Here is a 72,089-nt window from a genome sequence, read left to right as displayed (position 1 = left end):
TTTTTGTGTTTTGTAGCCAATCACTTTCCAACTTCAGGCTGAAACACATTCCAGAAATTATAAAATCAAGTTAGTGGGTCACAATTAGATACTCTTTCTATTTATTTATTTATTATTAATTTTGATAGAGTCAGAAAAGCTAGATATAAAAGGATTATTGTTTCAAGAGCCAGATAGCCAGATTAAGTGTCCTATAATCTCTACCTGCCTTATTGAACCTATCTTTTCTCCATACTTTAGACTCTCATCTTGGAAAAATGTTAATGTTTGGTATTAAATATCACCAATGCGGAATAAGAGGTAATTACATTACAAAGTGTTTTGAATATTTATAAGGGAGGGGAGAATCTAGTAAATGAAAATTATCTCTTTAAGACCTTTCCTAAAATTATCTTTTATAACTAACATTATGACATCCTAACTCCTTCTTCAGGAATTATCCTAGGCAGAAAGATCATGCCTTGAACAAGGTGACACATCCACTCCTCAGGCGGCCTATATCCAATGACTGTCTACTAAAGGGGTATAAAATCCTACCAATTTCGTCTCAATTACGACAATTTTTAAGATACGTTCCAACTCCCTGTAAGATTAATCGAGCCCCTTATTGGAACTACATCACAATTTGACTGCCCCCATTCCCAATTCTGAAATATTTTGCAATAAACCTCTTTTATGCAGATCTCAGAGTCTGTTTCCCAGGCACTTAAAGTAGATCTTTTTCTCTCCATGATTAGTGCAAATATGGGGCTTAGGAAGACAAAATAAGTAGAAAATCAAACATGCAAAGGTCATTTCTATACTATATATTCAGTACCTTTTAAGGATATTTCAAGCATTTTTTTTTCATTTATTCATCAGATCTTTAATAGCGACTTCCTACGTGCCATATATCTCGCTAGACTTTGGGGAATGTGCAAACTGATGTCACTTTAAATTCATGTCCACAAACTTTAAGCGGATACTTGGTTCTGCCCTGCAATTAGTATAGTATATTACAGTATATTTTATGGGCTCACTCATTCCTCTACTCTCTTAGTCTATTTCACATTATATCCTCTGATATCAAATCTACAACATATCCCTTCCACTTTATCACTCTTCACTTGTGCCCATTTGTTGACCATTTCTCTTCTTTCTGACTCAGTCAATAGAGCATACAATTCTTGGTCTCTGGGTTGTGAGTTCAAGCCCGACATTAGGCATGGAGCCTACTTAAACATGCACACACATACGACACGCATGCCTTTTTTTTTTTTTTCTCTTCTTTCCCTCGTATTGCTATAAACAAACTCCTAGGACTCTTGCCTGAGACTCATCCCTTCATTTATGCATTGAATTCCATTGATTCTCATCTTGTTGAAATCTCCAGTCTGAATATCTTACCCAGTCCTATATCATTTTTTCTCACACATTTCCTATCAGCATGCAAATATGATGTCACTGCTTTTCCCATTAAAAATGAGGGGTGCCTGGGTGGCTCAGTAGGTCAAGCATCCAACTTTGGCTCAGGTCATGATCTCATGGTTCGTGAGTTCGAGCCCCGAGTTGGGTTGGAGCCTGGAGCCTGCTTCAGATTCTGTGTCTCCCTCTCTCTCTGCCCCTCCCCCACTCACGCTCTGACTCTCTCTTTCAAAAATAAATAAACATTTTTAAAAAATTAAAAATGAAATCCCACTTGCATGGTATCCCCTGTCTCCAAATACTTTTCTACCATCTTTTCCCAAACTCATTCCAGGCAGGTTTTCACCCACCAAAGCAGTCTGTTAAAGTCATCAATATATTCCATGTTGCTAAATCAAGTACTCAGTTCTCAGTCATTCTGAAACTATCACTTATGTTTGCATACCTTTACACCTTTTCCACTCCTTTCTACTGGAAATATAATATAAGCTAAATACGGTACAATACAGTACAATAAATAAAATAATTCACTTGGCTCCCAGGACACCATACCCATTCTCTTTGTTTTATTCCTACCTTGGTCACTCTCTCAATCTCATATTCTCTCATATCTTCATCTCTCTAACTTTTCAAAGTTGGAGTTCTAAGGCTTAGGTTTTGCCTCCACATAGAGATTTTTTAAAAATCTTTAACATTGCACTCGTTTCTTTGGGAAATGTATACTCTCTTATGGTTGTAAACACCATTGATAATCTAAATGGCTCCCAAATTTATACTTCCAGCTCAGATGTATCACCCAAACTCCAGACTAGGATGCCAGTTTTTGTGACTTTCTACTTACATATTTAAAAGACATCTTAAACTAATCATGTACACAATTAAATTTCTGACCCCCTTTTCAGATCTGTTTTAGCTGAAGTTTACTTCATCTCCATTGATGGCAAGTCCATACTTCCACTGTATCAGACCAAAATGCTTATACTCATTCTTGACTTCTCTTTCACCTCACATACAATTAATAAAGAAGTTCCTACTTTCAAAACATATACTAAAAGTCCTACTATTTCTCAATGGCAGCACTTTACCAACTGGATCTGAGCTTTCATCACCGGTCTCCTGAATTATTGCAATTCGAAGTGTAGTTCGTTATCAAAACTAACAGCCAAAATAATCTTGTTAAAAATAACTCAGACGGGGTTAACTCAGTTGGTTGAGCATCCCACTTCAGCTCAGGTCATAAGCTCATGGTTCATGAGTTCAAGCCCACACGGGGCTCTCTGCTGTCAGTGTAGAGCCTGCTTTCACATCCTCTGTCCCCCTCTCTCTCTGCACCTTCCCCACTTGGGGTCTCTCTCTTTATAAATAAATGAACATTAAAAAAAATAACTCAGACAACTCTGGCACCTGGGTGACTCAGTCAGTTAAGTTTCGACTGTTGATATCAGGTAAGGTGGAGATTTCACCGTTGTGAGATTGAGCCCTATGTAGGTCTCTGTGCTGAGCATGGAGCCTGCTTGGGATTCTCTCTCCCTCTCTCTTTGCCCCTCCCTCCACTCACTCTCTCTCTCTCTCTCCTTGTATCTCTCTCAAAATAAATAAACATTTAAAAAAATAACTCAGACAAGTCATTCCTTTGCTCCAAAAATTCCATTAAATTGATATTTTTAGTAAAAAAATTGATATTTAGCAAAATGCCTGGTGGCCCTATGTGATCTTCTCCCATCTCCCCCATCTCACCATTAATACATATCCCTCCAGCTTCATTTCTTGCCACCGTTTCTCACTTCACTCTACAAACAATGTCCTCTTTTTTTCCCACGAACAGGCCTGGTAATTCCAACCCTAGGACCTTTGATACAGTTGTCCCCACAATGTACATTCCCTAGAAATCTGCAAGGTAACTCCCTCCCAGACGGAACTCTCCAGCCTATTGGATTTTCTCCTGGTATTCATTATCTTCTAACATATTACAACATTTCAGAATTATGTTTATTGTCTATAGACTGTTTCCCTTACTAGATAATTACTTCTTCTGTGGAAGTTTTGTAATTTTTACTCACAGATGCATCCCAAGAAACTAGAATAGAGCCTATAACTTAGTAGGCACTCCCTAAATGCTGTGGAATAAATTATTGAAATAAATAAATCATCTTATAAAAAGTAAGATTTCCATAGAGTCCCTCCATTCTCAAGATTATCACATAATAAGTTAATATATTGCATGTGACATAGGGGATATGTTATTTGTTAATATGTTATGTAACATATTAGAATATTCTTGATTATTTTAACCTATTACATTATACTTTACATCTAAAGGTGTCACCGTGTTTCATTATAATACATTTTTGTTAATGTCTTGAGATTAAAGGTCAATGTGTGGAATAATTGAAAGATAACTTCTAAACTCAGAATAAACATGAGTAAGAGCGATCTTCAAAGATTCATGCAATTTAAGGTTATAGAATAAAGAAAAGCATTCTTAACATATGTTAACAAATTAAAGGACTTTTTCCTGAGTGGAGGACAGCGTTCACTCAAAATTTTAAAATTCACTTTTATTTGAATGCTGTTTAAGAAAGAACAATTTTCCTATGAAGGGTTCTTGTAAGACATACAGATTATTTAAATTGAGTTCCCATTTCCTATGTAAATCTGTTTTCCAGGAGGCCTAATGAAGCCACTAAGGCTAAGACCCCCAAAAGATGTTAAGCCAGCTGGGCAAATGTAAACTTTCAGTAAGAACAGATCTCATGCATATTTCATATGTAGAAGAAAACTATGCGAGGTAATCACTTGCCCTTTCCCTGATATTCAGGCAGTAGAATATAAAAAAAGGGAAAAGCGTAAAAGAAGGGCCCCAAACAGCCCTTTGAAAGCACATCTGGTAAGGCTGGAAGAATGCTGAGGTTGTTGAATCTTGTTTACATATTTATAAGCTGAATGTTTCTCAAGATGGTTCAAGTTACAAGACTCCACTTTTTTGTTATTCAGATATTCAGTCTTTGGGTCTAAACATTTCATACCTTGTAATATCAGTAAATTCTAAAACAAAGCCCAAACACCCCACATTCTCTTCAAACAAGCTGTGAATGTTTTCATGGCAAACTGTGATTACTGCCATTCTTGGTACGCATGTACCTCCGACCTTCAAATACCATTATCCAAAATATATGCAGGATTAAGGAAAATATTAAGAATCATTATGGTGACCCAAGTACATATCACAACATTTATTTTTCCTTTTGGGAGCATGGTAGGGGACTCTAGATAAAACATCTAGATGAATGCTGTGCACTTAAGAAACATGTGTTTAATTGAATAAAAATGGAAAAATTGTATATTTGGTATATGATGACTAAAACAGAACAATAATCTGTGAAGGACTACTGAAAGTGAATCACTTTGTCCCTAAATATAAGACTGGTAAGCTCAGTTTCACCCAGAGTTGTAGTGCTAATTGCCATAAGCCTAGGAAGCACAAATTTTCCATTTTGCAATACCTTTAGACCCAATTTCATTTCTTAAGAGGAGGGTCATTTTGATTGAAAGGCTCAGTTGAGTAGAAGTAGAATGTTGTCTTTCAACTACCATGTCAATGAGAACCCTTAAAATTAGACCAGCAATGAAGGTTCTAAGAATTTTGAACAATTTGTAATTTTTTAGTTATCTCTTGTCTGATTTCCAAAAGTAAAACCCTCTCAATAGGTGTTTCTCTTAATTATTTACGGAAGCTGCCATGGGATTGGAGAGTTGGGGAAACACCATCTTGCACAAATTCAGGTTGGTATTGGAGAAGAGAGAGGAATCTCAAGGCATAAAATGATCAGTGACAAACACTTAAAGAAAGGAAAAAAAAAAAGAAAAGTAGACTGGGATTTATGGTCTTGCTATTAACAAACAAAAACAAATAAACAAATGTATCTGAGTATGAAAAAGGGTAATGGAACTGAACAGTGGAGAGAGCTACTAGTATTTCTCCCAAAACGTCTAAGCCCATTATCACATATATTACAAGGTCAGTCAACAGCAGTGGCCTGCCCTGAAGACACGGCGGCAAAGTGAGGTTACTTGGTCTTGCAGCACTTCTTTTTAGGTCACTGTATTTGTTTCCTACTGTTGCTACAAACTACCACAAACTTAGTGGCTTAACACAACACAGATGTATATGATCTTATTTCTCCTGGAGGTCAGAAGTCTAAAATGGGTTGGCAAGGTTGTATTCCTCTAGATCCTCTAGGGATGAAACTATTTCCCTGCCTTTTCTGGCTTCTAGAGGCCACTACATCCTTTGGCTCTTGTCCCTGTGTCACTCCAAACTTTGCCACCATGATACATCTCCTTAGTTGATTCTGACTCCCCTGCAACTCTTTTATAAGGATTTTTGTGATTTCACTTAACGCACCTGGATAATCTAGAATAAACCCTCCATTTCAAGATCCTTCATTCAATTACATCTCTAATGCCCCTTTTGAAAGGTAAGTAACATATTCACAATTTTCAGTTATTATGGCATGTCATCTTTGAGAGGCCATCATTCTACCTATCAGCCATTATGTTCATTATCCTCTTCTTTTCCTCCTTCATCAATCCCTTACTTATTTCCAATATGTTACTACAAATGTCATCCTTTATGCATTAAACTCCAGCAGTGGAGAGGAGGGGATCTTTGTCTCATTTTGTTTCTTAATTGGCCACGGACATGGAACTGTGCCTGAAACACAGAAATGCTTTCATTTGTTAGGATATAATGCTTTCAGTGAAACCCCAATCTTAGTGGTTCAATACAGTAAAAGTTTATCTTTTGCTCATGCAACAGGTTCTAAAAATGTGCTCATGTCCGGGTTTATGGGGTACCCTGCTCTACACAGTGACCTTTAGTTGTACCAGCTGAAGTTCATGGTCTCCCCCACTCCTGAAGTAAAGAACAGAGGATCCTGTATAATTGTAAAGCATATTTTTATGGTCACAGAATAAAAATAGCATTTTCATCTTATTTCATATTTGATTGACCAGAACTAGTCACATGATCCTGATTGATTTCAAAGAAGGTGCAAAATGCATTTTCCTGCTAGCTCAGTAAGGAAAGAATAACAGGATATTGTAAACACTAGCACATACGATAAATATTTGTTGAATACTGAATGTGATGAGAATAGGGAACAGTAAGAGAACATAGTTATGCCATAAAAACTTCTTCCGTAAACAGACAAACCCCAGATACATAAGAAAACATTCTGTTTCTCAGACTAGAACTTTAGGGAGCTGGGGAGCATAAGGTAATATTTTTTTGTTATCACAAGATTTGTCTTAAAATGTATTACGGTGTTTTTAAGTCCTACTCTATAATGTATTTATGTCTGATTCAGTATAAAACCATGGCTCTTTTTTTTTTTTTATTCAAGTTCCCAGGAAATGCATTATACTTATTCTACTCCTTGCATGAGTACCTAGTTTAAGAAGTGCAGATGAGCAGAAAGGGAAAACGGGCAATTAATTAATCATTATAGACAGTGAATTTCCAGTTTGGACAATTTAGGACTCAGGGTTCAGAAGGGATATATAAATTTAATGTAGAATGAGTTTAATTCACCAGCTTAAACTAAAAAAAAAATGCCAGTTTAAATAAAATGCATTTTTTTTAACTTGACCTGTCTCTATAGGTAACAACCTATAGGTATTTCATCACTGAATCTTACTGATCCTTATTTACACATTCACTTGTATATGTCTCTTCTCTCAAATATGACTACTATGACCACCACTACCAAAATGAATTGTTCAAATTCATTTCCAGGAGTCAGAAAACTAGGATGAGATTATAGTGAATAATTCACACATTCTAGCTTTGTTCGTGAGGCTAGATCTAATTTCTATGTATTTCAGTCAAATTAGTCTAATAGTATCAATCTGTTTGTGACTGCTTTTACAATGTCTTATACTCTTGATAACATTTTAAAGTGAAATTTACCTATACATATTTAATTCAGTTCAGTCTTACGTTCCTCCTAAATAGATCTCCTTCTTCTTTTCTAGGATAATTGAAGCCATTCTCTTTCCAGCTCCAAACCACTCCCTATACTCTCATATATTCACTCTGTATTTCTAAATCAAATCTTCTTGGGGCATCATGTTCCATCTTTCATCTCCTCAGAGACATCTCTCCATATGATAAGATTAGGTGTCATGCAAAGAGAAAATGGTCATTGATGCAACTAGGCTGAGATGGATTTTAGCATATTTCCTGTCTTAGAAAAAGATAGAAAACTGGCTCTCAATTTGAAATGAGAAGACAAACATTCAACATGATGCCCAATTTGGCAATGGAGCAACTGTCAGCACAGAATTCTTGCTGTATTTCCATAAACTGAAGACAGCAGCAATTCATATCAATTTAATTTGTGTCACTAAGCTATAGGTATAAATGTGTACACATATATGCTTATGACTGAGGGAACACATGAACACAGAAGTCAAATACGTAAACACATATGGTTTAAGATTTTGATCATGCTTATGGGTACCTGGGTGGCTCAGCCAGTTGAGCATCCAACTTCAGCTCAGGTCATGAACTTGTGGCTCCTGAGTTCCAGCCCTGCATGGGTCTCTGTGCTGACAGCTCAGAACCTGGAGCCTGCTTCAGATTCTGTCTCTCTCTCTCTGTTCCTTCCCCACTTGCTCTCTCTTTCTCTCTCTCAAAAGTAAAGATAAAAAAAATTATCATGCTTATCTAAATTTAATAAATTAATTAAAATGTATGTGTATACATATGTATTTTAGTCATCAAATTTTTAATATATAAACATGTTAAGGATGTATAGTATGAGTCGCTTGAATATATATGTGTGAATATTCCATTTTAAAAATAAAATATTAGAAAAGGAAAGTAGAAAAGTTATCATTAATTCACATATAATGTTTAGTAATTAAGCTGACACACTAAAAGGAGAATGCCAATAGTATATCTTCTCTGAATCCACATAATACATAATTTACCTCAATTTATATTTTATTTTCAACTGATTCAATTAAGAAACTCATCACTAAGATACTTTATCTCTGTTTCTAATTGCTATCTCTGGGCTTCTAAGGATTTTTCCAAAAAATAAGTCCAAAATAACAACTAAGACCTGAAGTCTGTGTACTTAACCACAAAAAGTTAGTAAATGCAATTTCTTACCTTTTAATAATAAAAACATGTACGGAAATATGGTAAATGGATGTACCTATTTAGGATATGTTTTGGCATGCAAAAACTTGTCAATTAATATATCCTCAGTAATGCTAAAGGGAAGATGAATCTCTTTAGGTTATACATCTAAATAATATGTTCCTCCATCATATTATTGGATCAGTGGTTCCTTAGCTTCATATGAAACCTTCCTTATCCCTTTTCCCCTTTACTTACAACTACTTCTCTGTAAATCCATTAAACCCGCAGCAAAGTTGAATTTTATCAACCTTAGATTTCTCTTGTCCTTAGATTGTCCTGAAAGCCAGGATTGTTTGGAAGTAGGTGTTTCTTACAATGGGTTTCAGTTATGAAGTGATTGGTTCTAATTTTTATACGATCTACCACATTCAATATTTCACATTTATGAGCAAATCACTTAAAATTACTTTAAAAATTGTATCTAGTGTTCCTCTTGCTCATCTGTTTCTTGGTAAAAAAATTCAAATATTCAAAATGTAAGTGCTCAAAAATTTGGCTCTCCTTGTTATGCGTCATTTCTATACAAGTAACCTCCCAATGTTCAGCTATATGGCATGAATGCTTTCAGATTTTAATACAATCTAGAATCTGAAATCTCATTGTAGTAACTCTGATTTATCATTTGGCATTAAATATGGTCTGTAGAGAAATGCAGAGAGACTTGGAATTTATTATGAAATAATACTTGATATCCTTGGTAAGTCAGCATCTCAAAGCCATATATTAACTTTCATCATTATACAGGATGATACATGGTGCTCACTTCTTCTCATTCATGTACCATTTTCAGTGTTGCACAAGTTAATGACCACTTTCATTTCTATCTCATCAATAAAAAGTACCATGGAGATTCTCAGGAGATCAAGAAATCATCTAAATCTTCAGGGCAAAATTCATAGTTTTGCACTATTTCTGAAATATAATTAAAACTTATTGGGGCGCCTGGGTGGCTCAGTCGGTTGAGCGTCCGACTTCAGCTCAGGTCACGATCTCTCAGTCCGTGGGTTCGAGCCCTGTGTCGGGCTCTGGGCTGATGGCTCAGAGCCTGGAGCCTGCTTCCGATTCTGTGTCTCCCTCTCTCTCTGCCCCTTCCCCGTTCATGCTCTGTCTCTCTCTGTCTCAAAAATAAGTAAATGTTAAAAATAATAATAAAAAAAAAAAAACTTATTTATGTATGTAAAGGTCTTTATGTATGTATGGAAAGGTCCACTCCTATGTAGCAACCTGTGGTTTATATTTTTTTGCTTAAATTCTGGTACTACTCTTTCCACAGGGAGTGAACTCTGACCACAAAGCTTTACTTCATGATCTAGACCCTATAGAAACAGAGAAAAGCAGAGCTATAAATGAAGAAATCATTGTACCTTACTTACTAAATTGAACTGACTGACTTTTTTCTATTTTTTTTCTCATTCTGTAAGAAATATTGATATCTGAGTGAGGCAATGATATCTTGGAAATTAAACTGACCATATCTGGATGCAAACAGATTGTGTTTTGGACCCTGAACTCTTCGGTCTCTCCAAATCACATCCAGTTGTGTTTCTTTTCTGTGAAAGTAATTTAAGATAATTGTAATTTTATAGTTCACTCACCATTACAAATAAACTGCAGGAAGATACAGGGGCATTTTTGAAAGTATTTGAATTGATACTGTATAAGCAATTCAGAACAGCAGCATATTAGATATGAATCAGTAAATAGAGTTCAAATTTTCCTCTCCACACATTCTTCAGAAGTGATATTTATTGTAAAAGAATGTCCTAAGTCTAAAGAAGTTATGTATTTATTTATCTAGCTTTGGATCAAGTTGAGCAATCAAAAGGTTATACACTTGAAGTGCATGATTTTGGCTGCTAAAAATTGTTTTTGTTTAATTTTTGATACCTCATAAGTATAGTGAGAGTTACCCAAAATGATTTGGAAAGAATATTTGCAGAGGAGAAATTCCATGACATGTGAAAATCTGTAGTAATGCAAACAGCATACATTGAATATTGGCTTTTTGATGTTTACGCTTTCAAGTTGTTTTCATATAATATTGACTTTTTTTCAATTAAGGATACAAGCTCAGAAATCTTATGTGACACACAATATTTGAATCAAGTCTTGAGCCATAATACAAAGATTGCACCCATCTGACCCCAGAGACAAATCTCTTATCTCTTATAATATACTGCTTGTCATCTTGAACATATATTTTCTCTAGTTGAGTGGTTCCAAATCTTTGTGCAAGCACTATCTTGATGAACTAGGCATTGCTTCATACAAAATGTAAGACTTTCTCTCTTTTTCCTTCTTCTGAGCTCCATCATGATTCTCACTTAGTATTTTAAGTAGGGAGAGGGGAAGTAGGAAGAAATGGTATGTGACTCTTTCCAAATAGTAGGAGATCACAATTCTTTTATCGTATCTTCCACATGGCAAATTAAATTCAAGGACAATTTTGTTTTTCAAAAAAAAGGAAAAGAGGGCCACCTAGGTGGCTCAGTTGAGTGTCTGACTTTGGGTGAAATCATGATCTTAAGGTTCATGAGTTCAAGTCCCGCACTGGGCTGCTGGCTGCTGTCAGGGCAGAGCCCCCTTTGGATCCTCTGACCCCTTTTCTCTCTGCCCCTCCCCCAATTATGCTCTCTCTCCCAAAAATAAACATTAAAAAAAAAGAAAAAAATTGCTTCAGAATATCATTTTAATAATTTTTGATCATTTCTACTTCCTTAGTAGACATTACAGACCCTAGTTTTACACACACAAGCAAACAAACACAGACACACACACACACACACACACACACACACACTTTAGCCAAAAGCAATTTAGTTGAAATAAATTGCAATAAATATAAACATATTCTTAGCTAATACTTAGTTTAAGCCAACCACACACATATTAACTAGTGATGTTACAATAAAGTACTCAATTAGGTATACCAATGGTAGGATAGTAGCAGCAAAAATCCCCTTATGCCGGCAATAAAAGAGTGTATGATCAGTTGAGAATATAAAAGCAATAATAAAACCAAACAAAGATGGTTTGCATTGTATGATCACCACACACTGGCCATTGTAAACAAAATCAATGAGAACTTCTCCTGGCAGAAGCAAACTTCGTACTGCCACCCAACTTATCCTTCACATGCACCATCTTAAAAACAAAGAAACTAGAGAGAAGTGACCTCAGTATTATGGCGGCATAAGACAGCCTTCATTTTTGTGCCCCCTTGACATCTAAAATATACTTGTATTCGACATTCCTCACAGCTTCTATCAAATGCTACTACTCTACTTAAATTAATAGCTGATTGACTTGGGTCAAAGCTGTTGTGTGTAAGTACTTTTGGAGACAGTCATTGGAGCACAGGCACACAGTATGGATTCTCAAAAGATGTATTATCACTTTTTTACCTGTTATTTTGAAAAAAAAAAGATTATTAAAATGGAATGCAACAGCTGTTTTCAAGTTATGTTGTTATACTTAAAGTATATATAGAAGAAAGATTGTATCTATGGCAAAGTCTAGTTTACTGTTCACAAGAATTGTAAACGTGGGTTATCACCACAATTATTTTTCTGATGGTAGATTGAGGTCATTTTTTAAATTGTACTGACTAAACCTATTTAGCATTTGGGTATATTTTAATGCCTCAAACACGTTCAGCTCACTTACTCAACCCCATCAAGAGTGATCTTCCGGGGCGCCTGGGTGGCTCAGTCGGTTGAGCGGCCGACTTCGGCTCAGGTCATGATCTCGTGGTCCGTGAGTTCGAGCCCCGCGTCGGGCTCTGTGCTGACAGCTCAGAGCCTGGATCCTGCTTCCGATTCTGTGTCTCCCTCTCTCTCTGACCCTCCCCCGTTCATGCTCTGTCTCTCTCTGTCTCAAAAATAAATAAACGTTAAAAAAAATTGAAAAAAAAATAATTAAAAAAAAAAAAAAGAGTGATCTTCCTGTAGATCTTCACTGGTTTGCTTCTCTTCATTCAGCTCTCAGTTCCAATGTCACCGCCTAAGAAATACCTTCCCTTGAGAAGTTCCATAGACTGGTAATACCCCTACTGCAGCCTCTCTGTATTCAAACAGCTGGTTTTATTTACTCTATAACATTTATTAACATCTGAAATCATCTCATTCAGTTGCCCATCACCACATCTCTATCATAAGCTCCTTGAGGACAAGGAGTTCACTGCTGTATTTGTATCACTTAGAAAAAAGCTTGGCATATAGTAGGTGTTGTACAAATATTTGTGAATAAGTTAATAAACTGAGGAGAATTATCCATAAGCATCACCTCTGTAGTAATACATATTGTTTCACATTTGCAATCTTCAAATTTGTGTGATATAAACATAGCCAAAAGATTCTACTTGAGAGAATACTAGAAGAGTTCATATTACCAAAAGGTATGTTTAATATATAGAAGAATATTAGATTAAGTTAGCTCCTAAAACATAAGTCTTCTTACTCTATAAAGCAATGTTCATAAAATTCTGTTGAGAAAATTTAAAATTTTACATTAACACTCACTTTAAGCTTAACAAAATAAAGATCAGTTTTCTCATATCTCTAGAAACTTTCTTTGCTTAACAATAATACCAAAGAAACTTAAAATAGTCTTACACATTTTTTTCTTTTTGTCACTATATTTTGTTCATTCCTAGACAATTCCATTTATTCTCTTGTAGTTAATTTTGCTTCTCAAGTTGTCAATTAAATTCCTAGAACAATCTCTTCTTTACTCTGAAAGCATTTGGTAAATTATATACTTCTATTTGCAATGGGGTCTGCAGATGCTTAAAAAGTATCTTCATATGAAAAGATCTTTCACAGTAAATATCACTAAGATTTCTTCAGTTCACAATCTTGACCCTCTCTGCTTGCAATGTTTACTCACTGCAAGATACATAATATTAGTGTACAATGGACTGTCATCAGAAGGAGCTATACGAAGCTCAAAACCATGATTCCCTCCTAAGTCTCTGCTGTCACTTTAGAGCACCGCATCACATTATCTGTTTACTTCAACAAGCAGTAATAGTGTTCTGCCATTAAACTTTATAAGTGAAGGCCTCCTGGGTGACTCAGTTGGTTGAGCGCCCAAGTCTTGATTTCGGCTCACGTCATGATCCCAGGGTCCTGGAATCAAGTCCTCTGTCAGGCTCTGCACTGAGCATGGAGCCTGTTTCAGATTCTTTCTCTCTCTCCTTCTGCCCCTATCCCCTGCTCATGCTCTCTCTCTCTTTCTCTTTATTAAAAAAAAAATTACAAGTGTCAAAATATATTTTGTCTCTCAGAGATTCACATATGTGAATGGTGTGACATAATCCCCTGTATCTAAATAACACTTTCCAATGCCAACGCAATATGGCAGCTTCTGTATTATGAATATTTAAGAATCATTAAACTGTGCAATTAGCCAAATATAAATAGGAAAACTAAATATATATAAATTAAATTAGAAATTAATGTTTAAAATCATTAAAGATTTTATTTTAATCACTAATTAGTATCTGAATTAAACCTATAAAGAGAAGAGTTTGTGTTTCGATATAGCAAAAATGGTGGGAATATAAATCACTTCTGATGTAAACTGAGTAATACAGGTTTTTGGCTTTATGTTTTTTATTTAAGCGAAATTTTGTTGAAAGTAAGGCTATGAAATAGGAATTATTTTAGCCATTGTTGAGTGGAAGCTTTCCTAAGACACTCTGTTTTAATTAAATTGATAACACATGACAGGTAGTACTCCAAAAAATAACTTAAAGATGACCTTCTGAGGTGGAGTAAATAATAAAGGCAGTGCCACATCCACCAACGCTGTAGAGCAAATTCAAAGTCACATTTCTTTTCCAACAAGATTACCTGATCTTTTCTCTAGAATATATTCAGCAATGATTAGCTTCATAGCTTCTTTGAACAGAGGAAGAAAAATCTTGGTTCTAACAACTTTTTATTGCCAATAATTATGTCTCCAGAACTATAAAAATAAGAACACTTGGCATTTATATAGAGTGTTACAGTTTTCCAAAAGAGAAAAGTATAAGCTATTCTAGGATTTTCATAAGAAAACTAAGACAATAAGAGAAATGTGAACTGACTTATGTGGCTACAAACAAGAAATAAAATTTAAAGAAAATTATGACATTTGATGGAAGAATGATTTTCCAAATGGTGGCATTATCCAGAAAAAAGAGAAGAAATAATCTAGAATCAAAGTTAAGAAAATTTGTCTTTACTCTGTTAAGCTTTTAATCAAGGTTAAAATTTCCCAAGAGAGTTAATCAAGAATTGATTAAGTGGTAAGACAATCACATTTTAAGAATTAAATATATTATTTGTAGAATAATGATTGCTGAAGTAGAGAAATTAATGAGTTTTGTATAATAACTTTTTCTGTGTAGCCCCTGAAGCTTTTATTTGAATTTTAACTAAATTAACAATAAAACTTGGGGCACCTATGTGGCTTAGTTGGTTGGGTCTGATTCTTGATTTCAGCTCAGGTCATGATTTCACGGTTCATGAGATCAAGCACTGCATCAAGTTCCAGGCTGACAGCAAGGAGCCTGTTTTGAATTCTCTCTCTCCCTCTCTCTGCCCTCTGTTTTGTTCTGTCTTTCAAAATAAACAAGTAAACATTTAAAAAAAAACAACAGCAAAACAAAAAGCACATTTTTACGATATTTTACTTATACAAACATCTGGTACATATTTTGCCAAGAAAGTATTTAAAATTATTATTAAAGCTGTATATAATGGAGAAATTATTATAGTAATTCAGATTAATATTTTAACAAGCATTCATTTTATTTGAAGATAGACTTATCGTTAAAGAACAGGTATTTTATTTGATATTTTTATAAGTTTGTTGCCCATATTGGTTCATCTGGAAGTTGAATTTCAGTTACTTTTCAATTCACCTTCCTAATTCATTTTTATAGTTAATTAAAGCAATAATATTAGGAAACCACACATTGTTATTAAATCAAATTGAAACATTTGTATAGTAAATTTAATAACTTATAAGAAACTCTACTAACTAATGTAATCATAAAATACTGTATTGAATTTAAATTTAGTAATCTTCTGTAGTTCAAGTTTGTATTCGTAAATAATGTATGCTACAGAAACCAAGACTTACACCTGAAAAGTTGAAGTAAAATTCAAAAATTATATAATCTTGGGTCAGCTTTATAAAAAATTATTTATCTCCCAAGAGAATGAAATACCAGTCCAAAGACAGAGTCCTTAAGATCAAGAGATCTAGCATTTTCAGATACTGGCAGTATTCTGATTTGTGCTAAAATTTGAGATTATTAAATAAGATCCTAGTTAGTTCAGCTAGTCTTTTTTTTTTAAGTCTATTCATTTATTTTGAGGGGGGGGGAGAGAGAGAGGGAGCAAGGGGCTTGATCTTACAAACTGAACTCTGAGATCATGAACTGAGTCAAAATCAAGAGTCCAATGCTTAACCAACTGAGCCACCCATGTGCCCCAACTAGTCTTTTTACTACAAATGTTAATACTTGAGTCTGCTAATTTAGATACTAAAAGTGAATGTTCCAGACTTCTGCTTTTGGATATAGTAGAGTAACTGTTAGCAAACCATTGACTTTTGTGTACTAGAAAAACTGTATATTATATTTTTAAAAAATCACTATAAGAGCATCTGCAAGCTTCCAAGCCCACCACTTCTTAAGGAGTCAAGATCTCCTTGAGGAGGGAAGGGAGCCTCACTGAAAGTGAGCCAATAGTATGGACCTCACTTTTGCCCTTGGGTTATTATAAAGTACTAAAAATTTGAACTACACCCCAAAAATTTTGTGTTGTATTCTTATTAACATTCAGTTCAAACTATTTTCTAATTGTTTTTGCGATTCTTCTTTGATTCCTAGTTTATTTAGAAGTATGTTGTTATTTCTAGACACTTGAGATTTTTCTTGATAAAAGATTGTTATTGCTCTATCTATCTATCTATCTATCTAACTGATTTCTAGTGGATAGATGTTATGGTTCTAATTCAATGTGCTGCAGTTCTTAGGTCTTATTTTGTATGATGTAAATTATCTTAAATATACTGAGACTTGTTTTTATGATCCAGTATATGGTCTATCCTGGTGAATATACCATGTGGACTTGAAAAGAATGTGTTTTCTGTAGTTTTGGGGTAAAGTGTTCTAAAATATCTATTAAGTAAAAGTGGTTGATAGAATTTTTCAGATCATCTAAGATGACTGACTTTTTTTCCTCAAGTTTTATCAATTGCTGAGAGATGCATTTAACTTAAAAGTTGACGTTTTTGTCTGTTTTGTACTGATATATCTCACATTTATGTCCATAATAAGCTTGAGTATTATGGGTTAAGAGAAAGGAAAGCAAGGAGATACAGAGAAATATGTTGGCAAATACAAACACTTCAGATTAATAGTGATCACAATCGCCACCAGTAGAAGAAATGCCAGAATCCTCCAGATTCAATTCATTCTATGTAAAATGCCTGCAGGCTAAAGCACAATGACAATCATACTTTATATAAAATTAGAAAAATGGAAGCTTGGAAGATATATTTTTAAATTCAATTGTAGAAGAGATTAAAAACAGGCTCAACGGTTTATATAGACTTGGTGTGGTATTTTAGTTCTGTTGAGGAACAGAAAAGATGTTAGGGAAAATAAGAGATTGGATACTTAAGCCTGTATATCAGTTCAAGGTTTTGGAGTAACCCCCTTGACGCTGAATTATGACAAACTCAACTATGTGATAAAGTCTTTTATATTTGGTAAACATCCTTTTCTTTAAGAGAAATCAAACTCCTTAAGGTACTCTTGTTATTTTTACTGTGATTTAGAGTGCTCAGAGTTAACCAAATAGTACTTTTTAAAAGAGAATGTGCCTAATATTTTTTAAAACTCATTAATGAAGGACTCAGCAATATGGTGGAATTGAGTCAAAGAGAACTTGAAAAAGAATTCTAAAGTAAAATTTTTAGGTTAAATGTTGAACTGAAAAGAAAAGTAGTGACTGTTGATGGGCCATTGGACATCTTTAATTGTGGAGAATAAAAACATTCTCATTTACATTTATTTCTGTTATTTAACTTGCTACCCCATGATGACAATTTCCTTCATAGGAAACTGCTTCTTCCTGTCAGATTTTGTGTAGTTGGAGCAAAGTATTACCAATGGTGTTTACTCCCTTCTAGGGAAGAGAGCATTCTAGTCTTCTATAAATTGCATCTATTCTTATGTAGGACTGTTATTGAAAGGCTTTGATAAGCTGTTTCATAACATGAGGTACATAGGTCTCAATGGTGCTAAGTTCTGTCCTTACTAGAACTTTAAAAATTGATAAAATTTCAGCCTTATTATCTACATATAAGATATTCTATTAGCAATAATTAATTTCTTAATTATGAAGACCAGAGTAATATAGATGAGGACTTACGAATTATTACTGTCACACAAACTATATGTGTGTATATAAATACACACACACTTTCACAAACACACATATAAAGTTTCTTAATAGCTAAAAGTTGCAAAGATCACACACCTAAAACTATTTAAATTATATAAGTTTAATTATATTAAACTTAATATAAGTTTAATTATATTTAAACTATATAAATTATATAATTATCTTATCCAAGAGAATAAGTTATCTTATTCCAAGTAGACACAACAATTGGCTTAAATGATGAAAATAATGGTATCAATACTGACTAGGTTTTCTGAGTTAAACTATTGAGCTATGTGCCATTATTATTCTCAGAGGCATTTTGTTTTCAATAAAACATCTCGCAAACACACAATTTATGAAGTTTTATGAGTGCCACTTAAAATGACCTCTCCCATATTAAAGTCCGAATCCAGGACTAAATTTTTGTAATCAGTATCATCTGTGTTTCATCACGAGCATGCTCAGCAGCAGACTTTAAGCTGTCATGATGCAAGATATAAAGCAAAAGCTCATATGCTAGGAACTAAAAGTAGAAGAACACATTTAAAGTCATCCTTAGCTTCTTTGCAGGGAAACTGATAACAGAATATCTGCTTTTATCCAACTTTCTTTTAACACATTTTTGGGCGTGATGATTCCATCTGCTAAAGGCATAGTATTTTCAAAATTACCTTCTAGTTTAAACTTACTTTGTGGCTATTTTTATGATAGTAAGCTTCCAACCTATTCTTTTATAACAGTGTATTCACACTGAAATAGCTGATCACACATGATATGAATGTTCATAATGACGGTCTGTCCAAGGAGAGAGTTGAATGACCTCACCGCCATCTTTGGCAGCACATCTGATGGCAGGATGTGGACTATTTTGCCCTGTAATCCTCCACAGATGTTCATTCAAATAGGGATTTTTCCAAAAGTGGGTAATAGCTGGAAAATAGAAGATACAAGGAAAACGATAATTCTTGAAACATCATTCAGTGTGAGCAAATATTGTGGCCCTGGAGAATCAAACTAGGGATTATGGGTTAGAAATTACTGTGAAGCAGATTCAATTCTAAATTAACAGAATTTACTGGCAATCAGATTAGTCAACAACTGTGAAATAGGATGTTTACAATGGCTGGTGCAGGAGGAGGCCCTGCCCTGGCTGGTGCATGCTGGCATTGCTGATGCAAAGACAAAATCTGAAGCCTGACATTTAGATAAAAGCTTCTGTGAGTTGTACAGTTTTTAGCAAGTTTCTTAACAACGCTTAGACATAATGTCCTCGATTGGTAAACGAGTATTGGAAAATACATGCCTCCCACATCAAAGAGATTGACATATAATAATTTATTAAAAAGATTGTGAAAATGGAATTTTATTATTAGATTCTTAAGTCGTATTTCAAACCTTAGACACTAGGCCTCTAAGATGCTTACGTGTAAGTAATTGGAAAAAAGCTTTGTACCAACGGATTCTCCTAAGATACCTTAAATTAGTCTCTCTATGACACTGTAACCAATTCATTGCCATATTTGTTTGGATATTTGGAAAGAGAAGGCTCGTAGACATTTCACCATTTGCCCCACATTACTTAGCCAGCAAATGGTTGAAAGGGAATTTAAATCTTGTCCTGTTGGATATTAAAGCTCATGACCTTTTCATATGATGTTTCTTTATGAGGTGATTCTTCTAAAGTTAAAAACGGAGGATAGAAGAGGGCCCATTCTTGTTGGTTAAGAAAATGCGTTTATTTCTTTGAAAAATCTATGCCCATTAGAGATGGGGAATTCACAGTAAAGTTTGAAATTTCAGTGTGTTTATAATGAAACCATTGTAATGGCCAATACAGCTCTTTCAGCCACCTTCTCACCAAAACAGAAGCCAGGACTATGGCCATTAATTTCATAGTTTTATCAAAAACTAGGGTTTTCAATCATTACATAGTTCAGTTAATTATGGCACAGAGAAGAGGGTGGATTTATATCAGTGACATTTGTAAGTCACACAGAGAAATCAGAATTATACTGCAATTAAGTATGTTTTCTTTTTTTTTTACCTCAAATAAAATTAACCCTTATTCACCAGTTAATACTATTTTACTGCTTCCAGAATTTAAACCCATACCTAAGTATCTCCATTTTGCAAATGACTTTACACATCAAGATTCATGGAATATGCATATAAAGGACGATGGAAACATTGAGAAAGTTGAATTAGGCATAAACAAGTGTTGGACTTTAAAAAACAGTGAAAACTATCGCAGCTGTTTAGACAAGAGAGAATACAGGCTTGACCTGAAACATGGGTAGTGAGAGGAAAGGAAGAAAAGATACCTAAGGGCAGAAACCACAGAAATTGGTCATCTACTGGGCTAAAAAAGGAACATGTTAATAATAAATATTACATTTGAGAGTCCGATGTTTTGGCAAAAAATGAGTTTTATGCCATTAGCAAAACAATAAAAAAAGAACTTTGGGAAAGAAGAAATTCATATGTGTATGTGAATTCTGAGAAGATGAAATGATAAGCTCAGATTTTCAGCTGGTATATGTGAGATATTTAGAAGAAATCCAGATAAAAATTTTAAAAAATTGTGTGTGTGTGTGCTCAAGGAACCAGGAAATAAGAATTGATTAAAAATATTTTTTTAAATGATAGTCTAATCTAGCTTCAAGTTATTTTTTTAGGTTCATGTATTTATTTTGAGAGAGAGAGACGCAGGAGGGGAAGAGACAGAGGGAAAGAGAGAAAATCCCAAGCAAGCTCTGCACCGTCAGGGCAGAGATGGATGTGGGGTTGGAATTCATGAACTGTGAGATCATGACCTGAGCCAAAAACAAGAGTTGGATGCTTAACCAGCCACCCCAACTTCGAGGTATTTTAATTAATAAATGCCACATTCAAATTAGGAGATAATCTGATAAGGTCACTATTTTGAATTGGTAGCAAGCATTTGGTTTGAGGGCTATGGCTTCTCTGTTAAAATATGATTCTGATAACATTAAAATCTTATGTAATATTTGAGAGGAAGGTTTATATTTTATATTTTCTTTGCAACTCCAAAATGTTTTCTTCTTCTCTGACTGAACAGTTATTTTATTTTTATATTTCAATATATTTGTAAAAGATAATAAAAAGGGAAATCACTTTATATTAATATCAAAGAGTAACCAAAAATAAATATATCACAAGATAATTCAAAAATCTCCATAGGAAAAAATTAAAGTATTTTAATGAGGTATAAAGGAAACATATAAAAGGAGATTAATTGCATGATGAAATATAGGAAAACTAATCATGGCATGTCATTTTCCCCCAAATTAAGCTACGGACTCAAAGAATTACAATCAAAATGCCAATAGAAAGTTATGGGAATTGATAAAATGATTCTATTTTGTGTCTGTGGAGAGTGAAGGAGATTAAATTATCAAGAAGAGATTATCACAAAGCTCATGAACCAATGGGAACAATAAGGGAAGACATGCCCTCCCGGGTATCAAAACTTATTATACCTATAATATGCATGACTATGAAGGACTCAACCAAATGACCAATTAACAGGATAAGGGTGACCAAAAATAGAATCATATATGTTTGGAACTTTGATGCATGACAGGTGTGATGGGTTGGATCAGTGGCTAAAAAGAAAAAAACCTAAATAAATGAAGAAGTAGAAATGGTTCTCCATAAAGTAGAGGATGAAGTGAAATCATGTTTTACAATGCATGTTAAAAACAGACATCAAACAGATTACCCTAACACAGAACTATAAACATTCGTAGAAAATACAGCTAAATGTCTTTAATTCTTGGAGGAGAGAAAAATTTCCTATGTAAAATACTAAAAATATTGACTCTAAAAGAAAACAATTATTGGGGTGCCTGGGTGGCTAAGTTGATTAAGCATCTGACTCTTGATTTCGGCTCAGGCCATGATCTCATGGTTCGTGAGATCCAGCCTGGAATCAGGATCTGCATTGACCGTGTGGGACCTGCTTGGGATTCTGTCTCCCTCCCTCCCTCTCTCTCTCTGCTTCCCTCCCCAACTTGTACTGTCTCTATCTCTCTCTCAGAATAAATAAACTTAAAAAAATTAAAGAAAATAATAATGTAACTATTACAATTAAGAAAGTTGGATATCAAAGTCACAGTAAAAGAAGTGAAAAGAAGTAAAAACTGGAAGAAGATATCGGCACCATACAAAACTGACACATCATTTATAGCAAGAATATATAAAGAACTCTGGCAAATTAGTATCACAAAACAGCCCAATGGAAAAATGGGCAAGGGACACAAACACGAATTTAATAAAAAAAAAAAAAGAACATATATGGAGAATACATATTTGAAAAATATTTGACTTTAATAGTGACCATGGAAATGCAAATCAAGACCGAAATTAAATGCCATTTTAAACACAAGTGATTGGCAAATACTACTACTACCACTATTCTGACAATACCAACATTGGAGATGTTAGAGTCTCAGGATCTTGAATACATTGTTGGAAGCAGTACAGACTGTTTACAATCCCCTTGAAATATTGTTAGACATTATTATGGACTGAATATTTGTGTCACCCCAAATTCATATGTTGAAATCTAATGCCCAGGTGATGATATTAGCAGATAGGACCTTGGGAGATAATTAGGTCATGAGAATGGATGGAGCCCTCATGAATGGGACTTGTGTCCTTAGAGAAGAAACCTATGCCCTCTTTCTGTCATATGAGAATATAATGACAAGTCAGCAGTCTGCAACCTGGGAAAGAGCCCTCACCGGAACCTGACTGTGCTGGCACTCTGATCTTGGGCTTCCAGCCTCCAGAGCTGTGAGAAATAAATTTCTGTTGTTTATAAGCCACACCAGCTATAGTGCTTTGTTATAGTTGCTTAAACTGACAAAGATGGGCATTTTCCTTATAGTCGAACATATATGTCTTTTATGACACTTAACTTCTGCCCTAAATATATATCCAAGAAAAACCTCTTGTACTTTTTCCAGAAATAACATGCACGATAGTAGTTGCAGCCAACATTTATCAATTAGCAAAAGAATAGGAAACAACACAAACACCCACCAACCTTAGATGCAAACACATGTTATATTTACAAAATAATTATTGAATAACAATCAAAATAAATGAATTTTACTGTTATGCAACAATATATTATGCAACCTGGGGTCAGGTTGCAACAGCTCGGCAATATAAAATTATTCTTTAAAAGAATATACATAATGGGGTGCCTGGATGACTCATTGGGTTAAGCATCTGCCTTCAGCTCAGGTCATGATCTTGCAGTCCATGAGTTCGAGCCCTGCACTGGCCTCTGTGCTGACAACTCAGAGGCTGGAGCCTGCTTTGGATTCTGTGTCTCCCTCTCTCTCTGCCCCTCCCCTGCTCTCACTCTGTATCCCTCTATATATAAGAAATAAATAAACATCAAAAAAAAAAAAGAAGAGTATACATAAGTGGAATTAAATTATGTGAAAAAGGAAACCAAGAAAAATGACAAATATTATTCAAGGATGATGGTTAACTCTGGACAAAGAAGGCAGGTGTTAATTGGTGGATAAATCATATCCTGAGGCAAGGTTATCGTTATATAACTCAATGGTAGATGGCATATATGGATCAATGATTAGAACTAATGATTAGGCATAAGCTTGTTCTATGCACCTGAGATCTAAAAATCAAACTTTGGAACCACCTCTTTATATGAAAATATAAACAAGCTCAAACATTAATGTAAATATTTTGAAATACTTGAGTATCCATGGGCACAGTGACTTCTACTAGAATGCTTAACTATATTAGAAGTTTTAGTCAGAGGTATGTAAGAAAAGTGCTGTTAGCTAAAATACTATACTTTCAGGTAAGTGTAGGCATACATTCTATTTGATTTGTTATAGTCAAATTCACAGTTCTTGCATTTTCCTCCATAGTATCGCTTTGTATTTCTGAATAGATTCATTAATACAAAAAATATTTCATGCTTCATGAAAATTTCTAGCAAAGGCTCAATTGGTTAAGCATCCATCTTTGGCTCAGGTCATGATCTCATGGTTTGTGAGGGCGAGCTCCACAATGGGCTGTCTACTATCAGCACAGAGCCTGCTTCAGATCCTCTGTCCCCCTCTTTCTCTGTCCCTCCTGAGTTTGTGCTCTCAATCTCTCTCAAAAATAAACATGTTTTAAAAATTTTTTTTAAGTTTTTTAAAAAAGAAAAGATTTCCAGGAATTAGTCAATTGAAAAGTAGTATTTAAAATGATCTGGTTCCTGAAAAATTTCAAAAGCCACTGATTAGGACAATGGGGTCAGAAAAGGGAATGCACAACCATCATCGGAGGTAGGTGAAATGGGGGCAAAGTGCAAACAAATTGTGAGAATTTGATGGTCATAGTATCGGTGAGGTGGGAAAGATCAAATCTGGAGACATAGTATGAAGAGCCTTGAATGTCACACCACAGAGGATGTACTTTATTGTACTGCCAGTGAAAACCCAGTGAAATTTATTGACCATGGGAGTGACATAATCAGATTCGAACCTGAAAATTTCCTCTAGATAATACTTATTTATCTTTTAAAAATAATGAACTATGGATTTAGACAGTAAGTTGAATGTAAAGACCATTTTAACGAATATGTATCACTTTGGAGAAGAATATTTTATTTTTTTAAAAGGTTTCTTATTGAATGGATATAAATGATTTTCTTTTGTCTTGACTGACAACAAATATATAACCTATATAGAAAGAAGTTGCTATAAGATCCCATATTAGTTTCCCTTCTACTCAAAAATTATCTAAATGGCACCCAAAGGTATCTAAAAGTACACAAAATCCTCATTTCAGAGTAGTAGTTGCTATAGTATACCATCAGATCACCTCTTCATGATTGAAGCACTCATTTCTCCAGGAGCCAAGAGTGTTGGCTGCTGACAGCTCTCAGACAAGTTCTTCTGGGAATTGCCACCTGTCAAAACAAACTGCCTTGCCCAAGGTTATGTCTCATACTTGGGTGAAGCCAACATCTAATGACTGGTCATGGCAAGAATATAAAAGCCTGCCCCATCTCAGGAGGTTCAGGCTGCTATAACAGAAGTAAACTGAGTGGCTTAAGCAACAAATATTTATTTCTAACAGTTTTAGAGGCTTGGAAGTCCAAGATCAAGGTGCAAGTAGACCCAGTATCTGGTGAAGGCATGACTCCTAGCTTGCAGACAACATCCTTTTCCCTGTATCCTCACATGACTGAGACAGCAAACTATTTTTGTTCTTGTAAGAGTACAAAATCCCATCACTAGAGCTTTGCACTCATGATGCATCTAAACCTAATTATCTCTCAAAGGCTCCATCTCCTCCATTGGGGGTTAGAGTTACAATATGAAATTTGGAGAGACACAAACATGCAGTTCATAAAACCCTTTAAATTCTATTCAGAATAACTCAAAAGGACCACCTCCTCCAGCTCCAGAGTTTCCTGTTGATTAGATGAGATGTTTGTTACAATTACAACATATTTTAATGTCTTTCTAGTGTTTGTGTGGGAGAGATCCAAGTGAAGTCTGATGCCTCCCCAGTGTTCCCAAGAAGAACCTTGTGCTCAATACAGGACATGCTGTCAATCTTGCAATCACAATGCATGCAAAAGGCTCAGAGCACAGTCAGCATGTCACTGTTCCCTCTGTATAGGGAACATGTAAACTTTTCTTGGAACTGCTTAGCCATGCCTATATCAATGACTACCAGGCATGCTTCCAGCTTTCTATATTTCAGACCCCAAGGAGCAAGGTTGGGCTCCTTTTACTGGAGTACAAGGTAGGATACATGCAGGCACCATGCCTCTGCTTGAGCTGCAGGACAGATTTGATAACCACAAGACACTGACACATTGTGAGGAGCTAGAACTTGTACACTCTCTCTCCTCTTATAAGTAAATGCCTGTATCCCTTGAGCCTGGGATACATATTTTCTATTCTCAGTCACCTCAAATCATGCTCTGGTCTCTGCCTTGGGTGGTACTTCTCTGCCTTCTGACCTTGACTGAACTCATGTTATATTCTATCCTATCTCACAGCCCAACTACCTCATGAGATAAGTTTAGCACAGCGAACAGAATCACTTTGACAACACTCAACCTTGGCATAAAGGAAGAGTAAGGGTTCATTCCCTAAACCGCATCCCAGGGTTGTGTTGGCTCTTTGGAGGGCGGTGAGACTCACTAGGAGGACTTCAGTTCACTTTGGACTACTGCAGGGGACAAATGGGACACCACTGATGGCAGGAGAGACTCCAGTGAGGTTCACTACTGGCCATGCCGGGACACTACTGTGGGGCTTCACTCCAGATTCAAGGGCAGCAGACTCAGTCGCTTGTCAGATTGCCACCCTGGGGTACACAGATGCACCCCCTCAGTCCACACCTAGCACTGCATTGTGCCACCCATATTATCAGCTGACAGAGGAGGAAAAGGGCTGAGTTTGCTTCAAGGATGAGTTAATTTGGTATGTAGGTACATGCTAAAAGTGGGTCCCTGCTGCAGTAGAGCTCCAAATTCACCATGGCTGTGGTCATGAGGGTACATTGTCCCAAAGGCAGATCTTCAAGTGGGAAACCAAATTACGCACTTTTATTGTGCAAAGGGAGGTGATATCAAGTGAACTAGTGAATTGGTCAGCAGCTTAAAAATAAAAAATAAATAAATGAATAAATACATTAATTAATTAATAAAAAAGGAAGCTGGGGAACAAAGAAGTCGTTGGAGTAAGCTTGTAGATGGGCCTAGAGGAGTGGGTACAAAGTATAAAGAACTTTTTTTGTATGACCATGCCAAGAAGAGGCCGTCCGGTATTACCTGACCTAAACAAGAATGCAAGATGGCTGAGCCAACTGATGTCATGTAGTCATTGTTACCAGGCATCACAGTATTACCATAGTGGGCATGGTGGGAGGGACAGTGACTATTCATGGGCCGAACAACATGGGCTTCTGCTCACCACAGCTGAACCAGCTACTGTAACAAGAGTCCATTCTACTAGCTAGCAATTGCCATGCTGAGGCTCTGCTATGGCATCTTCCATTGTAGAGAGCAACCATTCACATGGTGGGATATTGATTACATTGGACCCTTCCCATCTTGGCATGGCAGTGACACATCTGGAACTGAATTGATAATATTTTGGGTATGATTATGCCTTTCTTGCTCATAGCACTTTGCCTCTCACTACTGTCTGAAGATGTAGAATACTTGACTCATCAGGACATGATTCCAAATAATATCACACTATAACAGGCAACCCACTTTACCACAAAGGAGGGAGGCAGTGCATACCTGTATATGGGACCCAATGGCTTGTATCACATACTGTGATATACAAAAGCTGCTGGCCCCTTAGAGTATATGAGTTAAAATACAAGAGGTGAATGTATGAATGGGCCCAACAGTGACCCACTTGGAAACTTTGGTTTCTCTTATACATAGTTTTAGGTGCTCTGTATACAGAGATCCTGGTTTCCAGAGTGGATCATTTCCCCTGGGAATTCAGTGACTGTCCCATTCAGCTTTACACTATGGCAAACCACCTAGCAACTTCTAGGCTTCTCTTGGCAAGAAACGAAAAGGCAATGGGAAGTGAAATAATTTGATCACCAGGATGAAGCTGGGTAGCTGTTATTCAATGGGAGCAGGAAGTAATATGTTTGAAATGCAGATGATCTGCTGGTATATCACCTGGTACCTCTCTGCTCAATGTTAATAACAACTATGACAAAAGTGTTGCTCACTAACTTACAGATATAATTCATCACATACTGCAAGTTAAAAAAAAAACTCCATTGGTCTGCATAAATTCATTCCTTACCCTGTTCACATATGCACAAAATCTATATAGCAACCCACTGTTCAGCAAAAAAATAATCTTAAGGCACTGAGTAGGGAAGCAAAATTGTAGGAGAAAAAAAGCTATTATGCTCATATATAAATAATTTCCCCTTTCACAAAAACATTAGTATGTATGTGAAACAATGAAAGTTTTCCCATTTTGATATCTGAAGAAATCTAAGCAGGTATAGCAATGATTTTGTGTACCAGCACTGTCCAGACACTTGATATGTCTTCTGTGTCAGCCCTGAGGTCTGACAAGGTGTCTGGCAGCTTCACCTAAAGCTCAGTAAGTAGCTGTGAGATGATGCCTGCTTCAGCCAACCCTCTGTCAGAGAGCAGTGATGCAGCTGCCAGGGAATTTGGAGTCAGTAACAGCATATGGAGCCATACAAAACAGAATCTGCAAGCAAAGGAATTGCTGAGCATTGATGCTCTAACAGTGGGAAAGGATCAATGTCGCACTGAGTGTGATGGTCTAGTTGTACACGGTGGCATCTGGAGAAGATTTTTAGTGGTCACATTTTAATGTTGAAATCATAGTCTGGTTATTATTCAGTTACTACTGTAAAAATCCTAAAGGACTATTTTACTTAAAAATCAATAGCCCTGTCAAAAAAAATTTTTTTCCTGAGTAAATAACTTCCGTGTTAGGAAAGTCAGGTGTGTTTTTTATATATGTAATTTCTACCTAACACAACACATTTGCTATATAGATCCTCCTATCTTGATCTATACATTCTTCAACTTCTTAAGTAAAATAAACATTAAAAAAAATAAAAAAGAAATCACTTTTGGGATCTGAGTTTACTAATGAAAATCAGTATCTTTTGCTTGATATTTGATCTTCTCCTGTAACTTCACACTCAAGTATCCTACTTCTACTTTCCTGGTTCGTGCTTAGCATCATGTGAGAAGAGAAAGCATTCTGGGACTTAACAAAGACCCATCCATGTAGAGGGGGGCAGGACTGAGCATAAATTTGTTCAGCAACCATAGAGGTAAAACATAGATATACTGATAGACAGTATAGAATGAGGAAACAGCAAAAATACTTTAGGATAGCTGAAAGAAATTTTACATAATCACAGAGTGTCTGCTCCTGAATAACAAAGAATTAGATTCAAGCCACTTGACACTTGATGTATCTGATATAGGCAAATTACATAAACCTTCTAATCCTCCTGATGTGTAAAAGTGGGACCATAATAAAACCTTTCTATGGCTTGTTATGAAGATAAGATGAGATAATACACGCACAACTGTTTGAATTGTGCCTAAAAATAATAAAAAGACAATAAAAGTTATAATGTTATTATATGTCAATATTTCTACTTGAGAATTAAGCATCCTGGAACTGCTTTTCAACTTGACACAAGTGCTTTATCTTGAATGGTCCTAGTTCATCCATAGCACAATTTGCGAGAAGCACAAAAAAGCTGGAAAATAATGCAGGGCACATATGGACATGCAAACCTTTCCCATTTTAATAGGTATTTTGAGGGTGGTTTCTGAAGAAAACACATTGCTTTAAATGTCCAAAATGAGGGGAGCCTGGGTGGCTCAGTTATGATCTCACAGTTCGTGAGTTCAAGCCCTGCCTCTGACGGCGGTAATGGCGCAGAACCTGCTTGGGATTCTCTCTGCCCCTATCTCTATCTTTCTCTCCCAAAATAAATAAATAACTTAAAAACAATGATCAAATGAAAATGAGGTTTAATCCTAGACTTTAGGATTGTGTTTATTATTTTGCTTTGCATCTATCTTTAATTAGGAAAACAATCAAATTTTCCGGGAAAGATAGAAACTATTCAACAAAATTGATCATTGAAATTGATTACACATATGGAAAAAGATATAATGTAGATCTGTTCTTCACTCTACATGCAGAAATTAACCCACACAGATTAAGGACAAATGATGAAAATAAAACTTTAATATGTTCACTTTAAAAAAAAAAGTTCCACTGTGAATCATAGAAGTACCCCGGACTGTTTCCTCTTCCTTCATCCTGGATTCAGCATGGAAATTATCACTTTTTTAATGGTTTTTATAATTCATATTTGAAATAATTTAAAATTAAATTATATCAATGACTCATACATGAAATCTATATTATTTTTAAGCAAATGATGATTGCTGGGTCAAAGGATATATGCATTTGATATGCATATATGTTCCAAATTATGCTCCATACTATTTCATCAACTTACAGTCCCAGCAACAATTTGTGGGTGTATTTTCATCTCAAAAACTATTATCAACATTATGCAATTGTATGCCATCATATATGACACATTTCCTCATTTAATTTGCATTCTTTTTATTGTGAAAAATGAATCAACTTGGATGTTTGTAAGTTCTCATTTTTGTTTTGTTTTGTTTTCTCCTGTGAATTATCTTTTGGCAATAGAGTCATTTGTCTTTTGGATTTTAGGAATTCTTTATATATTGGGGCACCTCGGTGGCTCAGTTGGTTGAACGTCCAGACTCTTGACTTCAGCCCAGGTCATGATCTCATGGTTCATGAAATGGAGCCCATCATTAGGTTCTGCACTAACAGCATGGGGCCTGCTTGGGATTCTCTTGGCCTCTCCCTCTCTCCCTACCGCACTCCACCCCACCCCCAAAATAAATAAATAAACTTTGGGGAAAAAATTCTTTGCATATTAAGAGAATTAGTTCTTTGCCTTTTGTATGTGATCTAAAATAATTTTCTACCTTGTCATTACTTTTTGAATTTTAATATTTTTTTCTGTGCTTTAATTTACTATCTAATAGAATGTAACAAAATATAGTCAAATCTCTGAATCTTTTGTGAGATGTATCCTCTTCCTGGATATGCTGCCATATCTAAAATTGATGTTTCTGTTCCAAATTTATCATTTTAAAATCCACATTTTTTTTTCTTCTAATAACCTTCTCAGCTCATTTTGACATTTAAAAATTTGATTCATCTGGGATTACTTCTGATACAAGTAGTGAGTTCCAAGTTATTTTCTACAAACTGTTAGCCAGTTGTCATAATGAATACTTAATTTTCTACCAAACTATTTGAGATGTTTTTTTGTGCACCTATGGAATTATCACACATATTTGGGTCTATTTTGATCTTCCCATTATATCTAATTAATATATTTATGTCTTCATATGTTAGTTTCAAACTAGGCTAATTGCTGTACCATTGTGTTTAAACAAAGATTACTTTGTCTCTTTGATCTACTTTTCAAAAATTTTATAAACACTATTCACACATATTTCAAAATAATTCTTTGCATGATTATTTTTCCACATGAATCTTGCATTATTTGTTAAAAGTGGCTCCTAGAGGAAGGGGCTATAATTGCCACTGAAATGTCATTTGTGTATAAATGTATGTTGGCTAAATATTAAACTATATCACAGGGAATCTTCATATGAAAGAAAAAGTAGCATGAGTTTCCACTTATTCAAATATTTTTGTATTTCAGATATTAGTTCATGCTCTAGAAATACAAATAATTTTTGTTAAATATACACCTAAGGGTTTTGCCATGATTACTGTTAATGAGAAATATTCGACATTTTATTTGTTATTTTTGAAATATAGCAAAAGCATTTTTTGCCATTTTATTTTAAAATTAGTAAATTTGATAAATGGCCTGTTTCTAGTACTTTTGCAGTTTATTATTTTGTTTTCTAAGTAATCAATCTTGAAACACAATAAATTATTTTTGTCTCCCTTCTATCTTATATTTATAAATCTAACTCTTTCCTTTTGTACAAGTACTCTGAGGCAATGTTAATTTTCTAAATAATTCACACTAAAGATAGTGCCAATTATGTGGCTGAAATTATATATATTTTACTATACACCTGCTACCTATATTATTTTACTTCAATTATGTCAAAAGTTATAATAAATATTAATTTTATTTGCTAATATTTAAAATGGCAAATTGTAATAGTTAATTTTCTAGCTTGGTATTTCTTACATTCTTAAAATCCACATCACAGTTTTGGATTATGATATGCATTAATATATTTCTTGATGTTTATTTTCCAATATTTAATTTTTTACATTTAATTTTTAACATTAATGAAGTTAGGAGCTTTTTTTACTACTATTTTTGTCATGTGAAGTAGTCTTAGGTTAGCATCAGAAATGAATATGGAGAACTTTTCTCGACTGTGTATTGTGGCATTTTAAATTGTACCAGAATTATCTCATTCCTCAAATGATAATTCATTGAAATAATTCACTGATGAAAATTTCTTGTCCCAGAACTTGAGTAATATCGTTCCTTGTAATTTCTTAGTATTTTCAGACATTTGAATTAAAAATATCCTTTGTTTTTTTAAGATACAGTTTGGAAATCTATGTGTTCCTAAAAAATAATCATCATCAGATCATTCAAGTTTCTGTGCATAATATTGAGCACATGATAATTTACATTTATTTTAATTTTATCTGTATCTATATACCTTTATTAATTTTTATGGCTCATTTTTCAATATTCTTGAATCTTACTTTTTTTCTTTTTTTATAGTTTCATTTTTTAAATCTTCTTAATGTTTATTTATTTTTGAGACAGAGACAGAGCATGAGTTGGGGGGGGGGGGGCAGAGAGAGAGAGGGAGACACAGAATCTGAAGCTGAGCTGTCAGCACAGAGCCTGACGTGGGGCTTTAACGGAGAGATCATGACCTGAGTCGAAGTCAGACACTTAAATACTGAGTCACCCAGGCACATCAATCTTACTTTTTTTCTAGAAGAGAAACACTGGAGTTTATATATCCTTCTTCATCAAATTATTGTTTCATTCATTCATCCATCTATTCATTTAACAAATCTTTTATGCATCTGCTATGATGCTATTATTTGTGCTTGAAATACATCAATAAACCAAATATACAAATGTCCTTGCACAGTGTAAATTCTACTTAAGGAGTTGGAGGGATGAGGACAAAAACATAATAAATATATATATAGAATGTTTGAATATGATGATTGCTAAGGGGGAAAAAAAAGAAATATAGCAAGGAAAGGAAGGAGAATGTGGAAAGTGGTGTGAGGGAAGTCTGCAGCATTAAATAGGAGGGAAGAGTTGGTCACCTTGAGACGGCAACATTGAGCAAAAACGGGGAGAAACTGAAGGAGGTTGTCATGCAACCATGTCAGAAAAGGCAGAAGGTAGGGGAATCTGGGTGCCCCACTAGGTTAAATGTCTGACTTCAGCTCATGATCTCCCAGTTTGTGAGTTCAAGCCTCACATCAGGCTCTGTATTGACAGTGTGAAGCCTGCTTGGGATTCTCTGTCTGCTTCTCTCTCTCCCTCAAAATAAATAAGTTAAAGAAGGAAGGAAGGAAGGAAGGAAGGAAGGAAGGAAGGAAGGAAGGAAGGAAGAAAAAAGGAAAGGCAGAAGGAACATGTAGTGTAAGGTCTCAAAGGGAAGGCATAGTGGAATATCAGGGAATATCAGATACCAATGTGGCTAGAGCTGTGATCAAGGGGATGGGGTCAGAGAATAAGGACGGAAAAGATGTGAGGCTTTGTAAGTAGTTCCAAAAGTTTTCTTTTTTCCTCTGAGTGAACCGGACAGCCAATGGAATGTTAGAACGGAAGCATGATGTCCATACTCACATGCATTTATAAAAACATAGACAATTATATATTTGCTCTTCTTTTCCATTGAAAAACTTCTCTATTATAGAGGAACATTTTAATTTTTATTTTGTTTTCGATATTTGATACTAGTTTTTAAATTTTAGCATTTGGTTTAAGAACCAGACTACTTCCTTATTGCCTGTGATTAATATGTAACAACTTGACTGGGCCAGAGTGCCGAGATATAATGCCCATTATACTGGGCATTTCTGTGAAGGTGTTTTTTGTATGAGATTAACATTTAAATTGAACTTGGAGTAAAGCCAAAGTCCTCCATAATGTGGGCGGACCGTATCCAATCAGTTGAAGGCCTAACTAGAACAAAGATTGATGCCCCCTAAGCAAGAAGTTCTGCCACCTGACTGCCTTTGGCCTTTGAACCACAATTCATCCCAGAGTCTGCCGCCTGCTGGCCAACTCCATCAGATTTTGGATTTACCAAGTCTCCACAATTGACTAAGCCAACTCCTTAAGATAAATCTCTTTATATTTACATCCTATTGGTTCTATTTCTGTGGAGAATCCTCACTACTATACTGCTGTGTTAACTTTTGAATGAGATCAGTTCTAGGTGGTTCAGCAATTTGCTGAAGCATGTTGTGGAGAGGGCAAAGGGCATGATTCACAACAAGGAGCAACTGAGGACAATTGTTTAAAATACTTGCTCACCAATTTTGTCTTGGTCATACATCTGCCCTTGGTTTTCAGCCTTCTTCCCCATTCAGTTCTCTACCAGGTACTTTTAATGATGTTCCATTTGATGCTCTGCCATTTACTATTTTAAATCTCTGATCCCCCTGCTCTGGTCAGCAATTACGAAGTCAGAAGTCACATTTCCCTTTTCCTCTACCCTGTCTCATTTCACAACTATTTCTCAAACTGAGATTGTTAGGTAATAGAAACTGAAAAGTCGCATCTCTTTGCTGGTTACAGTTAGTGTCTTTTTGGTGCTATGCCTCTCACCAGAGTCTTGAACATAGTAATTCAAAGTAAATAATTGCAGGGGTGCCTGGATGGCTCACTTGGTGAATGGCTGACTTTTGATTTTGGCGCAGGTCATGATTTCACAGTTCATGGAGTCAAGCCCTGTACGGGGCTCTGCACCAAAGATAGAGCTTGCTTGAAATTCCTTCTCTCTCCCTCTGCCCTTCTCCCCAATCTCGTGCTCTGGCTCTCAAATAACTAACTAACTAACTAAATAAATAAATAAATAAATAAAATTGCCAAAAGGTTTTTCCATTTCCTTTACTTTCTTGAGAAGTCTGCAAAGGTGACACATATATGCATGCAATGCTCTTATAAGTTTTCAGTTTCATCTAAACTCTACTGCATTTGGCCAAGATGTATCATTATTCTAGTTTTTACTTGTGTGATTATCCTAGTGTCATTAGAAAAATGAGTTAGTCTTTAAGTTGTTTTCAGTCAGTTTTAGAGGATTAAAGTTATTCTTTTGTAGGGCTGCCCATGAGAAAATTTCTCCTGGAGATATAGTTCTTGTCACTAAGTAAAAAAATACCTAGTGATCACTTTTCCATAAAAACACAACTTTTAGACATTATTTTTTCAGGAATGAACTCACTGCATATTCAAAATATTTATGAAATATGTTTTATTACTTCTATCACCAGACAACTAAAGATGATAAAATTAAGTAAATGTAACATAATGTACCATAGCTGTGATAAGCAAGATTTGAAACTGGGTATTTAAATTCCAATCCAATGTTTTTTCTATGCTGCCATGATGAATTTCTCAGTTTACTTGTTCCATGTTTGATACTCTTAATCCTGAGCTGATCCAAATTTTCCACTGAACACTCAGTAAAGTCTTACATTTATCATGTAACACTGGTTATCTCTAAGTCTTATTTTTCCTCAAATTGATAAATAGGATAAAAACAGAAGTTAACACAACAATAAAAACAGCACACTAGAACTCACTAACTTGCTAAAAGCATTCTTCTGTTGAAAGCATTGCCTGGGATTTGTTTTTAGTCTAAGCATTGCTTGTAGTTAAAGCACAAGGAAACAGTTTGTGCTTAAAATAAAATTCCAGGCATTTATTATAATTATTCATTGAATTCCTCTTTCTTAGTACCATTGATAATACTAAGAAAAATAGCGGAAATTTTGCAGCACTTACTTTGTACCTGGTATTTTTCTAAGTTTTTTGCATACATTAAGTAATTAAACCTTCAAATAATAGCATGAAGAAGATATTACTATTATGCTTATGTTATTTACAAGGACATTACAGCATGGGGATATTAAACAACCCGTCTAGTTGGTAAGAGTTGGAACCAAAATTCCAACCTTGGCAGTCTGGCTCTAAAATGAAAAAATATTAGGAATTCATTTTATTTCCTGGTTTCCTCAATAGGATATCAAATAAATGAAAGATCACATTTAAAATTATAAAATGTTAGTAAAAAGAAAAAACACAGTCATTTAGAAAATTTGGCGTTAGTACCTCAAAATAATTTTGCAAGTTAAATTTAGGTATAAATATACCTTTAACAGATTAATTCTAAAAGCAAAATCAATCATTGGTTTTCCTGCAGATTTCAGGGGAAAAAAAATGAACCAAATTTGTCAGTGCTACTAATGTCCACTGAAATAATACCACCTTATCATCATGGCTCACAATATAAAGGGTGGAAATGAACTAATTAGCTACAAATTTTTAAAATAATATCCTAAATGGGAGAATATTTTTTATTTATTTTTTTTAATTTTTTTTTTAACGTTTATTTATTTTTGAGACAGAGAGAGATAGAGCATGAATGGGGGTGGGGCAGAGACAGAGGAAGACACAGAATCGGAAGCAGGCTCCAGGCTCTGAACTGTCAGCCCAGAGCCCGACGCAAGGCTCGAACTCACGGACCGCGAGATCGTGACCTGAACTGAAGTCGGACGCTTAACGGACTGAGCCACCCAGGCGCCCCTTGGGAGAATTTTTTTAAAACCTTTTTGTATATAGTTGCAAGGTTTGCTTTAACATTGTTAACCAGTTTTATTCATGCTTTATAATTGGACATTGTATTATACTATCCCCAGGTACAATTTGTCTTTACATCCATCACAGAGGAAAAAAGATAAAGAAATTACCACAAACACCAACTTGCTTTTTTAAAAATTACACCAAATTGCCTTCACTACAAGCTTTAAGGAGTCCATGTTTTGTTTTGGTTTGTTTTTGACTGTTCGCTTTTCTAACACCATCTTTACAAATGTGAAAATGTCAGTCTAGGCATTTCTTAAAACATGAAGAGTTTATTATTAAATAACACATTTTTATTGAGATACAGAATATACAAATAGACAACGGCCAGATCATATATAAAAATAAAACTCTGATCCCCCAATCCCCAATCTACAGCAACCAGTCCAGGAAACCCAAGCTATTTTTTATAGCAACCAACTCAAGAAGCTGGGTCTGCTTTCTGTAAGTCTGACTTTTAGAACGTCAGGCTGCTATGTCTAGCAAGGGACCTAGAAAGCCAAACAATAGCCCTCATAATAATTGACCACAAATGACCAGAAGTTGACAATAACCGACAGCTTCCTTAATTTCTGACCCCAGTTTAAACTTAGGACAACCAGGGAAAGACAAATACACACTCCTAACCAATCACATATGATGACCCACTTCTAGTTAGTCCACCTTTGGCTTCTCCACACCAACAACCTCCAATCAGGGCATACATCAGCCTTCCCATTTTCTATTATAAAGCTTTCCCACTCCTCTGCCTGGTTTTGAGTCTGCCAAAGGGATGGTGGCTGACTCCCCTATCACAGCAAGCTGTGAGGAATTATCCTTCACTTGTTCTTACCTGGTTGGTCTTCATTTATTTCCACATTATATATCCAAATTCATGTAATTTCAAACTGTTCTGCTGAACTCAAAATACCCCTGTTTATATAAATACATGTTGAAACATATGAGCCATTTTTGTTGGTCCAAAAATATGGGGGACCATATAAAGGGTAGAAATTGCATTCTGAAAGGGTAGTTATAGCCAGTTCACAATTAACAAGGGGCTTGAAAGGAAGGGTGGGGGGGGAAACAGTGCATACTCCTTAATTAAAGCTTAGTGAGTATGAGAAATTTTTACATGTAAGAATTTTTTTTCTTTTGAAAGAGAAAGTTTGAAAGAGTAAAAAACAAAAATAATTCTAACCAGTATTTATTGAATACTTACGTGTTTGGCAATGTTTCAAGCTCTTTGTTGTATTATTTCTTGTAATCCTTACAGTAACACAGAAAGTTAAACATTTTTATAAGTGTGAAGGCTAAAGTTCAGAAAAAATGATTTTTTCCAAGGTCATATGCTAGAACATGTAAGGAGTGATACATGAACAGAGAACTGTTTGATTCCCCAGCTCTTGCTTTAATCACTCTTTTATAGTGTTACCATTAACTGAGTACTACTATGTGCCATCCACTCAGGGCTGTGACATGTTCAAGGCCGAGAGCAAATATGATATGAAACCAGAAGCCAAAGTTAGTTCTACTAGAGCTGTGCTCTTTTTACTGTATTATACCACTCTGTACTACATGAAAATATTCACTCATCTCTGAGTTTATTTGTTTTCATGAAATAAATACAGGAAATTTTATACTTCTAGTTGTTAAAATTATCTACTGGAAACAACTAGATTAAGATGTTAGAGAAAAGAATCCTAATTTAGTGTTTCACAAAGTATGTTCCTAGCTTAGCATTATTGGTATTATCTGGGAATTTAATAGAAATGAAGTCATGGCACCAAGACTTACCTAATTATAAAATTTGGTAGTGAGGCACAGCAATCTGGGGTTTGATAATGTAAATCTGACGATCACTAAAATATGTGAACCTCTTGCCTAGTATTTAAGCACTAGCAGAAATCAGTTCTCAAATACCCTGAGTTAATTATGGGCTCCTAAGTTCTGGTGGTCCTCCACTATTTTTTCTTTAACATCAATTTTGTAGTCAAAAATTTAAAACTATATCATGTATTACATATTCCCTTCTTTCTTTAATTTATCCATTTATTCAACAAATTTTTATGGAGTGCCATGGTCTCTGTCCCCCAAAAGCTTACAATAGCAAGGATGAAATAAGAAAAGTACAGTATGCATGTTACTTGATTTTTTTCTAAAACTTTGATTATGTCTCACTGGCTACAAACTATACTCCGAAACCCTGATAAGCCAAGCCTAAATAAATCCTTTCTTTTATCCTACGTAAACTCAAACTTCAGTCACTATCCTTGCATACATTCTGCAAATCCTTTACTCTTCTCATCTTCCTCCCAAAAATAATCTCCCAAATTCTCCCTGCTGATTTATTTGTTACCCATCATAACAGGTCCATGATAAATTCAAAAAATGCCTTCTTATTTCCATGTTCCATGCTCTACATCATTTTCTTTTATTATCTCTGTCACTTCTCCCTCACACTTTGTATTCTGTGGCCTCAGTTATTTTTTTTTCTTTTTTTTAAGTTTTTATTTAAATTCTGGTTAGTTAACATGCAATGTGGCATTAGTTTCAGGTGTGCAATATAGCGATTCAACACTTTCATACATCACCCAGTGCTCATCACAAGTGCACTCTTTAATCCCTATCATCTGTTTCACCCATCACCCCACTCACCTCCCCTCTGGTAACTACCGGTTTGTTCTCTATAGCTAAGAGTTTGTTTTTTGTTTTGTTTTGTTTTCCTCTCCATTTTTATCTTCTTTGTTCATTTGTTATTAATTTCAATTTCAGAATATTTGTTCACACCATTTTCTTAGGTAAGAATGACCTTTATCATAACACAACTTCTAAGTAGCATATTTAATTTTTAAGGCACAATGTAAGTCACCTTTTCCATGAAGAATCCTTAACAGAAAGGATACTCCCCCAGAATTTGTCCTAGCACTTATGGCTTCTGTTGCACACATAAATCAGTCATATGCTAGGTTTAAAGATTGTGGGGGATTTATGTATAGAACTCATCTCCTTTACTGAATGGTAAACTCTTAGAAGGCCAGCCTGAGTTTTATATATCTTGAAATTCTTTACATAACCTAACATCATATTTTGCATAGGGGTAAGTTATGAGAACTTTTTGTAATTATTTTATTCTTTGAAAACTTACATATTTCTGTAATTTTTAAAAGGGTAATATTGCTTCTGACTTTAAAAATATGTAATTATATATGGAAAGAGCCTAAAGGTCCATCAACTGATGAAGGGATAAAGAAATTGTGGTTTATACACACAATGGAATACTACTTGGCAATGAGAAAGAATGAAATATGGCCTTTTGTAGCAACATGGATGGAACTGGAGAGTGTTATGCTAAGTGAAATAAGTCACACAGAGAAAGACAGATACCATATGTTTTCACTCTTATGTGGATCCTGAGAAACTTAACAGAAGACCATGGGGGAGGGGAAGGAAAAAATAAAGTTAGAGACAGAGAGAGTCAAATGATAAGGCTCTTAAAAACTGAGAATAAACTGAGGGTTGTGGGGGGTTGGAGGCAGGGGAGGGTGGGTGATGGGCATTGAGGAGGGCACCTGTTGGGATGAGCACTGGGTGTTGTATGGAAACCAATTTGACAATAAATTTCATATTAAAAAAATAAATAAATAGCAAGTAAAATAAAAAATATGTAATTGTAGAAATACAAATATAAAAAAATAATAAAATGATTGCATATAATCCCAATAAAAACTGAAAATAGTTAATATTTTTATGTATCTTCTGCTTTTTAATGTTTCTGTTTCTTTCTTTCTCTCTTTATTTCTTTATTTCTTTCTTATTTATTTATTTTTGTTTTAGAGAGTGAGAGAGAGATCATGGGCATGAGAAGAGGGGCAGAGGGAGAAAGAATCTTTTTTTTTTTTTTGAGAGAGAGAGGGAAAGAGAGAGCAAGGGAGCATGGGAATGGGCAAGGGGCAGAAAGAGGGAGAGAGGGAACCTTAAGCAGGTTCCATGCTGAGCATGGATCTCACAACTGTGAGATCATGACATGAGCTGAAACCAAGAGTTTGAAGCTTAACCAACTGAGCCACCCAGATGTCCCAGTGCCTCTGTATATTTAGATCTATGGATTATCTTATCCATTTTCACCTAAACTTTGGTGTTGAATTTTTTACCATATCAGTAATTTTATTAGGAGCAAAATTGATATACATTTTCTTCAAAGCATTGTTTTCTTCTTACTTCTTGAGATAGTCCCCCTCCTATTTTCATTGGAATTATTGAGTAAAATGGTATGGTCTCCTGCATTATTTTATCTCTCTCATTGTGACAAGAAGAGCTTCTTAATTATATTGAGACCTGATTGATTTGACTTATTGACAAAGGTTATCAAAGACTTCAAAAAAATAAGTCAAAATCAAGTTTATTATTGGGGGAGAGGGCCACCATTTTTAAAAATCTTCACTGAGGTATAATGCACATACTGTAAAATGCATGCCTTTGAAGTAATGTTTTGTTGTAGGATATTCACAATGTGCACCCATCACTACAGTCTAAGTTTAGAACATTTTCATCACCCCTCCCATCTCCCCTCCATGTATCAATACTTCAATGATTTTTATGCCTGAAAACATTCCATTATATGGGTATACCACATTCCTTGTTTATTCTTTTATCTGTTGATAGACTTTTGGGTGTTTCCACTTATGGACTATTATGAATGATGATGCTATAAATATTTGTGTATGAAATTTTCACGCAGACACATGCTTTCATGATTCCGAGTAGAATCTCTGAGCCACTATCCTAGTGGTGAGTGTGGACAGTGGCTTGCTTTTCTCAAAGTGATCCCTGCTTTAAAAGCAGAGCTGTGGGGGGCACCTGGGTGGCTCATTAGGTTGGGCGTCTGACTTCGGTGACTTCGGCTCAGGACACTATCTCACGGTCCGTGAGTTCGAGCCCCGCGTCGGGCTCTGGGCTGATGGCTCGGAGCCTGGGGCCTGCTTCCGATTCTGTGTCTCCCTCTCTCTCTGCCCCTCCCCCGTTCATGCTCTGTCTCTCTCTGTCTCAAAAATAAGTAAACGTTAAAAAAAAAATTAAAAAAAAAAAAAAAGCAGAGCTGTGGGAGTGGTAGACTCTGGTCTTCCCAGCCTCCCTTGACTTAAAAATCTCTGCTCCATGCATGAGCTTGGGTAAAGGTGATTGGGGGCCCTCACATTATTAGCCTGCCTTACCTGAATAGAACTTCTTCCCTAAGAGTGGGGATGAGTAGATGAAGACAGTTCCAGACCTCTGAGCCTTTCTTGTCTTGAGTAAAACTGCAACATGGAAGACAGGAGACACTGAAGCACTCAAGTGAGATCTGAGAGAAGATGAAGCTCTGTGTTTTAGGCTGCATCTACCTGGGGTAGAGCCCCCATCATGCTGAGCTCAGGGGTGAGAGAAAGGAGGTTGCCACAGACTCTCACTGCTCTTATGATGATTTATACATTTTTTAAATAAATGTTTCCTCATTTTCTTTATGCTTTTCAGACAATTTCCAGAGACTCTAAATCATTGCTATTTTTCTAATATTCACCAGTGATGGTTATTTCTATGGGGAGAGGATTTGCAGGGCTCCTCATGCCACTATTCCTGACAAACTTCTACAGGGTCAATATTTTTTTGAGCATTTTCCCTTTTCAGATACTATTTTAAGATCTGTTGGTAAATAAGTACATTAAACTCTTCTGACATAACAGTAATACACTTATTTTGTAGATAGAAAAACTGACACTTTCCCATAACTAGTAAGCATTAACATTGGAATTTAAATCCAATTTGTCTCAGTCCAAAGTTCATGCCTTTAAACACTATGTTAACATACAGAGTACAGAGTGAGGTCTAGAAGATTAGAACCTGGTCAGCTTCCAAACACTGATCTCAGGACTGAGACTGTAGGAGATAAAATATTGGACAAGGGGGAATGGTATAACTAGGCAGAGAGAGAAGAAAGTGATTGTTGGTAAGTAACCAAGAATACTCCACTCATCTTCACATTCCTCGTCAGGGCTACCTGCTTCTAACAATTGCTTTGGGCTTACTGAAATGGAATAAAAAATACGCAAAGGCATGTAACTGATTATATAACAATTTTCAGATTCAGCAAAGCTCTTCAAATTGCCTACCTGCCTGAAAATGACGATGAGTGTATTATAATCTGTACAGGAGAAGCTCTTAATATAGCCCAAACTTTTGGCTAGTAATGCAGCACTTAAAACCATCAGCCAATTTGTGTTATTTCTTCATGTTATGTCAAATGATAGGCAAGGATTTTGAGGGAAAAAACTGAGAAACCTATAAACATTTAAGAAGGATTAATTTACAGATTTGGATATGTATTTTTCAGTATTACCTCCAGAGTAAATTAGCATATGAACATTTTGAGGCATGATTTTCACCCAGTGACCACACCAACTCCAATGATAGAGTTGGTGTCTGAAACTAGATCCTGAAATAAAAAGTATTTTCCATTGATAGGACAGATTCAACAGTGATTCATATTTTATGCTGTGCTATTACTTTTGGATTCCTTTTAAACCAAATATTGCAATAGACTGTCTTCTAATCACTCCCTCAGAACCCTTTCAGCAACTATTATTTGGGCCTGAAATATTGGATAAAAAATATGAGCAATAATTTTGCCTAAAATATAACAATAAAGCATGTGCTGCTATGTTTGTTTGCTTCTGTATGTATATATAGTACAGTTGCTCTTGACCTACATGGCTTTCAACTATGCAGGTCCACTTCCACACAAATATTTTTAGATATAGAATACTGTAAGTGTATTTTTTCAAGCTTATGATTCTCTTAATAACTTTTTTCTCTAGCTTACTTTATTAAAAGAGTACAGTAAAAGTACAGTATACAATACATGTAACATACACAGTGTGTGTTAATTGACCACTTATGTTATTAGTAAGGCTGATCAACAGTAGGCTATTACCAGATTTGGGGGGGTCAAAAGTTATGTGTGGATTTTCAACTATGTGGGTGGGGGGCAGGCAAGTGCCTCTAATTCCCATGTAATTCAAGGGTCAACTGTACAATGCAACATATTTAAACCATACCCCTGGAGAAATGTGTACTCTAGAATACAATCCAAAATGATACTCTGATACAGAATGATGGTAGTAAGGAAGGATAACAGTGATCTTTACTTCCTTTTTTATGTGCAAGCTACTGTATTGTGGACACTATGTCTGATCCTCAAAACAATGTCATGAACTTGGTACCTGATATTCTCCTTTTGCAGATGTGAAACTAAGATACCAAAATCAGTGAGCAGCAGAGCCAAGCCTCAGAGCTCCATATCCCAAATCCACTCCTGTTCCCTCTGTCCCAGTCTCCAGATCACAGTAGCAGATGACATACTGGGTTACCTTAAAGTGACTTAGAGTACTTATTTCTCTTCCTTTTAACAGTGATATTGTTACATTAAACACTCTTTAATAGCAGGTGGTTAAAAGAAAGGGAGAGGTGTCTAGGTGACTCAGTCCATTAAGTATCTGACTTTGGCTCAGGTCATGATCTCATGGTTCATGACTTCAAGACCCACTTTGGGCTCTGTGCTGACAGCTCAGAGCCTGGACCCTGCTTCAGATTTTGTGTCTCCCTCTCTCTGCCCCTCCCTGCTCACTCTCTGTCTCTCTGTCTCTCTCTCTCTCTCTCTGTCTCTCATTCTCTCAAAAATAAAAATAAAACATTAAAAAAAAGAAAGGGAGAGTGATTTATTTTCCATGGACAAGGGGAAAAAAGGACTCTATCCCTACCCCTTTGTGCACAACAAGCGTATGTCTTATTACAAAGGCAATAACAAGAGGCTTTTCCTTGGCTGCCTAAGTCCTCTTACTAACATCCTGCCATAAGCCAGAGGATCAGAGCCAGTTCTAACATTGGATGTAATAATGCTGCAGGGCCAGGCTACTAGGGCTGAGACTGTTTATGGGGCTCCCCTCAATTGTTTGTTATAAAAACAACTGGACTCCATTTCCTTAATGCAATTATATCAGAAATTATAAGAGTTCTTGTTGACCCTGCTAGCTTATCTGACTTAAGGAAACAAATTTAATGAATCAGAACTTTTTTTTTTTTTTTGGAATTGGGATATTCTATTTAGTCCAACATTAACTTGGTTTAGAACAGCTTTTTGACAACAACCTATTCATTAATTTATGGTTGGCAAACTGATGGCTATTATGAACTGACTTTTGTCTCCTCAAAATTCATATGTTGAAGCCCTATCACCCAATGTAAGTGCATTTAGTTATAGGGTTTAAGGAGATAATTAAAATTAAATGAGGGCAAAAGGATGGGGCCCTAATATGATAGGACTGAAGCCTTTTCATAAAAAGAGGAAGAGATACCAGAAATCAATCAATCAACCAATCTCTCTCTATCTCTCTCTCTCTCTCTCTCTCTCTCTCTCTCTCTCTCTCTCTACGTATGAACAAATAAGAAGGTGGCTCTCTACAAAACAAGAAAAGAAACCTCACCAGAAACCAAACCTGCTGGCCTCCTGATCTTGGACTTCCTGCTCCAGGGAACTGTGAGAAAATAAATTTCTGTTGCTTAAGCCACCCAGTCTGTGGTATTTTGTTATGGTCACCCTAGTTGAATAATACAATCACTGAGGGAAGATTTAACTTTACAGAAATTCATTGTTGTTTGTTTGCTAGCATTAATAATAATAATGATGATGATGATGATAATGCTTTGCATTTAAATACTTTTAGATCCAAGGCTCAATAACAAATTCTACATTTTAAAACACTTCAGCTTCTTCCTACTTTGCCAGTGTAAGAAGTCATATGAATTCACAATCTCTAAATGCAAAATGCTACAACTACTTTCAAAGGGAGAAAAAAGACTACTTAATTTGTCTTGCTATCTGTCTGGTTCCAATGAAGGAAAAATTAAAATTTTGATTACTTGAAAGAAATAATTTTTTTAACGTTTATTTATTTTTGAGACAGAAAGAGACAGAGCATGAACAGGGGAGGGTCAGAGAGAGGGAGACACAGAATCTGAAACAGGCTCCAGGCTCTGAGCTGTCAGCACAGAGCCCGACGCGGGGCTCGAACTCACGGACCTCGAGATCATGACCCGAGCCGAAGCCGGCCTCTTAACCAACTGAGCCACCCAGGCGCCCCAAGAAATAATTTTAATAAGAGAGAGAGAGAGAGAGAGAGACACGAATGTAGGCTTACTCTTCCAAAAAAAACTTCATAGAAGTGGTAGCTCTTCAGCTATCAAAGTATTAAAAACAAGAAGTTAGGGGAATTCACAGTCATCCATAAGGCATGATCCTTACCTAAGAAAATTCCCTTTACCTATTAGAAATTCAAACATAATCAAAAATAAAATTGACACAGTTGAAATAAAAAGAAATATTTTACCTGCATGCACAAGCCTTTAAAAAGTGCACTTCTGAACTTCTTTTGCATTGCAATCACCTAAGAATAAAACTCAGACCACTAACTTGGATGTTCTTTAATAGAGGCAATCTACAACCATCAAATCTCCAGACACAGTACAGTATGATTAAAAGAGTCATCTAGGCATTAGAGCTTTTAATTGCCTTCTTAACTTCTACTTGAACTTGGACAGGTTGAACTTTCTCAAGGTATAGTCTGTGACCACTGCAAGCGGACCTGCCTCTCTTTATTTGACAAAACTATTATTAATGAGAAATGCATGGATGTGTTCTTTAGTGCTTGTGATTTCCTCTAGAAAGAATCTTGATTACATTTAAGAAATTTAAGTTAGAATTCGATTATAAGTATTTCATGATGAAAAGATGCATGTTCTTTTTGTTCATCCTTCATATTGAACTATCATCAGAACAAATAAATCTACATTGGAATGTGAGGTCAGCCAAGATAAATATGGAAGTATGAATGCTAATACTATAATAAATGCAATCTTACAGCAGTTACCCCATCGCTGCTTGCCAATATCCTATGAGAGAGAACATTCCCATTGACTTTAAAGGGCTGCATGTCTCAAGTCCCCAAGAAATAAAGGAAATAGAAGGAAAACTTATGGGAGGTCAGAGTATATGAGTATATAGTTCAGGGCAAAAACCAATATGGAGAAACTCTTTCCTCAGACATATTTTGATTACTGGTAGATAGAGTAAACATTCTTCTCAGAGTTGAAAGTTTAGTTATGCTAAATTCAATTATGAGACCAACAGTATTCTAATTATGTTTGCCAATCACGAGGTGGGTCATAACTCAAAGAAAAATTAAAATCAGAGGTGATACTGACAATTTAGACTAGATAAAGCAATATACACAATGTTAAAATTAGTCTGGATAACCTTACAATTGCAATTAAAAATTGAGAAATTAATTCACAGAGAATGAAATGCAATGACTTTGTGTAAGTATAACTACACAGAAATGCACACTTGAACCTAGACAGGGAAGTGTGATGCTAATCATTATACTGAAAATAATGTCAAGAACCCCTGGATTATTCTTTCCTTAAATCTGAATTGACTAATATAAAACAAAAAAGCCATCATTTTTAACACTGTAATTTCAGTATCAAAAGGAAAATACAGAGACAAAGATTTGTAAACACCTACAATTTCCCCTCCCCTTAACTCCCAATTATGAATATTAAAATAAGCATCTCAAAAATAAAAATATTTTTTCTTAAATATAAAATATAAAATAAGTAAATATTTAAATAATAATATAGAGAGGGACACCATGAGTATTTGTCCCCTTTCACTAAATATTTATCCAAAAACTGGATTATAACAAAGGCAGTAAGAATTTCTATATGTAGTGTGGAAAGAGTGGAAAGAACATGTATCAAAATTAACATTTGGCTTCCTTCATACACACTGCATAACAACAGATCTTTAGGTATTTAATTATGAAGGTTAGTAGAATTATATTAATGTGAAGTGTCCGCCTACATTTCGCCTTATCCTCAATATCACTGTTCATGACTGCTTAGTTATTATACCCTTTTCTTCCTTGTTCCAGCTTTCTTTCTTTTTCTTCTCTTTCTTTCTTCATTCTCCTTCTTTTCTTTCTTTCTTTCTTTCTTTCTTTCTTTCTTTCTTTCTTTCTTTCTTTCTTTCTTTCTTTCTTTCTTTCTTCTCTCTTCCTTTCTTTCTTCTCTTCCTTTCTTTCTTCTCTTTCTCCCTTTCTTTCTTCCTTCCTTCTTTCCTACCTTCCTTCCTTCCTTTTTCTAGAAACACTGAACATCACATTCCATCTTTTTAGAAATATCTTTTTAGAAAGGCTTCATAGGTTAAAGAAACAGCATTAAGTTTACATACATGCCTCAAGGACCATGTTATTGGAAACTGGAAATGTCTAATAACTTATATTGTATCTTTAAAATATTCAATAAAAATCTAAATAAGCTCACCCCAGGTAAAGAACACCAAAAGAATTGTTTATAATTTGCTGAACAGCAATATGTTTAGACATATCTAATAGTTTCTATTTGACAATTTATGCTACAACAACTACAGGATAGAAACTGCTTTTGTATCCAATTTAAAAACATGAATGTTCCTCTCTTTACCCTAGAGCTTAAAGACAATTTACAGAAGTAGGCCAGTATGAAGTATTGCCACAATAAACTGTTCTTATACTTCCCTTTTGTAGCAAAAATTAGGAAAACACTGCAATGCTGTTGAATCATAAAATATGTTAGGAATAAAACAAATAAAAGCTATCAAGTTTATTTAATTTCTACTGTTACCATCATTATTCAGAGACCTTTTTAAAGTCTTTCATATATTTTAAAGTAATTTATTTTGAAAAAATATATCAGAGTTGGAGTAATAGATTTTTTTCAAAATGTTCACTTATAAGCAAAATCATCTTTTATGAAAACAAAATATAAGAAATTTCCTTTTTTGGTTTCACTGCAGAAAATATATTTGAAGATAATCTTATTTCAAAAACATAAATCTTAATGGAAATGTTGTGACAATATTCCTGATATTCTTTTTAAAACAATAGCTACTGTTATTTCTCCTTATTAGATCATGACCAATGATATGGAGTAATCCTGAGTTAATGACATGTATACTGTTATGTTTCCTCCATTGAAAATACTCAGTTGTTAGAATGCCAAAACTCAGGCCTTAATTATTTTCATTTTTGTCTGCTATACTATAATTTTCCTATTTTAAACATTAATCTTGCAATAAAGTATATTATAAATAGTTTTTTGTAATTGACCCAAGTTACAGGAATCGTTGGTAAAAATGACACAAAGAGTAAAACTATGAGGGAAAATCTTACAAATTTAAACAATTATTTTAAAATTGTTAAAATGTCATTTTTAAATTAACAACACACTAAAATTCTATGTAATTTTTTCTAATTAATAAATAAATAAATTTTTATAAGTATACCAACAAATATATGGAAAGTCTATAAATGACACTCTGTATTGACTTTATTTTGCAAATTTGTTGTATAAGAAATTATTTTTGAACTTCCCCCAGAGAATTAAATAATTTGACAGAGTTTCTCAAAGCTGTCAACTGGGATTAAAGAGAAGACATATTCTTTTTTGGCACAACTCTCTTAAGAGGTGTGAAAATGATCCAGCACTATGAGAGAAAATGACACCCATTATAAGAAGACAAGGAAGGTTGGTAGGCTTTGAGTAACCTCCAGCTTCCCAGGAAATTCTCAAGTTATAAGCAACAGTCAAGACAGAACACAAACATTAAAAAGTAACATTTTTCTTACTGCAAAAGTCAAGAGAGAACGACTATGAAAAACAGTATGAGGTTCCTGAAAAAATTAAAAATAGAAATACCATATGGTCCAGCAATTCTACTACTGGCTATTTACCCAAAGAATATGAAAACACTAATTTGAAAAGATAGATGCACCACTATGCTTATTACAGCATTATTTACAATAGCCAAGTTATGGAAGCAGCCCCAGAGTCTGCCAATAGATAAATGGAGAAAGAAGAAATGGTGTTTGTATACAATGGAAAGTTACTCAGCCATAAAAAAGAATGAAATCTTGCCATTTGCAACAACATGGATGGATCTAGAGAGTATAATGCTAAGTAAAATAAGTAAATCAGAGAAAGACAAATACAATGTGATTTCACTCATGTGGAAATTAAGAAATAAAACAAATGAACAAAGAAAAAAGATACAAACAAACAAACAAAAAGACTTTTAAGTATAGAGAACAAACAGATGGTTACCAGAGGGGAGGTAGTTGGGGGATGGGTGAAATAGGCAAAGGGGATTAAGAGTACATGTATCATGATGAGCCACTGAGTAATGTATAGAATTGTTTAATTACTATAATATACACCTGAAACTAATATAACACTGTATGTTTACTATACTGGAATTAAAGAAAGAAGGAGAAAGAAAGAAAGAAAGAAAGAAAGAAAGAAAGAAAGAAAGAAAGAAAGAAAGAAAGAAAGAGGAAGGAAGGAATGACTGAGGGAGAGAGAGAGAAGAAGAGGAAGAAGAAAGAAGAGAAAGAAAGAAAGAAAGAAAGAAAGAAAGAAAGAAAGAAAGAAAGAAAGAAAGAAAGAAAGAAAGAAAGAAGCTAGCTGTTTGCAAACCAGGAAAAGGGTCTTAACCAGATAACAAGTTGATCTTGGTCTTCCCGGCCTCCAGAACTATGAGAATTAAATTTTGTTTAAGCCATCCAGTTTATGGTATTTATTATAGCAGTCCTAACTGACTAAGACAGGTTGATTAAGATTTCAGTTACCTTGAAATATTAACTGTTGGTAATCGTATAAAGTACAAATTTCACTCCTAGGTCTTCATTCCATAATCCCTATGTAAATAGCAAATACATATTATAATCAGTGACCAATATGTCACTCCTCTCAAAGTCTGCTGGTGATAAGCCCCTGTGCAGCTTTTATACACTTCATGTACAAACAGTGAAGCATGCGATTGTGTTGCCTCCTGGCCTACAGGTAATAAACCAGCATGACATTTTCAAAATTGGCTAATCAAAAGAGAGAATTGGCCTACAAAGATGAAAGGCCACAAAGAGCTAAACAGTGAAAGTGCTACATAGGAAGTTGGCCGTGATCATAAGACAAGTGTCTGTGGGGATGTTGACAAGGCTACTGTTGAAGAGACTCGCCAGGCAGCAGGAGGCACTTCATGAAGGCAAACATAACAACACGAATGAAGAAAGTGATTGTGTCTAAAAGGACATTGATGTACTAGAGAAAATGACACCAGAAAATAAGATCACATTAAAGTAATTCTTAGAAATACTTCACAACATCAAAAATACAAAGGACAGACGTTGGAAGCCAGTCCACACTTAGAAAAGAGCATGGCAGCAGATCTGATTAAAGATGGCAGCATAGGAGGACGCTGGGCTCACCACGTCCTGGTGATCACTTAGATTCCACCCACACCTGCCTAAACAACCCAGAAAACCACCAGAAGTCTAGCAGAACAGATTCTCCGGAGCCAGCCGTAGATGAGAGGTCCACGGAAGAGGACAGGAAGGGCGGAGAAGCGGTGCACGCTCCACGGACTGGCGGGAGGGAGCCAGGGCAGAGGGGCAGCCTGCCAGCAAAGCAGAGCCCCTGAGTCTGGCTGGCAAAAGCGGAGGGGCCAGACAGAGTGTGTTCAGACAGCAAGCGGGACTTAACACCTGGAAGGTTATAAGCTAACAGCTCTGCTCCGAGAGTGGGAGGGCTGGAGGACAACTGGAGGGAGAGTTGTTGAGCCCCAGACAACAGAGCTCAGCTTGGCGGGGAACAAAGGCACTCACCAGCGCCATCTCCCTCGCCCATCTCCCAGCCAAAATCCCAAAGGGAACCAGTTCCTTTGGTTCCCCCAAGGCTGTGCTTCTGCGGGTCCATCCCTCCGGCTGCCGGTCTGACTCACTCAGGTGCCACAGGGCCCCTTCCGAGGCAGATCACCAAAGGAAAAGTGAGCTGAGCCTACCCCTCCGGCCCCTGTGCACATTGCAGATCCACCCCAGCTAATACACCAGATACCCAGCACCACAAGCCTGGCAGTGTGCAAGTAGCCCAGATGGGCCATGCCACCCCACAGTGAATCCCACCCCTAGGAGAGGGGAAGAGAAGGTACACACCAGTCTGACTGTGGCCCCAGCAGTGGGCTGGGGGCAGACATCAGGTCTGACTACAGCCCCGCCCACCAATGCAAGTTATTCAAGACAGCACAGGGGAAGTGCCCCACAGTTCCCCACCACTCCAGGGACTATCCAAAATGACGAAATAGAAGAATTCCCCTCAAAAGAATCTCCAGGAAATAACGACAGCTAATAACTGATCAAAAAGGATTTAAACAGGGGCGCCTGGGTGGCGCAGTCGGTTAAGCGTCCGACTTCAGCCAGGTCACGATCTCGCGGTCCGTGAGTTCGAGCCCCGTGTCAGGCTCTGGGCTGATGGCTCGGAGCCTGGAGCCTGTTTCCGATTCTGTGTCTCCCTCTCTCTCTGCCCCTCCCCCGTTCATGCTCTGTCTCTCTCTGTCCCAAAAATAAATAAAAAACGTTGAAAAAAAATTAAAAAAAAAAAGGATTTAAACAATATAACAGAAAGTGAATTTAGAATAATAGTCATAAAATTCATCGCTGGGCTTGAAAACAGTATACAGGACAGCAGAGAATCTATTGCTACAGAGATCAAGGGACTAAGGAACAACCAGGAGGAGCTAAAAAATGCTATCAATGAGCTGCAAAATAAAATGGAGACAACCACAGCTCGGATTGAAGAGGCAGAGGAGAGAAGAGGTGAACTGGAAGATAAAATTATGGAAAAAGAGGAAGCTGAGAAAAAGAGAGATAAAAAAAATCCAGGAGTATGAGGGGAAAATTAGAGAACTAAGTGATGCACTAAAGAGAAATAATCTACGCATAATTGGATTCCAGAGGAGGAAGAGAGAGGGAAAGGTGCTGAAGGTGTACTTGAAGAAATCATAGCTGAGAACTTCCCTGATATGGGGAAGGAAAAAGGCATTGAAATCTAAGAGGCACAGAGAACTCCCTTCAGACATAACTTGAATCGATCGTCTGCATGACATATCATAGTGAAACTGGCAAAATAAAAGGATAAATAGAAAATTCTGAAAGCAGCTAGGGATAAACGTGCTGTAACATATAAAGGCAGACCAATAAGACTCGTGACAGATCTCTCTACTGACACTTGGCAGGCCAGAAAGGAATGGCAGGAGATCTTCAATGTGATGAACAGAAAAAAATATGCAGCCGAGAATCCTTTATCCAGAAAATCTGTCATTTAGAATAGAAGGAGAGATAAAGGTCTTCCCAAACAAACAAAAACTGAAGGAATTCATCACCACTAAACTCGCCCTACAAGAGATCCTAAGGGGGATCCTGTGAGACAAAGTACCAGAGACATCGCTACAAGCATAAAACATACAGACATCAAATGACTCTAAACCCGTATCTTTCTATAATAACACTGAATTTAAATGGATTAAATGCGCCAACCAAAAGACATAGGGTATCAGAATGGATAAAAAAACAAGATCCATCTATTTGCTGTCTACAAGAGACTCATTTTAGATCTGAGGACACCTTCAGATTGAAAGTGAGGGGTTGAAGAACTATTTATCATGCTACTGGAAGTCAAAAGAGAGCTGGAGTAGCCATACTTATATCAGACAAACTAGACATTAAATTAAAGGCTGCAATAAGAGATGAAGAAGGGCATCATATAATAATTACAGGGTCTATCCATCAGGAAGAGCTAACAATTATAAACATCTATGCGCCAAATACGGGAGCCCCCAAAATATATAAAACAATTACTCACAAACATAAGCAACCTTATTGATAAGAATGTGGTAATTGCAGGGGACTTTAACACCCCACTTACAGAAATGGATAGATCATCTAGACACATGGTCAATAAAGAAACAAGGGCCCTGAATGATACATTGGATCAGATGGACTTGACAGATAGATTTAGAACTCTGCATCCCAAAGCAACAGAATATACTTTCTTCTCGAGTGCACATGGAACATTCTTCAAGATAGATCATATACTGGATCACAAAATAGCCCTTCATAAGTATACAAGAATTGAGATCATACCATGCACACTTGCAGACCACAATGCTATGAAACTTGAAATCAGCCACAGGAAATGTCTGGAAAAGCTCCAAAAACATGGAGGTTAAAGAACACCCTACTAAAGAATTAATGCATCAACCAGGCAATTAGAGAAGAAATTTAAAAATATATGGAAACAAATGAAAATGAAAATACAACAATCTAAACTCTTTGGGATGCAGCGAAGGCAGTCCTGAGAGGAAAATACATTGCAATCCAGGCATATCTCAAGAAACAAGAAAAATCCCAAATACAAAATCTAATAGCACACCTAAAGGAAATAGAAGCAGAACAGCAAAGACACCCTAAGCACAGAAGAAGAAGAGAAATAATAAAGATTAGAGCAGAAATAAACAATATAGAATCTAAAAAAACTGTAGAGCAGATCAATGAAACCAAGAGTTGGTTTTTTGAAAAAATAAACAAAATTGATAAACCTCTAGCCAGGCTTCTCAAAAAGAAAAGGGAGATGACCCAAATAGATAAAATCATGAATGAAAATGGAATTATTACAACCAATCCCTCAGAGATACAAGCAATTATCAGGGAATACTATGAAAAACTATATGCCAACAAACTGGACAACCTGGAAGAAAGGGACAAATTCCTAAACACCCACACACTTCCAAAACTCAATCAGGAGGAAATAGAAAGCTTGAACAGACCCATAACCAGTGAAGAAATTGAGTCAGTTATCAAAAGTCTCCCAAAAAATAAGAGTCCAGGACCAGATGGTTTCCCAGGGGAGTTCTACCAGACGTTTAAAGCAGAGATAATACCTATCCTTCTCAAGCTATTCCAAAAAATAGAAAGGGAAGGAAAACTTCCAGACTCATTCTATGAAGCCAGTATTACTTTGATTCCTAAACCAGACAGAGACCCAGTAAAAAAAGAACTGCAGGCCAATATCCCTGATGAATATGGATGCAAAAATTCTCAATAAGATACTAGCAAATCGAATTCAACAGCATATAAAAAGAATTATTCACCATGATCAAGTGGGATTCATTCCTGGGATGCAGGGCTGGTTCAACATTCACAAATCAATCAACGTGATACATCACATTAATAAAAGAAAAGAGAAGAACCATATGATCCTGTCAATCGATGCAGAAAAGGCCTTTGACAAAATCCAGCACGCTTTCTTAATAAAAACCCTCGAGAAAGTCGGGATAGAAGGAACATACTTAAAGATCATAAAAGCCATTTATGAAAAGCCCACATCTGACATCATCCTCAATGGGGAAAAACTGAGAGCTTTTTCCCTGAGATCAGGAACACGGCAGAGATGTCCACTCTCACCACCGTTGTTTAACATAGTGTTGGAAGGTCTAGCATCAGCAATCAGACAACAAAAGGAAATCAAAGGCATCAAAATTGGCAAAGAAGTTAAGCTTTTACTTTTTGCAGATAACATGATGATACATGGAAAATCCGATAGACTCCACCAAAAGTCTGCAAGAACTGATACATGAACTCAGCAAAGTCGCAGGATACAAAATTAATGTACAGAAATCAGTTGCAGTCTTATACACTAATAATGAAGCAACAGAAAGACAAATAAAGAAACTGATCCCATTCACAATTGTACCAAGAAGCATAAAATACCTAGGAATAAATCTAACCAAAGATGTACAAGATCTGTATGCTGAAAACTATAGAAAGCTTATGAAGGAAATTGAAGAAGATATAAAGAAATGGAAAAACATTCCGTGCTCATGGGTTGGAAGAATAAATATTGTTAAAATGTCAATACTACCCAAGGCTATCTATACATTCAATGCAATCCCAATCAAAATTGCACCAGCATTCTTCTCGAAGCTAGAACAAGCAATCCTAAAATTCATATGGAACCACAAAAGGCCCCGAATAGCCAAAGTAATTTTGACAAAGACCAAAGCAGGAGGCATCACAATCCCAGACTTTAGCCTCTACTACAAATGCTGTAGTGTAGATTACAAAGTGTAGTGTAGATTACAAAGCTGTAGTCATCAAGACAGCATGGTATTGACACAAAAACAGACACATAGACCAATGGAATAAAATAGAAACCCCAGAACTAGACCCACAAAAGTATGTCCAACTAATCTTTGACAAAGCAGGAAAGAATATCCAATGGAAAAAAGACAGTCTCTTTAACAAATGGTGCTGGGAGAACTGGAAAGCAACATGCAGAAGGTTGAAACTAGACCATTTTCTCACACCATTCACAAAAATAAACTCAAAATGGATAAAGGACCTGAATGTGAGACAGGAAACCATCAAAACCCTAGAGGAGAAGCAGGCAAAAACCTCTTTGACCTCAGCTGCAGCAATTTCTTGCTGGACACATCTCCAAAGGCAAGGGAATTAAAAGCAAAAATGAACTATTGGGACCTCGTGAAGATAAAAAGCATCTGCACTGCAAAAGAAACAATCAACAAAACTAAAAGGCAACTGATGGAATGGGAAAAAATATTTGCAAATGACATATCGGACAAAGGGCTAGTAGCCAAAATCTATAAAGAACTCACCAAACTTCACACCTGAAAAACAAATAATCCAGTGAAGAAATGGGCAGAAGACATGAATAGACACTTCTCTAAAGAAGACCTCCAGATGGCCAACAGGCACAAGAAAAGATGTTCAACGTCGTTCCTCATCAGGGAAATACAAATCAAAACCACACTCATATCACATCACGCCAGTCAGAGTGGCTAAAATGAACAAATCAGGAGACTATAGATGCTGGCGAGGATGTGGAGAAAAGGGAACCCTCTTGCACTGTTGGTGGGAATGCAAACTGGTGCAGCCGCTCTGGAAAACAGTGCGGAGGTTGGTGGGGGGTGGGAGGGAGGGGAGGGTGGGTGATGGGTATTGAGGAGGGCACCTGTTGGGATGAGCACTGGGTGTTGTATGGAAACCAATTTGACCATAAATTTCATATATTAAAATAATGATAATGATAATAATAATAATAATAAAGAAAAGAGCATGAAATTTCTTGAGACAATGAAGTGCTCCCTCCATATGGTATTGCATATTACGATAACATATCATTATTATAAGATCAGAAGAAAGCAAGTGGTGTTTATCTACTTGGTAAGTTTTTTATAGAGAAATAAAAAACACTTTAATTGTCTATGTTTCTAATCTGTAAATTACAGTATATGACACAAATAATAGTTTTATTATGTTTTCCCTTTCCTATGTATTTATAACCAACAATAAAAGAGTTTTAGGTTTTTGACAAAAATTTTTAAAGATTAAAGAACAATGCAATTTTCCCAATGAATATTAAGTATGTTTAGTACAATTTCAGCTTGTACATTTTTATAATTATCAGCTATTGTGCAAAGTAAGGAATATATATATAACACATTTATATATATTATATATTAATTTCTGTGTATGCATTACATATTATATATTTATATAAATTACTATATATTTATATAAATTATATACACTTGTATATATAGATGTATAATACTGTGACCAGCTAACTTACTCGTTTGCAAGTAAGGTAAAATGTCAGTCTCTGCACATTTCTTGACAATATTAGCAATAAGGATGGGATGTGACATACATGACTTTCTAAAAGAGAATGGACAAGGCCCTCGTAAGCCAATTGGTAAGATGTGAGAGAAGTCTATCTAATCAGAATTGAAAATGATGACCAGGGTGACTGGGTGGCTCAGTAGGTTAAGTGTCCGACTTCAGGTCAGGTCATGATCTCACGGTTCATGAATTTGAGCCCTGTGTTGGGCTCTATGCTGACAGCCCAGATTCTAGAGCCTGCTTCGGATTCTGTGTCTCCCTCTCTCTCTGTCCCTCCTCTGCTCACGTTCTCTCTCTCTCTCTCTCTCTCTCTCTCTCTCAAAAGTAAATAAACATTAAAAAAAAAACATTTAAAAAAAAGAAGAAAATGATGACCAAACTATATGGTTGTCTGAACAATACATTTTCTTCACCTTTCGCCTGTTAATGAGAAGGTGGATGTAGGCTGAGTCCCAGGATAGGTTCAAAAGTAGCTCTGTAGTTGTTGCTCTCTCCTCTGGGCAGGGGAACTTCCTCACCAACTCAGCAGTCAATCTTGGTCTACTTCACTGTCATAACAGGTACTGAGATCTGTCCCCAGTTAGCACAAGATTCTGACCTTTCTCAGATAACAGAGATGTGTTCCTACACTGCATGTAAAAGGAGGGAAAATCACAAGTGCTATAGGTATAAACAAGGAGACTCATTAGAATAATCACTGGTTCACCTGAGAGAGGAAATGACAAGATGCTTGAAGCTTCTTAAGAAAGAATGTCAATCATTGAACAGACTAACAGCTCAGACATTCCTATGGCCTATTATGCCAACATTAGATACACTTGGACATGATAGTAAAATGTCTCCTTGTTTTTTTTTTTGGGGGGGGGAGTTGTTTTTTGTTTGTTTGTTTGTTTGTTTGTTTTTAGGTTTTTGCAGTGGTTCCTGACTGCTATAAGGGGATTTGGGATCTCCAGGGGAAATTTCTCTGAGAAAGATAAGTTCCTGTGGTAAACCCAACATAAAGCATTAACTTGAATTTGGGTTCTTTTTTCCCCCAGATTGGTTTTCTAGTTGTGATGCAGGTAACTGACGGAGAAAGTGACTCAAAAAGATCTATATAAATATTTAGGTCAGGCTTGCCTCCCACCCCTGGAAAATTCCCTTGGTGCTTACATTGAAACTAGGCTAGGGGCGCCTGGGTGGCGCAGTCCGTTAAAGCATCCGACTTCAGCCAGGTCACAATCTCGCGGTCCATGAGTTCGAGCCCCGCGTCAGGCTCTGGGCTGATGGCTCGGAGCCTGGAGCCTGTTTCCGACTCTGTGTCTCCCTCTCTCTCTGGCCCACCCCCATTCATGCTCTGTCTCTCTCTGTCCCAAAAATAAATTAAAAACATTGAAAAAAAAATTAAAAAAAAAAAAAGAAACTAGGCTAAAAAGCAGCAGATGCTCCCAAATAAAGTGGACTCCTACACAAGCTAAACCTGAGTCAGACAGAGGACTCAAACCTCAGAGTCCCTCCCAGAAATCAAAGTGACTGTGACTGCTGAGCCAAGGGGCTCCCAAACCTGAAATAGATGCTTTCAGATATGACATAGAACATTAGATAGGCTAAAAATACTAGACGCTCATTTGATTGAGTCCCAGGACATTGGCATGGCACTTGTAATAGGATGTAAAGGTGAAACCTTGCTTCCTGGCATGGAGCCACTCTCTCCACCCAACCCTCCTACCTTCCAATGCCAATGGCTCTCTCCCTTCACAGTTACTTTGAAGGGAAATTCAAGCCCATACCCATCTGAAGATATGAGGTAACTTTGGAGAATGAGGAAATTGAAATGCATTGTTCTGTTGTTAAAGATGTCCAAGCCACTGTCTTGTGCAGACCTGTGGAAGGAAAAAGTGCTGGATTTAGCAAATGCAGTTCAGTCAGTCAATCTTGTGTTGTAGTAGGGCCCTTTCAACCAAGTAAATATACTGATGTGGTTTCTTCTACATCTGAATTAATGGTATAAATGTATGTGTTATATTTATAGACTTCCCTCTCCCATAAGTGCCAGAGAGGATTCTCCCAATTGGGAACAACTGCATATAGAGAAGAATTATTGAGACAGGTAAATCAGGTAAATCTCTTCCCTAACTTTGGTCACAGCCTTAATGCCCCCTTCGAACTATAAGTTTTTGTGACTGATATAGCCAAAGCCTTAGGGCTTTGATACTTATCATTCCTTTCCCCTATAATATTCTTCCCCAAGATTTTCACAGGGCTTCTTGCTAATTTGATCTTAGGGCAACTGTTATCTCTTCAAGAGTGCCATCATCTCCAATAAATATTAGCTCTTTTATTTCTCCCATCTATGATGCCAGTCACTTTCTATTGTATCCTGAGGGTTTTTCTTTTCTTTTTTTAATTTTTAATGGTTTTATTTATTTTTGAGAGAGAGACAGAGAGACAGAGTCCAAGTGGGGGAGGGGCAGAGAAAGAGGGAGACACAGAATCTGAAAGCAGGCTCCAGGCTCTGAGCTGTCAGCACAGAGCCTGATGCGGGGCTCAAACTCATGAACCAAGAGATTGTGACTTGAGCTAAAGTCAGACGTTCAACCAACTGAGCCACCCAGGGGCCCCCCTCCCCCAACCCGGGGATTTTCTTTTAATGATAACATGAACAGGGAGTTTGTCTGTAATGGTGATTTCTAAGTCACAGTTCCTTGAGCAATGTCTCACATACAACAGATATTTAGTAAATATTTAGTTAAAAGACGAATGAATGAACAAAGAACAACACAACTTATGCAAAATTAAATGAACTCATTTGTAAGTGTGGAAAATGTAATTGAAGTAGAGATAATAGAACATAGAATAACTGTGACTGTATTCTCTAAAGTCCATGCTCCCCTTGCCACTCCCCTAAACAAGAAGCTGAATCCATTTCTCAATCCTACTGAAATGAATCCGGTTGAATTTTCTGATTGCTTTGTTAGGTGTAGGGTTAGCTCTTAAACTAGTCTGAAAGGTCTGCTTTCTATTTCTATTTCTGCATGTTACAAATGGTACTACCTTGAGACCACCAGCTTCTGAGAAAAAGCTCCAAAGAAAGGGCCAAAGGATGAAATGCCACATGGAAAGGGAAAAAAAGGATGTCAAAGAGAGCCAAGGTGCCAGATATGTGAGTGAAGACGGAAACAGGGAATTCTCTGGCCCCAGCTGATACCATGTGAAATGAAGTCATCCCATGTACCTGAGACTTTATCAAATTCCTAACTCACAAATCATGAATAATATAAATACTTATTCTAAAGCGTTAAATTTTATAAGAATTTGTTACACAATAACTGATAAATACAACAATAACTAACATTTAATAGCAGCAGGCACTGTGCTAAATGCTTTATAGGATTGCATCATTTGTTCTTTTCAATGCTCCTAAATGCTGGGTCCTATAAGTCCCCTTTTTAACCAAGAGCAAAAAAGTCAGGATTTGAACTTGGGAGAGTCTCAGTCCACATCATGCTCTTAACCCTGCAATGTATGAAACAGCAGCTAACAAAAAAATGGGAAAGAAAATATCTAATAATGATGCCAAATGTATTTGGTTGATTTATCTGCCATTTATCCCCAAGTCTCAATAAATATTGAAACCAAACATGCAGCTGATATACCTCCACACCTCTTCAACCAAGACAAAGGAAAGTGTTGGGAAAGAGTAAGGGGAACATGCAAAGGAATTGAAAATGAGGGACAGGTGGTTTCTATTATATGTACAAAACAAAATAAAACAAAAAACAAAAAACAGATTTATTAGGGATGCTTGCATTGTTGTCTAAAAAGGAAAATATATTTTATTTAACATTTTTGTAGGAAGAAAATTACATTTAGTCTTTGGGCTGTGGTGGTTTTTACTTGTTTTTTACTACTCTATTTTCAATAGATCTAACCATATAGAAGCCCTCCTGAAAGTGTATTTGAACTCCTTAAAATTTCTTTCTGAACCTCAAAATTCTTAAAACAGAAAAATTATATTCTAGTAGCCCTCCCCTAACCAATGTTCTGGTCTGAGAAATAATGGTATTAGGAAAAAAAACAAATACTTTTTTTTTTTTTTGAGAGAGAGAGAAAGCACCATGGGGGAGAGGAGAAGAGTGGGGGGGTGGGGGGAGGAAGGGAGGGAGGGAGGATGGATCTTAAGCAGGCTCCACTAACAGCACACAGCCCAACATGGGGCTCCATACCATGACCTTGGGATCACTCCATACCATGACCTTGGGATCAGCCAGAATCAAAAGTCGGACACTCAACCAACTGAACCATCCAGGTGTCCCCCAATAATTCATAAAGTGTACAGTGAGTGTCTAATACAAACCAACCCACTCCTGCACTCTTTTTCACAAAATAACACTCTCTTCTATTTGCTACAGTTTTCATGGTATAAATAACTTATAGCTGTAGTATAAGGCAGTGTACATGTTAAAATTAAAAGATAAAGGCATGTTTAAAGCAAACTCATAATGAGACATTTAATATATATAATAATATATATATTATATATATATATATATATACATAATAGTTTATAGACTAGTCATTCAATTCCTGAATTATAAAATTTAAATTTTGATGAGCCTCTGTTATTTTTCAACTGCCTTCAATTGTTGTTGTTTTCTTTGGAGAAAAAAAGTAAAACGATAATACATACTCTGAGGGTAAGGTTTAGGAGGCTTAGAAGTCCTCAGAGTCCTTTTGCCCACTGACTTAATTTAAGCCAAAAGCACAGGATTTAATTTTGTAACTGTCATATACATTTACATATTCTGTATATGAGTGTAACAACCCTTTAAAATGTATGGAAAATTATAGGTCTCCACAGTAAAGAATTTTGAGTAATATTAAAGGAAAATTGCACTGGGCAGTTAAACAGGCAAGGAAGACTTTATCCAAGATGATTGCAAGGTCAAGAGACTATTCAGCTGCCCTGAAACAAAGGGTTTCAAGAGTTTTAAAAGCTGAATTGGGGGGACCTCCTAGGCCACCTGTGTTTACTGATTGGACTTACCCAAAGGATATTCAACTTTCTCATATCTTCAGGGCAGAAAGTATTTTTATAACTTGGAGGGAGCTACCCACCAAAATTAGGCTATGACCCTCCCACAGAGACCAGGAGATAGAAGCATTGTCTTCCTTGATGATTATATTTCAAAGGGATGGTTCCCAGGTCCTTGAAGAAGATATTCTCTGGGTCATAAAAGTGTCAAGAGACTTTTAAGGGGATTTATGTACATTTCAAAAGGGTCAAAGAAAGAATTTTCAACTACAAGTTTTCTAACGTAAAATCTCTAAGAAAAGGGAGGCCAGAAAACTATAGCCAAGAATAAGCCTGTCTGAAGTTTAGTCAGGCTGAGGGGGACAATAAAGCCATCATGATCAGTAATGTATTGATTTATAATCTTTGTAATAAAAAAAAAACCAAAGTTATCTATTGTTCTATTTTATATAATAAAGAAAATATCTGTGTGTGCTTATGCCCTGTATGTGTGAAATGAGGAAACTATAAGGAGCAGATTTCATTGAGGAAATAGTTTGTGGCTGTAACCAAGCGTCTTGATTTTAATTAAAGACCATCTGTATTTGGAATGCAAACCCATTGGAAACTTAACTGTTGTAACGATGATACAGATACTCTGAAAGTTTTGAATCCTCTTAGAGTAATTAAGCCTCATATTTGTTGGTCAGTGAGCTGATGTATCAGGATACAGAAATATACAGAAATTTTAAGCCTTTTTATGTACTTGAAAGCACATTTAATGCCAACTCATAATGACTATGGTTATTCTTTTGGATTTTTTTCTTTCCTGGATGTAAAAAGGGGGATTCTTAATGCCATGGGCTGTGCTGAGCCTCTTCTGCTCCATCCTGTGCACTTGTAATTTTGTATAAAGCATTTCCTCTAAATGGCTAATTAGGTCTATTATCTATGAAACTATGGGAGGTCAAGGGACAAGCCAGTAGTTAAATCCCTACTAAATATCTTACTAGATCTATAAACTAAATTTCTCAGATTGAGTTTTCTGTCCTATTCTCTTGTTGATAAAGGTGCTAGAGATGGAGTCTTGGGTTTAAAAAAGTGAGAAGATAAGTGACAGAAAATGCAAAAAAAAAATTATTTAAAGTAGCTATATTTAAAAATCTGAACTTTGTGGGGCGCCTGGGTGGCGCAGTCGGTTAAGCGTCCGACTTCAGCCAGGTCACGATCTCGCGGTCCGTGGGTTCGAGCCCCGCGTCGGGCTCTGGGCTGATGGCTCGGAGCCTGGAGCCTGTTTCCGATTCTGTGTCTCCCTCTCTCTCTGCCCCTCCCCCGTTCATGCTCTGTCTCTCTCTGTCCCAAAAATAAATAAAAAACGTTGAAAAAAAAATTAAAAAAAAAAAAAAAAATCTGAACTTTGCAAAGAAAGTTATCAATACATGCGGCTCCAGGATTTTGATTGCTCAGAATGATTTTTAAAATTTAAAATTACCAAGTTTTCACAACTTTCCACCTACTCACTTTGTAATACACTCTGGAATCTTCCATCCTCTATTTGAAATACTTTGATTTGCCTTTAATATCATCTTAAATTGGATGATTTTTAAATTTTTTAAGTAAGCTCCATGCCCAGCATGGATCCCAACTAGAGGCTTGAATTCATGACCCCAAGATCAAGACCTGAGCTGAAAACAAGTTAGACACTTAACTGACAGAGCCACCCAGGTGCCCCAAATTAGATGATTTTTTAAAGAAAATTTCCAAATAACTTTTCCTTTGGGTTTCCTCTCCTCTCTTGAGCAAATGTATATACACAACCTATATAATGTTCCATTTTGCAATCTATAAAACATTCTTTGTAATGTGATTACACCAGATACATTGAAAGAGGACTTCTTGTATCATTGTTAGGAACAAGAAATTGAAGAGGAAAAACTCAGTGTAATTGCCACTTCAACATGTACTCATTGTGTTATTTTGTAAATTCATTGATCTCCTCGAGGTACCCAATTTCTGTAATGGGACTGAGGTTCACACAGAGTTGTGACACTGAGACTCTTCTTTCCAGGAAGGAGCTTTATTCATGCCAGCACAGATTCATTGAGTTCATACCCAGAAAACTGAGCCTCAAGGGCAGCAGGATATAGTCTTTTATACGATTTCTACTGGTCTGTTTTCCATACATGGTAACATACAGACAGTCTGATGGCGTGGTCTATGTTACTGAGTCATGAGGGATGTCACATACATCCCTGGCACATAGCCAGGTTGCCTTCCCTTGTCTTGAAGTTTTCCACCACATTCCTTAAGGAGGGGCTCTACCACATTTCCTCATCTATAAAATGGTAAGAACATTACACCTACGTTACAGAGCCACTGTGAAGATTATGGTTAAGAATGCATGTGAACATTTGATACAGTATTTGGAACATATAAAATACTCAAAAAGATTAGCTATTATAGTGAAAGGACTCATAGTCATAGTGCAAGCGTACCTTGGAGGTATTGTAGTTTGGTTCCAGACCACCACGATAATGTGAATATCATAATAAAACAAGTCTAATAAATTTTTTGGTTTCCCATGCATATAAAAGTTGTGTTTACTGTAGTCTATTAAGTGTGTAATATCCTTATCTCTAAAAATATATACACACATTAATTAAAAAAATACTTTATTACATAAATGCTATTTTCTGAGTTTTCAACAGGTCATAACCATAATCTTTTGTGGGCAGAGGGTCTTGCCTTGATGTTAATGGCTGCTGACAAACCCAGGTGGTGGTTGCTGAAGGTGGGTGGTGTAGCCGTGGCAATTTCTTGAAATAAAACAACAATGAAATTTGCCACTTCCATGAACTCATCCTTTCACAAATGGTTTTTCTGTAGCATGTGATGCCATTTGATAGCATTAACTCACAGAACTTTCAAAATTGGAGTCAGTTATCTCAAATCCTGCCAACTGCTGTGTCAACTAAGTGTATGCAATATTCTAAATCCTTTGTTGTCATTTCAACAACCCTCACAGTATCTTCACCAGGAGTAGGTTCCTGCTCAAGAAGCCACTTTCTTTGCTAATGCGTAAGAAGCAACTCCTCATCTCTTGAAGTTTTATCATAAGATTGTAGCATTTCACACATAATAATAATGAAAAAGTTTGAAATATTGCAAGAATTACCAAAATGTGACACAGAGACACAAAGTGAGTAAATGTTGTTGGGAAAAAAAAATGGTGCTGATAGGCTTGGTTGACACAGAGTTGCCACAAACCTTCAATTTGTAAAAAAAAAAAAAAAAAAAAAAGAAAAAAGAAAAAAACACAATATCTGCATAATGCAATAGAATGTAACATGCCTGTATTTAAAATAGAGTAGGTGAGTTTCAACTTATTTTTATAACGTTTCATGAAACTATGTATCATTTTGTCAAACTACCTTCTGAATTTTTTGGCTCTTCTAAAATGAATTTTCTCTCTAGAAATTAGAAGTTTAGTAAAAATTAATATAATAGTATAAAATCAGTAAAAGTAAAATGAAAGAAAACTACCCTCATCAAAATAATTCTAAATGTGGGGGCACCTGGGTGGCTCAGTTGATTAAGCATCTGATTCTTGGTTTTAGCTCAGGTCATGATCTCACAGTTCATGAGTTTGAGACCCATGTCAGGCTCTGTGCTGACAGCTTGGGATTCTCTCTCTCCCTCTAGCTCTGCCCTTTCCCTGCTCTCTCTCTCTCAAAAAATAAATAAATAAACATTTAAAAAAAAACATTCTGAATGTGTATAATTTGTGTTCAATATAAACATAATACTGTATATTTTTATATTATATTCTCTCTATATTCTTATCAAAATCCTTTCCATATTGTTTCTATAAAGTGCCTCTCTAGGAAAAATCTTTGGCAAAAAAATATTACACAGATTAATTATAGTTTCAGTGATTTAATATGACATGTATAAAATATGGTATACCTAAAATTGGTTTCAGGAATCATTTATATTTTCTAATAACAGATATATTCAAGTGTCAATTTAAAATAAGTGTCATTTATTTTCTTTCATTTTTCAGCTAATCACACATGTGTTTTGTTCATGTATGCTTTTTTTTTCCTGTTCAACAAAATTATGCATGCAAATGTTCTATGAATCAAATGGTATATAATGATTTAGGGTAAAAAGGAGTAGTCACCCACTTCATCTTTTCTCTCGTCTAATGCCACTCCCTAAAGAGGTTATACTTTCATTGTTTCTGGTTTTAGTTTCTCTGATGATTGCCCTGCAATAGATTGAATTACTGACCCCATATCTGCATCCTCATTTATATGCCTTTCCATATGCTTGGCCATTAGACTTGCTCTAGCCAATGAGTTTTTGTGTGTTTTCTTCCTGTTCTCTGTTTCTATCTTCACCATGAAAAGAATTTGCACCAACCAATATGTTGGTGCAGGAGGATAAGAGGCATGAGGAAGAGAGATAAACCAAACCCACAGCACGAGCCAAGTCCAAGCAGATGTACAGCTTGAAGCAGAACTGTCCGGATATCCCAGAGTAACTCGGATGACCCCCAGGTGACTTGAAGACACATGAGTGGAACTCTATGCTTGTTTGAAGTTGCTAAGTTTTGAGATGGTTTATTTCACAGCAATGGCTATTTCCTAGGTAAAAGATCTCTATCTCCTTCTTTATAACTCCATATACAAATTATGACATTAATATTATGTATTAAAATATCAATTATTGGGCGCCTGGGTGGCGCAGTCGGTTAAGCGTCCGACTTCAGCCAGGTCACGATCTCGCGGTCCGTGAGTTCGAGCCCCGCGTCAGGCTCTGGGCTGATGGCTCGGAGCCTGGAGCCTGTTTCCGATTCTGTGTCTCCCTCTCTCTCTGCCCCTCCCCCGTTCATGCTCTGTCTCTCTCTCTCTGTCCCAAAAATAAATTAAAAACGTTGAAAAAAAAAAAATTAAAAAAAAAAAAATCAATTATTAATACAACATAATATATTATATATAATTACATTGTTATAATATCTACTACCAATATACCTATTAATATATTAATAAATTAATTATAAATATATGGTGGTATATTATCACACATATTAATATGTTATCTACATGCTAATATAATTATAATTAATATATAATGTATAATGCTAATTGTTAATTATAATATAATATGATAATATGATACACTATACAATGTATATTACAATATTGTATTATATCATAGTATAATTATTGTAATCTATAATATATTAATATATAATTCATATAATATGTAATATTATATAATATACCATAATACAAAATAAATACTGCTAATAATATATAGATAATATATTATGTGTAGCTTGCATCTGTAATTTTTAAAATGCTACAACTTCTTGTTTTTTTCCCCATCATTTTAGTAATATTGACTTTCTACTCTGCAAGATGAAAATAGTAGTATTAATACTTTCCATTTTTCTCTCTACATTTGAGGGCCCATTTTCTTTTATCTTTTAATCGTTCCTAGGTTTGCTATGTTTTGTTCCATGTAATGTTTTACAAAGCTGAAAACAAAAACAGGAACATATAAAAATAAAAATAAAAATAAAAAACAGAAAACAGTAACAATAAGAAATACAAAGTAGTGTGTCAGGGTTACATTTCCCTTTGTATGCATATAATGTTAGGATCTTTGGGTCACTTTAAGTAGGATTATCCTATTAGTAGTGCATTGTTAGCGTATATGCTTTTAGGTACAGAATATAATTGTCAATACTCAGTAATAATTCACAACATGCTCATCTTAAAATACTTTCATTAAAAGGAGTGGTGGTGCAGGGCACCTGGGTGGGTGGCTCAGTCGGTTAAGCATCCGACTTTGGCTCAGATCATAATTGGGCAGTTTGTGAGTTCAAGCCCCAGGTCCAGCTCTGTGCCAACAGCTCAGAGCCTGGAGCCTGCTTTGGATTCTATGTCTCCCTCTCTCTCTGTTCATCCCCCACTCACACTGTCTCTCTCTCGCTCTCTCAAAAATAAATAAAGCTTAAAAATTTTTTTTAATAAAAAAATCAAAATTAAAAAAAAAGACCAGTGGTGCAAATTTGCTTTTCCTCGTTTTTTTTTTGTTTTGTTTTGTTTTGTTTGTTTGTTTGTTTGTTTTTATTCCCAGCCATTTAAATACGTTGTTAAATTTGGCCATCCACTTCTGTGTGGATATTGATAGACGACTGAGATCTGATTCAGACTACAGGGTGGTAGGCGATATTAATTCTCCCAGAACCCTGGAAGGTAATAGCCTAACTTCAGTCAATCAAGCTGAGTTACTTTTTAATAAATCCCATTTCTATTATATTAGAAAGGATTGGTTTACTGTATTCACAATCAAGTTCCTTGAACAGAATATATTCTTAAAGTATTTTTTTCTAAAAATCATGGTTGTTTCATCTATGAATATGAAGTGAATTTTATTATACAATCTCTATATTTAATCCCGACAGTAAGCATAATTTCAGCTATATAACTTGAATAATTCTGATAACTATTAATTTTCAGTAAAAGAAAAATTATAGACCATTTTAACATTTTGATAATTTGTATTTACACTACATTTTAGTGCAACAGGGAATTGAATTAGAGACTTAACAATTATTAACCATTTATTTTTATTTTATCATGCATTTATTGTTATTTATTAATATAAAAATTTAAAGAAATATAAAATAGCACCTTACTCTCAAATTTGTTGTGGCCATACGCACATTTACAACTGCTATCAAACCCTTTATCAAAATTTTCAACTTTTCTCTCTCTCCATGAGTAATTTAGGAAAAGGTATGCATTATAATATCCCAGTAAATACATTCAAATTATATTGAAGCGTACAAGTAATGACCTTAGGGATTTTAAACCAATTAACAAAGTAGTTCAAAATGTCAACAGAATATTGTCATTAGGGAGAGGTTAATTTTTAGAAAGACCTACTAGATCTGTATCCCACATTTATGAGACAATAAAGTTTTTCCAATATTATTGCTATAATTCTGGTAATCTTTGGAATTTCATTCTTGTGATTTAGTTCAAGGTCAGTTTTGTGAGCTGACCATGACATTTAGTCTTATTACTTTATTTATTTATATTTATATTTATTTATATTATTTTTCTTTGGTTTAAACAGTATCTTCCAACTTAATCACTCTTTTATTTACCAAATTTGACTAAAAATCGGTTATGTGATTTCCCAAAATTGAACCTACCTTCAAATGATAAACATTTTCCATGACAGAGCATATTCAAAAGAACGTACTATAGCCTCTGAAAACTATCCCAAGAGAAGATCCAGAAATATGTAGAACAATGTCAGCATATTTAGAAAAAATGTATAATCTTGAATTGTCACTACTCACTATTCTTTCTACTATGCGTGTGTTTAATTATTTGAGGATAAATCTTATACATCTTTCACAATTACTACCTAGAAAAGACAAATTTTCTCAGCCTGAATTTATATTTAATTTTAATTTTAAAGGAATTTTTTACCTTTGTAAATTCATGAAACTAGCAAAAATGCACTTTATTTTTTTTTGGCAATTTGCCCATATAGAAACAAGAATACATTATTTTAAAAGCAACAGTAAATTTCATTGATTTTGAGTCTGAAATGATAGTTGCTTTTTGTTTGCATACTTATTTATTCATCTTTCTATGGGTTCCTAGGAACTAACCCTCACTTGACTCGATTTTACTTTGTTTTCAATCCATAAATATTTATTCTACAATCTGTAATGTCAGTGATTCTGCAAGGTGAGTATAATAGACATGACCTTTTTCCTTATTGGAACTTGCATTTTAGTGTAGGAGAGATACAAAAAATAAACAAAATATGCTGATGATTGCTTTGAAGAAAATAAATGGGATTGAGAATATGGTTTCTATCCTAGAAATCCTACTGATTAGGGACAGAATCTACCAGATTCCTGGAGAAAAAGAAGCAGCCAATCAAGCATTCCAGAAGAATGTTACTCTAGGATTTGAGGAAAGACCAGTATGGATTGATCACAGAGAGCTGGTGTTAGCGAAGTAAAATTGAGTGATCCTGGAGTAATAAGCAGAATCTAGACCAGGGAGTGTCCTGTAGGAAAGGAAAGAATCAAGATGATTCAGAGTGCTCTGTCATATGATTTTAAATATTTTAGTTGCTATGAATAACATTGCCAAGAAAGATGAAGAAAGACATTGTGCAGAAAGGCAGAAATAATTTGGTTTTTGGCCATGTTAAGTTTCAGAGATTAATATGTTGACACATACATATATAATATCTTTTGTACAAGTAAATGTGTGCATACAGTGTATATAGACAAATTAGATAGAAATATATATATATGTATAATATATATCTTAATGACAGAAAAATAGAGTCAAAAATATTCATTTGGAAAAGTATATAACAGTAAAATCACAACACTCTAGTATATATGGGTTATCTTGATAAAAACTAAAAAAATCAATTGTAACTTGCACACAGATAATTAATATTTGTTTGATGCTATATACCTTCCACATAGAGATCTTATCAATTCCCCATGCTTCAACTCTTAATTTCTTGTATTGCTCCAGTTCATATTTTGCATGGCATATTTTTGAAAAAAAAAAAAAAGAAAGAAAAAAATCAATAGCTCATTACCCTATTGGTCTCTCGTACATGAGTAAAATTTTAAATGTCTCCCAGAAATATACATTAATGTCCATTTATTCTTCTAATTTCAGCATTTTCTATGAAAAGCAGAAGGAATGTATTTATTTGGTTTTTAAATATGAAGGAATAAAGAAGTTAATAAACATTCTAAGATCTATTTCTGCTGAGTTTCTAAACTAATACTATTGTATGATCTTATAAAAATATATCTGATTCAACAATTCCACTCCTAGGTATCTATACAAAAGAAATGAAAACATACATCCATATAAAACTTGTACATAAATATTCATAATAACCAAAAAGTGGAAACAACTTAAATGTCCATTAATGGTTGAACAGATGTAAAAACTTGGTATATCCACACAATTGAATATTACTCAGCCATATAAATGAAAGACATACAGATGAATGCTGCCACAAAGATGAACCTTGAAAATATGATACTAAATGTAAAAAAAAAAGATGCAAAAGGCCACAAATTATATTATTTCACTTACATGCAACATCCAGAAGAGGCACATCTATAAAAAGTAGATCAGCGGCTCAATAGGCTTGGGAGTGCAAGAGAAATGGAGAGTGACTGCTAATTTGTACTGGAGTTTCTTCCCAAGTGATGAAAATGTTCCCAGATTGATTGTGGTGGCAGTTGTACAACTGTGAATATACTAAAAACCAACGAATGATATACTTTAAATCTAGGAATTGTATGGTATGTTAATTACATCTCAGTTAAGCTGTTAACGATTAAAATTCAAGTGCACAGAGGGGAAATAAAAGAACTCAGACATCTATTTCATAGGCTCTTATAAAATAAATTTGTATATTTAGATGAAATGCTAGTTTTCTAAAAATATGTGAGCCTCCAAAATGACCTTTAGAAGATTTAGGAAACCTGAAGAGTCCAATAACATCTAAATAAAGTGAGCATATTGTTTAAAATTTCACCTCACTTAAAAACACTGTGCAAAATTGTTTCACAGCCAGTTCTTTCAAATTGAAAGAGGAATAAATATATATGCTATTCAAAACATTTCACTACATAGACAAAGAAAATAAGCAAAATAAAGCAAAATAAAAAAAGATGATGAATTTAGCATAAGCACATACAAATTCATTTATGACCATTGTGGCAAATTATAAAGTATTATTAAATTTGTTCTCCATGTATATTAAGAATATACCATGACCAAATAGGT

Source organism: Neofelis nebulosa, chromosome 5, assembly GCF_028018385.1.
Source record: "Neofelis nebulosa isolate mNeoNeb1 chromosome 5, mNeoNeb1.pri, whole genome shotgun sequence".
NCBI classification, from domain to species: domain Eukaryota; kingdom Metazoa; phylum Chordata; class Mammalia; order Carnivora; family Felidae; genus Neofelis; species Neofelis nebulosa.
Note: the sequence above shows the minus strand (reverse complement) of the source record.